The sequence below is a fragment of the Nicotiana tomentosiformis genome, chromosome 11 (genome assembly GCF_000390325.3).
Source record: "Nicotiana tomentosiformis chromosome 11, ASM39032v3, whole genome shotgun sequence".
Classification (NCBI taxonomy): domain Eukaryota; kingdom Viridiplantae; phylum Streptophyta; class Magnoliopsida; order Solanales; family Solanaceae; genus Nicotiana; species Nicotiana tomentosiformis.
In genome coordinates this window covers 115,491,618-115,563,706 of record NC_090822.1, presented here as the reverse complement: position 1 = coordinate 115,563,706, position 72,089 = coordinate 115,491,618, and positions in this window count along the sequence as shown.

Below are 72,089 nucleotides of genomic sequence, written 5' to 3'. Positions count from 1 at the left end.
TGTCCGAGTGGCAAGAATGATTGTGAGGTTTGCCCGAGGGGCTGTATAAGAGTGATGCTTTGCCCGAAGGGCTGTTTATGATTTCATCATTTTTTGCTCACCTTTGTATTTTTCCTCTATTTGTAAACTGTTGAAAAATATTCTTAAATGATTTTTAACTGGAATTGGGTTTAAGCGAGATATTTTGATTCAAATCATGATTTTAAAAGCATGAGGTATTTTACTGAGATTTCATGATATGAACGTTATATGCTTTATTGCTCGTCACTACTGCTCAGTATTTATTTATTGTTGTTACTTACTGAGTTGGCATACTCACGTTACTCCCTACACCTTGTGTGCAGATCCAGGTGTAGCTGGACATGGTAACGGTTGTTGATTATTCTGGTTGCAGATTGTCTCGGAGATAGCAAGGTAGTTGCTTGGCGATCGCAGCCCCTGCTCTTCTCCCTCTTATCTTCTTTTAGTTGTATTTAGCTATTTTTCAGGCTGAGTTAGCCTTGATATTGTTAGACAGACTATAATAGATGCTCATGACTTGTGACACCCCGATGTCGGGCTTTTCTTTTCCGCAATTTACTTTTGAACTCCTTTACGAAGGTTTTTATGCTAAATAGCCTTGAAATTTTCTTTGAAATGAAAATATCGGTTTGTTTTGGAATGAGTCGGCTTGCCTAGTTCCACGATAGGCGCCATCACGACAGGTTAGGTTTTTGGGTCGTGACAGATTGGTATCAGAGCCTAGGTTACATAGGTCTCACGAGTCATGAGCGGGTTTAGTAGAGTCTTGCGGATCGGTACAGAGACGTCTGTACTTATCTTCGAGAGATTGCAGAACCCTTAGAAAACATTTCACTTTCTTGTACTCTATCGTGCGAAATTGATTGAGCTTGGAACATAATTCCTTGAATTCCTTCCACGCATTCGTATGTGCACATGAGCGCTCGGTATCGGTTGTGCATCGCCAACTTGTGATTCTATGAACAAGGTTGATATATGTATTCTGTGTTTGTGGTGGTGGGCTAGTCTGGAGGACTTGAGTCCATGGTTAGACCGCAGCTTAGGCTCGGTAGCTTCAGTTGTAACTTATACATTTGGACTCATATGTCCGAAAATGTCTCTACGAGTGGAATTTGTGGCTCGATGAGCTGTGGAATGGCTTTGTGGTGAGTATGACGTAACTATGGGAGGTGTAAAGACGATGTGAATGTGACGAAAAGTGTTTTCTTGAAAGGAAAGGAAGGCCATTAGGTGCTTGATTTTTGTTTTGATGTGACGTACGATCTCGAGTGTGAATGTTTTAAAGGATCTTTCACGTTGTTAAATTTTGGGGCAAATTAAATTCTCATGTCTGTCAACGAGTTGGACTCAAGAAAAGTAAGTGGTTGTGTAGTAATGGTGGTTGTGAATGGGTATTTTGATGTTGATGGCTCGAGAAAGATAATCTTCGAAGAGACTTAGAGTCGGTAGCATTCTATTGGTTTTAGTACGACAGAGATGCATTTCGAGTTGATGCAGCAATTGGGAAGCAAGGAATGAGGGAAGACATGATGGGAAACGCTTCGCGATGGTTGAAGTACTAGCGTGTCAAGTAGGAGAAGTAGAGGTTGAGAATTTTCTTAAAGGAGATAATTTAACCGAAGTAAGAGTGGCAGATTAGCATATGAATTCACTAGTAGGGTAGTCGTGCGCCTTGAGAAAGTGTAGAATGGTTTGGAATCATGTTAGTATGTGATTTGGCCTGTAGACTCTAATTGGAGTGATGGTTACTGTACAAAGGAAGATTGAATAGGGCGGACAGGAGTATGTTTGAAATGAAAAGAGGCGTGAAGATCTGATTATCATGTCAGGTGCAATATGACTTGAGTTCGGAAGGTATTTTTGAACGTACAGTTGATGTCAATAGGGAAAGTGCAGACTTATACAAATGGTGGGCGAGCATGAACTCAGGAGAATTTATGGATTTTGGCGTGTGTGATTGTGGATGGTGATTCAGAATATTTATGAGAAGCTTAACAAAAGACTTCGAGAAGTCTGGTGGGTTAACGATGCAAGATCTTGGTAATTGAGAAGGAGAAATTCTTGCGGGTTCTAATTTTATATAACTGCAGCTTGAGGCTAAGTGGGGGAGTCTTCTATTGACGAGTTGATTGCGCAGTTATGTGTCATATTAGTTTCGGTTCGGGGTATACTGGTGAATCAGTTATGACTGCAGAGGTCGAGATCGAGGATGACTCGGGTAAAGGAATTTTTGGACACAAGTTGTACTACACTCTATGGGTATAGGAGGACCATAAAATAATTGAGTGGTTATTCATGAAGAATGTAGTGTACATGGAGCGGGAAATTGCTCGGTTGCGTAGGAGTGTGGGTTACTCTTTATTTCCCTTGGATGTTGGTGTGCTAATGGGGCACAAGTCATTTCGGTCTATTTGGTCGGTTAATTCGAGATTTGAATAGAGTGGATGACTCTCAAGAATGGTTCCAATGGATTCAAGATTTATATATATGGCTAGAAACTAGGAGTAGCATTGAACGGTGTCGAGACTCGTGGCATTTTATATCATTCTGAATAATGCATTTCAGTATCAAGAAGGTGAAGGAAACAGTTTTAGGTTCACATAAAGTCGCATCGGAGTAAGCCTTTTGGTTGTGGAACCTTTGGGATACATAAAAAGGGAATTCAACGGCTTATAAGAATTAGGGCAGTGTGATTCTATGCTAGAGTTCGTGGGGCAAGTTTTAGTTAAGGATAGTAGTGTTCTAACAAGGAAAAAGTAGCAATTTGAAGGCAATTTGGAAAGGACTTGGAGAAATAGGACAGCTCGGTAGTAGGTTGGGTTAGCACAGAAATGGGTATTATCGGTTCTTTGGATACTTATGACGTGGCTAGTATCTACAGGTGTTTCGTGGCAATGCTCTCGGATTTGGCAACCTGTCTGGCTTAGTGGAGTTAGAGGAATTCAGTTCAGATAGCTTGGTTATGTGAAAATAGATTTCAAAGTGTTCATGATGGTTTCTGCCATGGTTTGAACCGGATATTTTCTACCGGTGTACGGAACGTGTTGTGTGTTATGATTTCCTCCTAGAAGAAGCAAGAAAGAGGTTTCTGATTTAATAAGATATGTAATTTGCTAGTGACTCAGAGCTGTTAATGGAATTCTTATGCTTGTCACACGATGTCATAATAGATGTGGTGTGATATGTAGGATTGAGATTTGCATGTGCAAGATCACAGTTCAGTTTTGAAGGGAAGGACATAAATTCTTAGGTAGCATGGACGGTTTCAGATGACTAGGTACATGATATTGCTATTTGGTATGGCGTGATGCGAGTGTACATTTCAGAAGGGGCAGTGTGTTTTGATTTATGGGTACTTCGCTGGTATTGCGGCACTCTCCAGGTTGATCGACTACTGATATTCAAATTTTGCCAGGTGGCACGGAAGAATCTTTAAAGTATTTATCGTGGAAAGATTGTGTGTGAGAGAGGTGTTAGGCAATCGGGCGGTGTAGGTGGAATCAAATAGGGTGGTTCGTGTGTTCTATGGAATTGGAGATTGGGAGTTCTCAGGAGCAGATTGTTTCATTGTGGTGGACTGTGAAGTTGTGGTCGGAGCTAGCCAGATGATAGAATGTGTTATGATTCAGTCATTGTGGACTTTCGGAGGTTATTTATCTATTGGTGGCTGACCAGAGTTGATTTGGGGCCCATTGGTAGACCCAATTAGGATGTGTATTCTACACTAAGCCGAATTGGTTGGTTCCATACTGCTATTGTTGAAAGATGTGTCATTCGGTTGATGTGAAGCTTATTCGTGTTCTGAAATGATCTGTGAGTTACTCTTCTATGCTACAAGGAGTTGTGATTCGTTGGTTACATGCACATATGGTGTGATACTATTGTGGCCTTATAGCGGAATTTGAGCGAGAATAGTATTGGATATTGCTTGGTTGATGGCGTATTGGTCTTGTTCTTTCGGGTTTTGTGTGGTATGGTGCCATTTGCTTCTCCGTATGTTATGGTTCTGCGGTGTGTGATGGGTTCTTAGCATTGCATCGGGGTGGTACCCGTCGAGCTTGCGGAACGGTTCTCCTGTTTGGGTCATTGTTACGATTAGGTACTTTTGGAATGTTGCTATCTGGTGCACGGATTACACGGGTTGTGGCTTTAGATTGTATTGATGTGTCATGTCACTAGAGTGGTCGTGTTGGATGAGAAGTGGTCATTGGGCCTAGAATGGATGCTATTGGATTTGATTGTGGTATAATTGGGAGGATAATATTGGAAGTCGGCTTTGAAATTGGCTATAGTTCTTGCAGAAGGAACATGAGCTCCATGACCTGTTGGTCTAATGAATTATTATGGATTCGGTAAGTTTCTTTCATCATCGGCAGTGTACGAAGTTTTTAGAACGAGGTTTTGTCTGATACGAGGTTTATTACCAAAACTGGGTTGATTTGAGCCGATACTGTGATTAGAAATCATTGCTTCGAGCATTCGAGCTATGCGGTATTTGAATTTGAGTATTTGAGTTATGGTTACGGCTTTTGGTACAACGTGTTCAGACTTATACGGTACGTAGATGCGAACTTTTGATCTTATAGGAAATTTCGAATGTTGGAGATTTGATTCGAAGGCTTATGGGCTAGGTTGAATTGAGAAATGTCAGTTATGTTGTGCTATCGGACCTGTATGGGATAGGGTGACGTGGGATCACCCCCGGGTATGTACATGTGTAAGTTACACAACGATTTAATGGCTATTGGAATAACTTTGGACACGTTTGACGACGAACGTATGTTTAAGTGGGGGAGGATGTAACGACCTGACCGGTCGTTTTGAATATTTACACTTCGCTTGGTTGTTTGAAGGCATGAGTAGCTCCGTATGATGTACTTTGGCTTGTGTGAATCATCGCATTTGGTTTGCCGATATTTCGGAACCGAATTGGAAGAAAGAATTTCATTGTTGAAGCTTTAAATTGGGAGAGTTGACCAAATTTGACTTTTTAGCATTTGACCTCCAATTGGAATTCTGATGGTTCCATTAGCTTCGTTAGGTGATTTTGGGCTTAGGAGCGCGTCCGGAATGTGATTTGGAGGTTCGGAGTGGAATTAGGCTTGAATTGGCGAAAGCTGGAAATTTGGCGATTTCGGCCGGCAGTGGAAAATTTGATATCAGGGTCGGAATGGAATTTCGGAAGTTAGAGTAGGTTCGTGGTGTCATTTTTGATGTATATGCACAATTTGAAGTCATTCGGACGTGATTTGGTTGGTTTCGACATCGGTTGCTGAATTTAGAAATTTGGAAGTTCTTTAGCTTGATCCGAGGTGGATTTGGTGTTTTGATGTCATTTTGAGTGTTCCGAAGGCTCGACTTAGTTCGTATATTGATATGTGACTCGTTAGTATTATTGGTTGAGGTCCCGATGGTCTCGGGTGTATTTTGGATGGTTAGCGGATTGGTTTTTGGTGTTGGTGAGTTGCTGAAAATCTGTTGGTGTGGGTTTTCTGGTATTTCTGCACTTGTGGAAAAGGGTGCTGCAGGTGCGAGGGTCGTAGGTGCGGAAGGTGGTCGCAGACGCGGAATTTTGGAAGCTGGGGATCGAGCGCAGGTGCGCAAGCTTGGCCGCACCTGCGAGCCCGCAGGTGCGAGGAATAAGGCACAGGTGCGGAGTCTGGGCGTTTGAGTGACTTGTACAGGTGCGGTTGTTTGGACCACAGGTGCGGTTATGCAGAAACGAGAAATGGTCCGCAGGTGCAAAAAAGCCTGGCAGAAACCATAAATAAAACCCTTCGCGGATTTGGTTCATTTCCATCATTTTCAAGTCGAATTTTGGAGCTTTTGGAGTGATGTTTAAAAGGTGATTCAAGGGCTATCAGTGAGGTAAGTTGCTTGAGCCCTAATACTCGTATATATGGTAATTTTCCATTGTTTAATCATGTAATTAGTGAAAATAAGGGGTTAGGGCTTGGAATTTTTAAGAGTTTAATTTAAGGATTTGAGGGACCAAATGATGTCAGATTTGGATAACTTTTGTATGTACGGACTCGTGAGTGAATGAGCTTTCTAGTTTTATAAATTTTGTCGGATTTCGATACGTGGGCCCGGGGGACGGGTTTTAGCCAATTTCGGGGTTTTGGCTAATTCGATAGTGTTTCTTTTGGAATTCATTCTATTAGCGTATATTGATGGTATTGTACTGATTGTGAATAGATTCGTTGCATTTGGAGGTCGCGTCGAGAGGCAAGAGCATTGCGGGGTAGAGATTTGACCGGTTTGAGGTAAGTAACGATTGTAAATCTAGTCCTGAGGGTATGATACCTCGGATTTTGTATCATTCTACTATTTTAAGTGACGCACATGCTAGGTGACGGGCGTATGGGCGTGCACTGTTGGGGATTGTGACTTTGTCCATCCCGTAGCAACTGTAAAGTTGCATATTTTGTTGAAACTATATGATACTTATATATTTTAGAAAGAGTTTCTATAAATTGGGCTGAATGCCATGTTTGGGCCTTGTGCCAATACTGTTTGGACCCTAAGGGGCGTTTCTTACTATCCTCTCACTGTTTTCGATTGAAAATCTTTACTCAGTCATGGTTATACATGTTTACTGCATAACTCAGTTTTCTTATTCTATTTTGATGCATATAATTTTGTTTGGGGATGAGTACCCTATTTTTACTGAAATGCCCAAGTGACTTGAGAGGTTTATGACTGAGTGAGGCCGAGGGCCTAATTTGTGAGGATATTTTTGGGATCGGGCTGCACATCGCAGCATGTTTGATATAGGTCGAAAGCCTGAGTGATTTATGCCATGATTTGGCTTGATATAGCGCTTGGGCTGAAGGAGCCCCTCCGGAGTCTGTACACACCCCCAGTGAGCGCAGGTACCTACTGAGTGCGACTGCCGAGTGCTGAGTGACTGGGAGACATGAGTGATTGTGAGGTATACCCGAGTGGCAAGAGTGATTGTGAGGTTTGCCCGAGGGGTTGTATATGAGTAATGCTTTGCCCGATGGGCTTTTTATGATTTCATCATTTTTTTCCTCACCTTTGCATTTTTCCTCTGTTTGTAAATCATTGAAAAATATTCTTAAATGATTTTTAACTGGAACTGGGTTTAAATGAGATATTTTGATTCAAATCCTAATTTTAAAAGTATGAGGTATTTTACTGAGATTTCATGATATGAACGTTATATGCTTTATTGCTCGTCACTACTGCTTAGTCTTTATTTATTGTTGTTACTTACTGAGTTGGCATACTTACGTTACTCCCTACACCTTGTATGCAGATCCAGGTATAGCTGGACACGGTAACGGTTGTTGATTATTCTGGTTGCAGATTGTCTCGGAGATAGCAAGGTAGTTGCTTGGCGATCGCAACCCCTGCTCTTCTCCCTCTTATCTTCCTTTAGTTGTATTTAACTATTTTTCAGGCTGAGTTAGCCTTGATATTGTTAGACAGACTGTAATAGATGCTCATGACTAGTGACACCCCGATGTCGGGCTTTTCTTTTCTGCATTTTTGTTTTGATTTGAACTCCTTTACGAAGGTTTTTATGCTAAATAGCCTTGAAAGTTTCTTTGAAATGAAAATATCGGTTTGTTTTGGAATGAGTCGGCTTGCCTAGTTCCACGATAGGCGTCATCACGACAGGTTAGATTTTTGGGTCGTGACAAATTGCTATGTCTATTCTTAAATCATGTAATATATATAATACAATCAATCAAATTTATTTTTTTCTTACGTAATATGAACAACTTGAACTGACTTAGCAATTAGTAATTATAATAATAAAATATTAGACTAAACTAATCTGAATTAATAAGATTTTTAATTAATATGAGTTAGAATGCCTTATTTACGGAATGCAATGACTCTAACCATCTCTACAAAATTTACATAATTATTAAATTGATAATCATACATGAAACATGATAAATAAAAATACAATTGATGACCTTTTAATTTGTAATTCTCTATCAGGAATAAATGAACGTCTATTATCACGTGACTTCAAGAAAAGCTTGAAGATTAGAATGTTTACCTCAAGTTACAAGTAAATTTTCATATCAGACGATTATTCTATCAAACTTTTTTGATAAAGAACATAGAATATCTGCTTCTTTTATATAGGATTCAACCCCTTATTCTAAATGGTTTTAGTTTCATAATTATAGAACGTTGAATCTAATTCTTTTACCTTTTTAATTCAACGGCAATTTATATTAATTGTTGCATCGTAAACCTAAAGTGACAATTCGGAGTTAGGAAGTTGTCGAAAGTTTTACCTAGATATTTATGAATAATTAATTGGTTAAAGTTTAATAGAAAAACTGTCACGACCCAAAATCCATAAAGGTCGTGATGGCGTCAGACACCACTGTCAGGTAAGCCAACAACAAATACTTAATTGGGTTCTCATTATGTTACTTTTGAAATCTTATTTTCTTTCAATTTAAATAGTAAAGAATGGGGGTTTACAGAGTAAATAATAATACTTTTAACAAATTCAATACAGAATAATCCATAATCATCCCAAAACCCGGTGTCACAAGTGCATGAGTATTAACTAGGAATATAAAATAAAATACAACAGCTGTCCGGAATACAAATTGGACAGGAAAAATGTAAGTACTCTGAAGGAGACTTCGCTAGATGCGGATCGTATATAGAATGCAGCTCACTTAAGTCCCCGCCATAACCGCACCTATGCGCCTACAAGGCCAATAAACATATATGTACCTGCACAAAAATGTACAGCAAGGGTAGTATGAGTACGCAAATCAACGCGTACCCAGTAAGTATCCCGCCTAACCTCGAAAAAGTAGTAACGAGGGGTCGACTTTGACACTTACTATGGGCTATAAATATGATATCAATGATATAATTAAGTATGAATTATATAAAACGGTTGCAAGCTCAATATTTTGAAGTAAGTGAGCAGTTTTTTTATAATTAAGAAATCTCCAAATTTATTTTCCATTATTTAACAATTTATCTCAGGCCAAGAAGGCAATATCATTTATTGTAAATTCCAAAGCAATCAATTCAATCATGCGCAAATCATGCCGAGGTCGTACGGCCCGCTCCAACATAAATATTAAAACTGTGCATTGCCGAGGGTCGAACGGCGCGAACTATAGATGCATCTATTTAATCTATCGAGGCGTTCGGCCCGCTCCACAAAAGATAAACACATTCAACAGTCAATCAAGAATTCTTTAAGGAGCAATTATCCAAGAAAATGTCAATTCTCATTTAACGGTCAAGAAAAATAAAGTTTAACCTTTTAAAAAATTCATTTACCAAGTTCAATATGATTTAAGAAATTTAAATTAACAATAAGGTTGCAAATATCGCAAGTATAGCATGATTTGGGTCCTATACTACCCGGATTTAGCATAATAGTAGCTACGCACGGACTCTCGTCACCTCGTGCGTACGTAACCCTCACAAATAGAAGCACATATCGTATTATTTCACCTATGAGGTTATTTTTCTCTTACAAGGTTAGAAAGGAGACTTACCTCACTCCGGAATTCCATAACTATCTCCCAAGGCCTTCCGACAATTCAAACCGATGCCCAACGCTACGAAACTAGTCAAAAACTAAGAAATTCCATAAATATATACTCAAATACTCATTATAATCCTATTTACAACACTTCCCAACTCCGTTCGAAAAGTCGATAAAACTCACCCTTGGGACTACGTGCCCGGATTCCGAAGATTTTCAAAGATAAACTTTATCCAAAATCCCACGAACTCAAATATATAATTTATTTCCAATTAAATGCCCAAATTCGTAGTCAAAATCCAAAAATATCAAATTCTAGGTTTTCTAACAAAACTCCACAATTTCTACTAATTTTCATGATTAAATCCTCATAGAATCCATGTATTTAACTTATAATACGTGAGAATCACTTACCTTGTATTGCTTGATGAAAATCTCCATTTGAAGCTCTCTAATATCGCCTCAACCAAGTGAGAAATGAGAGAATAAGAGCCAAATCTCGCTCTTAAAACCATTCTGCCCAGCGCCATTTTCGCACCTGCGGAATAGTAGCCGCACCTACGGCTTCGTAGGTGCGAGACCCCTTCCGCTTCTGCGCCTTCTTCTGCTTTTGCGGCTCCTATGTTGCTTATGCGCCCTCCGCACCTGCGGCCAAAACCTCGCAGGTGCGGTTACACCAGATGACAGCAGCCCTCAACCCTTCTTCCAAGTCCCAACTCGATCAGTTTACCATCTAGATTCCACCCGAGACCCTTGGGGACTCAACCAATTATACCAACACGTCCCAAAATACATTAAGAACTTAGTCGAGCCTTCAAATCACAACAAACAACAACGAAACTATGAATCACCCTCCAATTCAAACATAATGAACTTTGAAGCTTCAAACTTCTACCTTCGATGCCGAGACCTATCAAATCACGTCCGCTTGACCTCAAATTTTACACACAAGTCATAATTTTTATTACGGACCTACTCCAACTTTCGGAATTGAAATCCGACCTCGATATCAAAAAGTTCACTCCTCGTCAAACTCTCCAAAAACCTTCAAATTTTTAACTTTCGCCAAATGACCCCGAAATGACCTATAGACCTCCAAATCCACTACGGACGCGCTCCCAATACCAGAATCACCATACGGAGCTATTCCCAGACTCAGAATCCCAAACGGACATCGATAGCATTGAAATGCACTCCAACCCAAATTTACAAAATCTTTCCAAAATGCCAACTTCCACAATAGGCGTCGAAACGCTCCCGGATCATCCAAAACCCGATCCGGACATATGCCCAAGTCCAAAATCATCATACGAACCTGTTGGAACCTTCCAATCCTGATTCCGAGGTCTTTTACTCAAAAGTCAAACCTTAGCCAATTCTTCCAACTTAAGGCTTTCGAAATTAGAATTTTCTTTCCAAATCAACTCTGAACTTCCCGAAATTCAATTCCGACCATGCGCACAAGTCATAATACCTGAAGTGAATCTACTCAAGGTCTCAAATCGTCGAACGACGCGCTGGAGCTAAAAATGACCGGCCGGGTCGTTACATTCTCTCTCACTTAAACATATGTTCGTCCTCGAACGTGCTAAGAACTGCTCTGGAGTTGTCCGAAGTCATTGTTTAATACCTCATGCACCTACTCGTGATACCTCAACCCAATTGAGCACATTAGCTTGAGAAAACCCGAAAATCCTCCCTTTTATCTAGTCAAATAAGCCTTAGAGCCAAATTCCAACATCTGAAATCCTCTACCAGGTTTGTTTCTAACATACGACAACCGTATCCATCACTACACGATGCACCAATACATGATTGCATACCTTTTCATACCATGCACCGTGTAACTCACATGACCATAATAACATCTTCTGACAACGATAGTCGAAATCCCACGAATCTGATGCCCACATGCACCTCACGAAGCATATAAGTGCCATTTGAACTCTCACAATACTGCCACAACATAAAGGATGTGTAGAAATTCATAACCAACTTCCGAGTCGACAATTCATTGAATCCCTCCTCCTGACAAGGACCATTACCCCATTATGAACCAAATGAAAATATTTGCTTTTTTTAACATGCCTCATATAATCCGATCGCACTGATTCCAGGTCCAATAATCTCGTTTCACCCAGTATAAGTTGTTCCGACAATAAGCCACCACAAACACAACCAAAGGTCTCATATGATGCCACCATGTGCCAACAAGCCACAAACTTGCATGTGATACATAAGGAAAAATGAACTCCGGAAAGAACTTCTCAACCCACGTGACTAATTAAACAACCGAAAAGATATTATGAACCATCCTCAGAAAATGAGAAGCAAAACACACAAAAATAGGTACATGGAACTGTACTCAACATCACATTGTTATGGCGTGCAACCCGATCCACACATGATATCGTTGCGGCATGCAACCCGATCCACACATGATACCGTTGCAGCGTGCAACCCGATCCAACCATGATACCCATGGCGAAATGCCCCCCGATCCTACCATATATCTGTGGTAGCGTGCCACCCGATCCACACATGATAACCTATAAGGAAATACTTTACCGAGCTAAAATGCTCATAACTACAAAATACCCGATTAACGACCACAAGCACACCAAGTGCATAATACCATCCCTAGGGAGACAGATAGCGCCATACGCTACAAAACTTAAGCACGACTAAGGTGCGATATATGATTTGCATCTTGAGAGCCATACTGCTGACATAACACCATCACTACGTGGAACCTCAATAGATATGCAATTAATCAAGTCGTTTCACAACCCACACGACACAATATAGTATTACATGAGGCCATTAGCTTTGGATATCCAGTCCTTGGCCAACATATTTGTACGAGTAGATATTGCAAAGCCTAGTTGAGTTCTTGCATGCGTTGTAGCTCAGTCTTCACTAATTGAGCAGATCAAGGCTCGTCAGTATGATGATCCACACTTAATAGTTTTTTGAGAAACGGTACTACGAGGTGGTGCCAAGGAAGTTACTATTGGTACGGATGGTGTTCTGCGACTCCAGGATCGTCTATGTGTTTCTAATATGGATGAACTGAGGAAAAAGGTCCTAGAGGAGGCACACAGTTCTCGGTATTCTATTCATCCAGGTGCTACGAAGATGTATCGTGACTTGAGGCAGCACTATTGGTGGCGACGAATGAAAAAAGACATAGTTGAGTATGTAGCTAGGTGTCTAGATTGCTAGCAAGTTAAATATGAGCACCAAAGGCCAGGCGGCCTACTTCAACAGATGATTATACCAGAATGGAAATGAGAACGCACCACTATAGACTTTGTAGTTGGGTTTCCGCGGACCTTGCGGAAGTTTGATGCAGTTTGGGTTATTATCGACAGGTTGACCAAGTCGGCACACTTTATTCCTATTGTGACTACGCATATTTCAGAGAGGTTGGCCCAGATTTATATTTAGGAGATAGTTCGGTTGCACGGTGTGCCAATTTCTATCATATCGGATAGAGGCCTTCAGTTTACTTCACATTTTTGGAGAGCAGTACAGAGCGAATTAGGGACCCGTGTAGAGCTCAGCAAAGCCTTTCATCCGCAAACCGACGGGTAGTCAGAGTGGACAATTCAGATTTTGGAGGATATGCTCAGGGCATGTATGATTGACTTTGGAGGTCAGTGCGATCGTTTCCTGCCTTTGGCTGAGTTTGCTTATAATAACAGTTACAAATCCAGCATCGAGATGGCTCCATTTGAGGCTTTATATGGCCGTCGATGCCGTTCACCTATCGGATGGTTTGAGCCCGGTGAGGCTAAGTTGTATGATACTGATTTAGTAAAGGATGCCTTGGAAAAGGTAAAATTGATTCAGGAGCGACTTCGTACAGCACAATCAAGAAAGAAGAGTTACGCAGATCAGAAAGCGTGTGATTTATCATTTATGGTAGGTGAAAAAGTTCTCTTGAAGGTTTCGCCGATGAAGGGAATTATGAGATTCGGGAAGAAAGGCAAGTTGAGCCCAAGGTTTATAGGCCCATTTGAGGTGTTGAGACGAGTTGGAGAGGTTGCTTATGAGCTTGCATTGCCTCCTAGTCTATCGAGAGTTCATCCGGTTTTCCATGTATCTATGCTCCGGAAGTATCACGCCGACCTATCACATGTGTGGGACTTCAGCACAGTTTAGATAGATAAGAGTTTGGGTTATGAAGAAGAGTTATTTGCCATTGTTGATAAACAAATTCGCCAGTTGAGGTCCAAGAGGATTTCTGCAATAAAGGTCCAGTGGAGGGGCCAACCAGTTGAGGAAGCGACTTGGGAGGCCGAGGAAGACATGCGGAGCAGATATCCACACTTATTCAGCACTCCAGGTACAATTCTAAACCCATTCGAGGACTAACGTTTGTTTAAGAGGTGGAGAATGTAATAACCCAACCGGTCATTTTAACTTTTAGAACCCCTTCCCTAAAACTAAACTTCACGTATATGCTTTTAATGATTTATGACTTGCGGGGATGGTTGGTTCGGGATTTGGAAGTGTTTGGGTTGAAACCGGAACACTTGGTTCCTTAAGTTGGCCTTAAAGTGCTAAGTTTGACTTCGGTCAATATTTTGAGAAAATGGCCCCGGAATAGAATTTTGACAATTCCAACAGCTCTGTATGTTTATTTTGGACTTAGGAGTATGTTCTAAATTTTATTTGGAAGTCCGTAGTTAAATTAGGCTTGAAATGGCTAAAATTAGGAATTTAAGTTTGGAAGTTTGACCGGGGAGTTGACTTTTTGATATCAGAGTCGGAATCCAGTTCTGAAATTTTTCATAGCTCTGTTATGTCATTTATGACTTGTGTGCAAAATTTGAGGTCAATCGGACTTGATTTGATAGGTTTCGGTACCGAATAAAGAAGTTAGAAATTTTAAGTTTCATTATGCTTGAATTGGAGGATGATTCGTGGTTTTAGCGTTATTTGATATGATTTGAGGTTTCGACTAAGTTCGTATGATATTTTAGGACTTGTTGGTATAATTGGTTGTGGTCCCGAGGGGCTCGGGTGAGTTTTGGACGGCTAACAGATCATTTTTGGCTTTTGGAACATTGCTGATAGCTGCTGGAAATTTTCTTCTGATTTCCTTATACGTGATCGCGTGGATTAGGTTGCGATCGTGTAGGCTTAATTTGGCAGCTGAGAATTTTTTCTATGCGATCGCATGGGCAAGTCCGCGATCGCGTGGGTTAGATTCAGTTGTGCTATGCGAACGCGTGGCTAAGGCTGCGTTCGCGAAGAGGAAACGAAGCAGAAGCTGACCAGGCACTTAATGCTTCGTGATCGCGTGAGGAGGCTCGCGATCACGTAGGCTTGCGGAGACTATGCTTCGCGATCGCGTGGGACATTCTGCAATCGCGTAGGGTTAATGTTTGGGCAGTAAAATTTGTGCTACGCGATCGCGTGAGGAAATTCGCGATCGCATAGAAGAAGTTACTGGGCAGAGAGTTTAAGTTCTGAAAATGGCATTTTCCATTTTTAACGATTTGGAACTCGGATTTAGGTAATTTTTGGGAGATTTTCAGAGAAAATAGCGGGGTAAGTGTTCTTAACTCAATATTGGTTAAATTACCCGAATCCATCACTATTTATATTATTTAATTGGTGAATTGAGTTGGAAAAGTTTGAAAACCCTCTTGAATAGATTTGAGGATTTGAGGGCCGAATTGTTATGGGAATTTAGTGATTTTGGTATGGGTAGACTCGTGGTTGAGTGAGTGTTCATATTTCGTAACTTTTGCCGAATTCTGAGGCGTGGGTCCCACAGGCAAATTTTTAATTAATTTCAGAATTTTTATTAAAAATATAATATTTTCTTATAGAATTGATTCCTATAATTTTTAGTGATTGTATCGAATTATTTTTGGCTAGATTCGAGCCAGATAGAGTTGGATAATCGTGGAAAAGGCCTTCTAGTGGATTAAATTAGAGTAGGACGAGGTAAGTCTCTTGTCTAATCTTGTGAGAGAGAAATTACCTCATAGGTGATTAAAGTTAAATAATTGTTGCTAATTGTGGGGGCTACGTACGCACGAGGTGACGAGAGTCCGTGCGTAGCTACTATTAATGCTAAAGCTCGGGTAGTTTAGGACTCAAAGCATGAATTACTTGTGTAAATTATATTTTTTGTTTAATTTATATTATTTGATATATATATTTATATTGTGAATTATTAGATAAAAATATTAAAGGATGAAAATCTCATATACTTGATTTTTTTGTTTAAATTAATTAATTGTTAAGAGAAATTGTTCTTCCTCCTGAATTTATCTTATAACAAATATATTCTTATTTCGGAGGTATTTAAAAAAATATCCTCCTTTCTTGTGGAGCGGGTCAAACGCCTCGGCAGGATAGATTCATCTATGGATCGTGCCGCACGTCCCTCGGCAGTGTACACGACACTCTGGATCGAGCCGTACGTCCTCGACAGAAATCGTGCTTAATAATAATAATTACACAATATTTTAATAGTTATTTCAGCTTGCGAAACTCATTGATAAATTGGAAAATCCTTGGAATTTAATGAATTATTATTCCTGCTTGTTAAGGAAATAAATTGTTATTCCTGTAAATGATATTAATTGGTAAATTAGAAATTAATTGAATTTAAGGAATTTAATTAATATATTGAAAATTATTGCATTTGAAGGAATTTAATTATTTCCGCTGCTTAAATAAATTATTGTAAATTTTGTAAATCATGTTGAATTAAATATTCTAATTGTATTTCAGTTATTATTATTACTGACCCATAGTGAGTGTCAAAGTCGGTCATCTCGTCTCTACCACTTCGAGATTAGGCTTGATACTTACTGAGTACACGTTGTTTACGTACTCATACTACACTTGCTGCACTTTTTGTGCAAGACCTGAGGCAAGTACTAGTGGGGGACCTATCGTCTTACACCCACGTTATCCAGGGGCATAGTGGTGAGCTGCACTTTCTGAGTCGTTCTGCAGCTACTAATGCCTCTCCTTGTATTTTTATTCTGTCTATTTTTATTTCACACAATATTTGAGGTTTTGTATAATCTACTAGATGCCCATACACTTGTGACACCAGGTCTTGGCACACACAATGGTAGGATTTGTGTTTTATTAATTTTTTTGGATTTTAAATTTTGTCAATATATGTTTAATTTATTAAGTTGGCTTGCCTAGCTGTAGTATTGGGCGCCATCACGACCTATAGGTGAAATTGGGTCATGACATTAGCCATTACAAGCCTAATTTAATTACGGACTTCCAAATAAAATTATGAACATGCTCCTAAGTCTAAAATCGCCATCGAAGCTATTGGAACCGTCAAATCCCGATTCTGGGGTCGTTTTCTCAAAATGTTGACCGAAGTCAAACTTAGCATTTGAAGGCCAATTTAAGGAACCAAGTGTTCCGATTTCAACCAGAACATTTTCAAATCCCGAACCAACCATCCTGCAACTCATAAATTAATAAAAGCACATATGGGGAGTTTTATTTAGGGGAACGGGGTTCTAAAAGTCAAAATAATCGGTTGGGTCATTACAGGAATAAAATCCTTGGATTATTTGCTATGTGAATTTTATGTGTAACGATGTATAAGCAAGGTGACGAGTGCCTATACTTTGTCAATTTAATTGTTTGCTTATTTATTTAAACATCTTAAATTGTTTTAAGATACGAATTAATTGTTATAATAATTATTTCTCTCCTATTCCTTGTCAAATATTAATTTCTTGAATTCCTGCAATAATTGTCACATATTTATTTGATTTATTTGTCTTAATTGCTACTTGACATTTAGCATATGAAATATTATACTGCCTATTTTTTCCGTAATTTCCACAATTAATTGCTATTTGTCATTGTTTGTTTCATAAATGAATTATAATTATTGTATGCCTTGATGCTTAATAGTTTCTCATTGAACGTGGTATTTGTTTGAGTATTTTTATTATATTTAAGAGTTGCTAAAATATATTGGGGGATCGGGTTACACGCCGCAACGGAAATAAAAATAAATATGTTGGGGGATTGGTTTGCACGTCGCAACAGAGTTATTTAAAGTTTATATTGGGGGATCGGGTTATACGCCGCAACAGATTTATTTAAAGTTTATATTGTTAGAGCGGGTTGCACGCCACAACGAAAATTTATTGAGGAATTATATTGTTGGGGGCGGTTGCATGCCACAACGGAATTTGATTGAAATAATAATTGTTTATGACTGTCGAGTTGACTTCAAATGTTAAAATGAGTTACCTGATTTATTTCTATTATTGTTGTTATTATTATTAATGTGTATAGGTTAATGTAAGTGACTTGCCTTAGCCTCATCACTACTTTGTCGAGGTTAGGCTCTGCACTTACCAGTACATGGGGTCGGTTGTACGGATATTACACTCTGCACTTCTTGTGCAGATTTCGGAGTTGGTCCCAGCGGCGAACTGTAGATTTGCCCGGATACAACTATCAGTGGAGACTTGAGGTATAACTGCACAGCGTTCGCAGTTCTGAAGTCCCCTTCTATCTTATCTCAGCTGTGTATTATATTTCAAACAACTTGAACTTTATTCAGATATTTATTTATATTATTTTAGAAACTCGTGCACTTGTGACTCAAGTTCTGGGATGGTATTTAGATATCGCGTTTATTATTGATTATTCACTTTATTTCAGACTTTATTTCCACATTTGTTTCTTTGTTATTAATTAATTTAAAATTATGTTAAAATATATAATTATATTCTAACGTTGGCTTGCCTAGCAAGTGAAATGTTAGGCACCATCACGGTCCCGAAGGTAGAAATTTCGGGTCGTGACAATATCGTACCGAAATATATATTAAATTAAAAAATACATATATTATTAATTATAATATAAATATTAAAGTTCTAAATTCTACTTTCCGTTATTTTTATAGTTTTCTTTAACCTTTACCACCCTTTTTTTCCACTATACTTGCCTTTCCCTCTTTTCTTTGGTTGCCTACTTATGTTTCAACCTTTCTCCCATATAGATTTAGCATTTTTGGTTTCCATCTTTTTTTTCACTATATTATAATATTTTTATTTTCGTATTTGTGAGTACCATAGTTAAGAATATTACAGTCTATGGCTTTATGCACTAGTTAATATTCGAGCCGAACAAACCGAAGTTACCAGACCGAATAAACCAAAATCGAAAGGAGAAAAGCCGAATCATACTGAATTTATTTAGGTATGGTATTGATATAACATTTTAAGAAACTGAATATCGAAAATATCGAACCGAAATATCTAAATATTGTATCATACTGAACAACGAACACCCAAACATGAATCCCATCTATCCCCATTGTTTGTTTAGTACTTTGAAACAGGTAATTACAAGGATAAAACTATCTGGCGTGCAAATCTAAGTTTTGTTTTGCCTATTAACCCAACTATAAGAGATATAATCATATAGATGATCACATTAGAAAGAAAAGAAGAAAAGAGCACAAAAACAAAATACAAGAGATTTCTCTAACGACGGGCACATGTTTTTGTACTAATGGTATAGAATATTACTAATATAGATCGAGTGAGGAAAAACATATCATAAAGAAAAAGAGAAAAAGAAAAGAAAAGTGAATTATTTCTCTTCAACATATTTGAAGCCGTCGAAATTTTCAAAAAACGAACCAGCTTCAAAACTCATGTACTGCTTCGGAATATCCCTTCCAATTCCATTAATTCTTTCAGTAATATTCCACTCAGAATCATTAGCCTCTCTATTCCAATTCCACGGCGAAAAGAACGTATTATCAACTTCAAGAAAAGATAAAAAGTTCGGAGTAGAAGCCACAGAATTCCTCAAAGTCAGATCATAGGATTGTCGCACTAGTAATTCTTGTTGAAGTTGTTGTCGTTGCTGTAAATAACGCAGCAGTTGACAGTTCTCGCATCCACACACTGCTGCAAAATTGTACAAATCAGACATATTATTTGTTTCAGTAAATTCCACGTTCTCTTCTTTAGAATTCAGCTTCGCCATATGTTCAATACTTAATGTTTTGTTAGAGATATGTCATGTGTTTGTATATATAATGTTCTTTGGTATTATTTGAATAGGATAGGATTTGACTCGAATTAGTACTCCCAGATAACTAAGAGACTATGTAATTAGCTCCTACTTCTATCTTGCTATGGTTTTTCCGAGTGTTATAATTATGATGTATTTAGGATTTGGATTACGCTAAACTCTTATCCAGAATTTTACGGTACCATGTCAGAAACTATTTTCTTTTTGTTTAATTATATTATTCTTATTAGTTTCCTTAATTTCTTCTTTTGATAAACTAGTCATTGGGCGCATGTACACCGTCTCAATGAATAAAACTTCTTGAGAAAATTACATAAATATTCTATTAAAATACTTTTGCTTGCTTGTTTTCTCATGGAAAAAGTTTTTACGAATTTTTCCATTATGTTGTATTTATTTTTTACCTTCACAAAATACATGTATATGCGGTTTTCTACCCATCATAACCTAGATTTCTTTTTACTTCTTTTCCACGTATAAATAGCAAGTGTTTCAACATCACTTAGATATTTGCACTAATTTGTACACAAAGTTATATCGCCAAAAATATTTTGTTCTAAAACACTCTCAAAGAAACAGAAAAGTACAGTTGAAACCGTCAATCGCTAGCATCTCATACAAAATTATGAAAGAATACAAATTGTACTTCATAAAAAGGAATTGTTTTTTATATTAGATTGAAGTTCCGAAAATATATGTACATTCCAGATGAGTATCACATAAGCAATTCAAGTATTAGTAAAATAAACGTTACTGCAGGCATATAAATTTTATTGGAACTAAATCCGTAAAATAATTGAGACTATATTTTAAAATTCAAGATATATCAGTTCAAATAAATTTATTGGACTAATATAATTGGATTAATTATAAGCCCAATATATATGGATTAAATAAATAAGCCTTAATCCATTGGGCTAGTCCATTTAATTGGGCTAAAGTGATAAGCCCAAGATGTCATCTTCTTAGAGGCTCAATTTGGTGCCACGTGTCAAATGATGTGGCATGCCACGTCAAATGGAAGAGCCAATAGGACCATGCCACGTGTCAAAATGACAAGGCATGCCAAGTCATATTAAAAGGCTAATGAAATCGCGCCACGTGTGCAAGTGACATGTTCTGGCCAATCAAATGCGGCCATGTCACACTTCAATTTGATTGGCCGGAAAGAGTTTGTTCTTATCACAACTCCTTCTTTACACAACTATAAATAGGGGTTTTCATAACCCAGAAAAGGGACCAGAAGTTATAACAAGAAGCAAGAGAGAGCTCGTGGATCAAACGCCACAAATTTCTCTACAAGTTTCAAGCAATCAAGTTCAAGTTCAAGAAATCAAGTTCAAGCTCAAGAACGAAGAACTTCAAGCTCAAGAAATCAAGTTCAAGCTCAAGAACGAAGAACAAGTCAAGATTTAAGGAGTACGAGTTCAAATCAAAGTTCGTGCTAGTTGAATTCAAGATCATCGTTCGTGGAAATAAATATAAATTCAAGATCAAGCTCAAAAGCCCTTGAATTTATTTACTATTGGAAATAAGAATTAGAGGATTCATAGAGATTGTACACTCAAATATTTGAAATCAAATACTACGATTGTTGTAATATTTTTCAGTCTCGATTATTTTCCTGACCCAAATTTATTGTCTACAAATTCTGGCACGCCCAGTGGGACAATCTCTACCTCTCATCTCAACGTTTCAATCATCATAGTTCAAGAACATTTAAATGGCTTCAAAGAAAATCAACTCCAGTTCAACTTCCACTAAGGCTGCTAATTCCAAGTTCTATGCTGATGTGGAAAGCATCCTCGATGTTACCTTTGGAAGCTTTGGACCAGTTACGAGGAGCAAAGCAAGCTCGTTAGGACAACAAGCACCCCAAGTGCCGTCCGCATCAACCCCTGTTTTCGGATCTTCATCCTCAAAAGGAGCAAGATCTTTCATAAACGCACCCGAGGAAAAAAGCGATGTTGCTGAAAAAATCAAGAAAACACTTGCTCTGCTTGACCTCTCCGGATCCAAGCACTCTACTGTGAAGGAAGATGATGATGCTTCAAGTGATGGATCCTCCCCACTTACACCACAAAGTGTGAGCCAATCAAGGATCAATTTGTGTGAAAATCCATGCTACTCTCCATCGTCCACGACAATCATGCAAGCCATGGTGACAAACACTTCATCTGTGGAGAAGCAGTTGGCAAACTTGACGGAAGCAATCGCTGGCTTGATCAAGTGCATGCAAAATCAAGATGCTAGAATCGACAAGTTAAGAGATAGGGTGGGAATCTTGATGGAAGAAGAATCCACCCATGCACCTGGTAAACTCCCATAAGTTCAAGAGAATGATCCTCCCCCACGACAAGTTGCATCCACTATGGAAATTCCAGTCTCTTCGGAAGGGATGGTTACAATCAATCAACTAAAGGAGTTCATTGAAAGGACTATAAAAACAAATATGAAGTTGATTCCAAGTCCTCCTTTACCTACGCAAAGCTATACACTTCAAGGATCGATATGTTGAAGATGGCTACTGGCTATTAACCTCCAAAATTTCATCAGTTTGATGGCAAAGGCAATCCAAAGCAACATGTGGCGCACTTCATCGAGACATGCAACAATGCTGGGACTTATGGAGATTACCTCGTCAAGCAGTTTGTCCGCTCATTAAAAGGAAATACTTTTGATTGGTACACGGACCTCGAGGCTGGATATGTTGATAGCTGGGATCAACTAGAGCAAGAATTCCTCAATCGCTTTTATAGCACGAGACGTATTGTGAGTATGATAGAACTTACAAATTCTCATCAACGAAAGGGTGAACCAGTTATCGACTTTATCAATCGTTGGAGGAATGCAAGCCTCAACTGGAAAGACAGGCTTAGTGAAGCTTCGGGCATAGAGATGTGCATCCAAGGCATGCATTGGGGATTGCACTACATCTTGCAAGGTATCAAGCCTAGCACATTTGAAGAACTTGCAACTCGTGCCTATGACATGGAATTGAGCATGGCCTCTACTGGAAATGAAAGGCTGCCCATTTATGAACCTCGCAAGGGGAACGACAAGTAAGAAGTCAGGAAGTGGGCAAGTTCGTACCCAAGCCTAAAAGCAAAGAAGCTATGAATGTCAACACATCACCTGTAATGTTCACGACAAAGGTGAGCAAGAAGCGGAGTATGAAATCCACTTCTTTTCAAGATAAGACAAGTGGAAAGTTGACTCTAAAAGAAATGCAAGAGAAAGAGTACCCATTTCTGGATTATGATATGCTAGCTATTTTTGAAGAACTCCTCGAGTTAAATCTCATTGAGCTTCCGGAAATGAAGCGAGCAAATGAAGCTGGGAAGACAAATGACCCAAATTACTACAAATACCATCGACTTGTGAGCCGCCCTCTGGAGAAGTGCTTTGTCTTCAAGGACAAAGTTATGAACTTGGCTCGCGAAAAGAAGATCGTGCTTGAAGATGAAAAAGCAAGAGCAAACCAAGCCTCTATCACCTTAGGCTCATTCAGTCCGGATGAATTATGTGGTTTTAAAGAAAGTAAAGATGAAGAATTACTGGAGAACAACAAAGTTAAAGACGATCAACCTGAGGATAATGAAGGTTGTACGTTGGTGACTCATCGTAGGCACCACAGAAGGAGCCCACGAAAAGAATCAGTAGAACAACCAACAAGGAAAATGATGGTAAAAAGACCAAGGAGATGGAATCCAGTTAAGCACTTAAAGAAAGCAAAAGTGGAGGTGCACCACCCTCAAAAGCCACGACATCTAGTGACCTTGGAGGAGTTTTTACCAAGTTGGTTCCGCACAAAGATTTCCCGTGGGGGGTACTGATGCCTCCTGTTGCCATGCTGACGAAGGGGAATAAAAGAGTGATGACCTGCGGTTGGCACCATCTTCGAAAAAGCTCATCGAGTCCATTCCTCAAGAGGTTAATGCTTGTGAGGAAAAAGTCACGTTCACAAATGACGATCTTCTGCTAGGTGACACTCTTCATAACCGCCCATTGTACCTGGTTGTGTCACGACCCCAAATTCCTTCCGTAGGAGGTCGTGATGGCACCTAGTCTCTAAGACTAGGTAAGCCTATCAATGCGGAATAATCATAAATATCTGAAATAAATAAACTACAATTCAAATAATTACAACTCCCAAAAGCAGGTAGAAATAAGTCACAAGCTTCTAAGAATTTATTCTCTATGTCTCTATACATCAGAGTCTAATGCAAATAAGGAAGACAACATAGTAAGATAGAAGGGGACTCCGGAGTCTGCGGACACTGGCAGATATACCTCGAAGTCTCCTCGTACAACTAGTTTACTGATGTGTGGTCTGATAATATGTACCTGGATCTGCACAAAAAGATGTGCAGAAGCGTAGTATGAGTACACCACAGCGGTACCCAGTAAGTGTCAAGCCTAATCTCGGTAGAGTAGTGACGAGGTCAGGTGAGGCCCTACTAGAATATAATAATGGCATAGTAAAATGTTTAACAATATAGTAAAATAAAATGACATTGGAAATGAATCAAGTAGTGTGTCACCATTTAATTTAACAAAATAATGGCAAATAATATCTCGTGGAAACAAAATCGAACTTCTTTTCAACCTTAAGAAAATCACAACAAATAATCAAGGCAACTGCGGCCATAAATCACAATCAACAAGGGAACTCTCGAGGTACCGCCTCGTAGTCCCAAATCATAAACAAATTCACAATACCTCATTTCCTTATCTCACCGCGGAAGCCTTCACAATTTATTTTAAAGAAGAAAAAAAATCCGAAATAGCATCCCGCGTTTTAGCCATCCTTATCACACTACATGACTTCTAGTAGTTCCCCCTACTAGCCACGCGTATCAAGCCACCCTTATCTCGCCGCATGCGTTTCAATACCCAGACCTTATACCACTGCATGCGTATCAATATCACAATATATCATAATTTGCACCTCAGGTGCTCAAATAATTTAACTTGCCAAAATAATTCAACAATATTTTTCCACAATAAAGAGCTCACAGCTCATGTCAAAATAATTCAACTATAATATTTTAAAATCTTTAATACGTTGCTTCAATATCAAGTTTGAAAATGTCAAATACTTCATATTAATAATATTTAATTTAAAAAAAATCAACTTTCAAAGAATGCACAGAATAAAAGAAATCAGGTTCGAACTAAACAGATAAAACAATTAGCAAGAAAAGGTCAAGCAAATTTAAAATATAAACATTAAATCAATAATGAAGAATATAACAAAATAAAATAATTTAATTAATGCGCAACAATGATTTGCACAATTTAAAATATAATCTTTTACATTTAACCCATGTACACACTCGTCACCTCGTGTACACGACTTTTCACACATTACAATTATCAATCCTAGAGCAATTTTCCCCATACAAGGTTAGACAAGTCACTTACCTCGACTTGCTCCAATTTAACCAAGTAGTATGCTTTTTTCTCGATTTTTCGATTCTGATCGACTCGTATCTAGTCATAATTAATTCGATACAGTCAACAAAAATTATAGAATTAATTCTGTAAGAAAATACTATATGTTTCAATAAAAATCCGGAATTAACTCAAAAATGGCATGTGTGGCCCACGTCTCGGAATCCAGCGAAAGTTACGAAATATGAACGCCCATTCAACAACGAGTCTAACCATACCAAAATGACTAAATTCCAATAAAAGTTCGACCCTCAAATCGTCAAATCTATCCAAGAAGGTTTTTAAATTTTTTCACCTTAAATCACCAATTAAATGCTAAAAACAGTGATAGAACACTTACCACAACGTTTTCTCTGAAAATCTCTCAAAAATCGCCTCAATCCGAGCTCCAATTCGTTAAAAATGAAAAATGGGACGAAGTCCCATTTTCAGAACTTAAACATTCTGCCCAGGCTTTTACTCATTGCGATCGCAAACATCCACACGCGATCGCAAAGCACAAATTACCACTGCCCAAATTAACTCTACGCGATCGCATATATCCTCACGCGATCGCAGAGTACAGAATTCCCAGCTCTACACGATCGCAGTCCTCTTCACGCGTTCGCGAGTCACAAGGTCTCAAAGCTACGCGATCGCATCCCGCTTCACGCGATCGCGAAGCACAAAACTTAGCAGCCCTTAATTAACCTTACGCGATCGCAAACAATGACACGCGATCACGATGCATAGCTTGCAAACCTACGCGTTCACGGTTGACCTCACGCCATCGCGAAGAACAAAGTTAACACTGCCTCAACTAAGCCTACGGAAGAAGGCTTAAAAGACCATAAATCAGCAGCTACCAGCAGTGCCAAAATGAAGGAAAATACTCTCAATACCATCTGAAACACGCCCGAGCCCCTCGGGACCTCAACCAAATATACCGACAAGTCCTAAAACATCATACGGACTTAGTCGAATCTTCAAATCATATCCAACAACACTAAAAACACGAATCACACATAGATTAAAGCCTAATAAACTTTGAAACTTTCAATTTCTACAAACAACACCGCAACCTATCAAATCAAGTCTGATTGACCTCAAATTTTGTACGCAAGTCATAAATGACATAACAGAGCTATGAAAATTTTCAGAAATTGATTCCGACCCCGATATCAAAAAGTCAACTCCCCGGTCAAACTTCCAAACTTAAATTCCTATTTTAGCCATTTCAAGCCTAATTTCACTACGAACTTCCAAATAAAATTCTGATCTCGCTCCTAAGTCCAAAATCACCATACGGAGCTGTTGGAATCATCAAAATTCTATTCTGGGGCCGTTTGCACGTAATTCGACATCCGGTCACTATTTGAATTTAAACTTTAAGTTTTTCTTCAAAATTCCATATCTCGGGCTAGGGACCTCAGAATTTGATTCCAGGCATACGCCTAAGTCCCAAATCACAATACGGACCTATTGGAACTGTCAAAATACTGATCCGAGTCCTTTTGCTCAAAATTTTGACCAAAGTCAACTTAATTGAGTTTTAAAGCTCTAATTCATATTTTAATCCATTTTTCACCTGAAAACGTTTCGAAAAATTTTACCTACTGCGCACGCAAGTCGAGTAATGATAAATAGTACTTTTTGATGTCTTAGAATACATAATTAATTATTAAATTTAAAGATGACATTTTGGATCATCACATTCTCCACCTCTAAAACAAATGTTCTTCCTTGAACGGAGTTAGAAGAAATACCCGAGCTGGTGAATAAGTGTGGATAACAGCTGCACATATCATGCTCGGTCTCCCAAGTCGCCTCTTCGACTGGATAACCCCTCCACTGAACCTTCACGGAAGCAATGTTCTTTGACCTCAGCTTTCGAACCTTATTATCCAAAATAGCCACTGGTTCCTCAGCATAAGATAGATCCTTGTCCAACTGAACCGAACTGAAGTCTAACACGTGAGACGTATTGCTGTGATATTTCCGAAGCATGGAAACATGGAATACCGGATAAACCACAGATAGACTAGGTGGTAGTGCAAGTTTGTAAGCCACCTCTCCAACTCTCTCAAGAATCTCAAAAGGCCCAATATACCTAGGGCTCAACTTGCCCTTCTTCCTGAACCTCATCACACCCTTCATAGGGGAAACCCGGAGCAATACCTGCTCACCAACTATGCATGCAATATCACGAACCTTCCGATCCGTATAACTCTTCTGTCTAGATTGGGCTTTACGAAGTCGATCCTGAATCAACTTAACCTTTTCCAAGGCATCCTGAACCAAGTGTGTACCCAATAGTCTAGCCTCGCTCGGTTCGAACCAACCTACTGGAGACCAGCACCGCCTACCATACATGGCCTTATACGGAGCCATCTGAATTCTTGACTGGTAACTGTTGTTGTAAGCAAACTCCGCAAGTGGTAAGAACTGATCCCAAGCACCCCCAAAATCTATCACACACGCACGAAGCATATCCTCCAGTATCTGAATAGTGCGTTCGGACTGCCCGTCCGTCTGAGGGTGAAATGTTGTACTCAACTCTACCCGAGTACCCAACCCACGCTGTACTGCCCTCCAAAACCGTGAGGTAAATTTTGTACCCCGGTCAGAGATGAGAGATACCGGTACACCGTGAAGTCTGACAATCTCGCGAATATATACATGAGCCAGCTGCTTTGAAGAGTAAGTAGTAATCACAAGAATGAAATGAGCTGATTTGGTCAGCCTATCCACAATCACCCAAACTACATCAAACTTCCGCTGAGTCCTTGGGAGCCCAACAACGAAATCCATAGTGATCGGCTCCCATTTCCATTCTGGAATCTCTAACTTCTGAAATAATCCACCCGGTCATTGATGCTCATATTTCACCTGTTGACAATTTAGACACCGAAATACATACCCCACTATGTATTTCTTCATCCACCTCCACCAATAGTGATGTCTTAAGTCCTGATATATCTTTGCAGCATCCGGATGAATGGAGTACCATGAACTGTGAGCCTTGTGGAGAATCAACTCACGCAAGCCATCTACATTGGGTACACATAGCCTGCCCTGCATCCGTAGTACACCGTCATCTCCAATAGTGACTTCCTTGGCATCACCGTGCTGAACTGTATCCTTAAGGACAAGCAAATGAGGGTCATCATACTGACGCTCCCTAATACGATCATAAAGAGAAGACTGAGAAACCACAAAAGCCAAAACTCGGCTCCTCTCGGAAACATCCAACCTGACAAACTGGTTGGCTAAGGCCTGAACATCCAAGGCTAAAGGCCTCTCTGCTACCGGTAAATATGCTAAGCTGCCCAAACTCTCCGCCTTACGACTCAAGACATCGGCCACTATATTGGCATTCCCAGGATGATAGAGAATGGTGATATCATAATCCTTAAGCAACTCTAACCATCTCCGCTACCACAAATTAAGATCCTTATATTTAAACAGATGTTGTAGACTACAGTGATCGGTGTAGACCTCACAATGGACACCGTACAAATAATGCCGCCAAACGTTTAGGGCATGAACAATAGCTGCTAACTCCAGGTCATGTACAGGATAATTCTTCTTATGCACCTTTAGCTGTCTGGATGCGTAGGCAATCACCCTACCATCTTGCATCAACACTGCGCCGAGACCAATAAGCGACGCGTCACAATACATAGTATAAGACCCTGTACCTGTAGGTAATACCAATATTAGGGCTGTAGTCAAAGCTGTCTTGAACTTTTGAAAGCTCTCCTCACATTCCTCGGTCCACCTGAACGGAGCACCTTTCTGGGTTAATTTGGTCATAGATGCAGCAATAGAAGAGAAACCCTTTACAAATCGGTAATAATACCCTGCCAAACCAAGAAAACTCTGGATTTCCATAACTGAGGACGGTCTGGACCAATTCTGCATTGCTTCAATATTCTTTGGATCTACCTTGATCCCCTCGCATGAAAATATGTGACCCAAAAATCCCACCGAATCAAGCTAGAATTCACACTTTGAGAATTTTGCATATAACTTTTTTTCTCTCAAAATCTGAAGCACAGTCCTCAGGTGTTGTTCATCATCTTCCCGACTCTGGGAATACACCAGAATGTCGTCAATAAACACAATGATGAAAGAATAAAGATAGGGCTGAAATACACTATTCATTAAGTGCATAAATGTTGTTGGGGCATTGGTCAGCCCAAAAGACATCACAAGGAACTCGTAATGACCATACCGAGTCTTGAAAGCATTCTTCGGGATATCTGGATCCCGAATCTTCAATTGATGATAGCCTGAACGTAAGTCAATCTTAGAGAATACTCTGGCACACTGAAGCTGATCAAATAGGCCATCAATACGTGGCAATGGATACCTGTTCTTCACGGTAACCTTGTTCAGCTAGCGGTAATCAATACACATCCGCATAGAACCATCATTCTTCTTCACAAATAAGATAGGAGCACCCCAAGGCGATACAGTAGGTCGAATGAAACCCTTATCAAGCAATTCCTATAACTATTCTTTTAATTCTTTCAACTCTGCTGGGACCATACGGTATGGTGGAATAAAAATAGTCTGAGTGCCCGGTAACAAATCAATGCCAAAATCAATATCCCTGTCGGGTGGCATACCCGGAAGATCCGCTGGAAATACATCGGGAAAATTTCTTACTATAGGAACTGACTCCACGGTAGGAGTATCAATACTAACATCTCTTACATAGGCCGGATACGCATCAAACCTCTTCTCAACCATTTGTTGAGCTTTAAGAAATGAAACAACCCTGCTAGGAACATGATCTGAGGTACCTCTCCACTCTAGCCGCGGTAGACCTGGCATATCCAACGTCACCGTCTTGGCATAACAATCAAGAATAGCGTGATAGGGCGACAACCAGTCCATGCCCAAAATAATATCGAAATCCACCATACTAAGCAATAATAAATCAGCTCTGGACTCAAAACCATTGATAATAATTAAACACGACCGATACACACGGTCCACAATAATAGATTCACCCACGGGTGTAGATACATAAACATAAGAACTCAAGGAATAACGTGATACGCCAAAATACGTGGGAAAATAAGATGACACATAAGAGTAAGTGGAGCCTGGATCAAATAAGACTAATGCATCTCTATGACAGACCGGAATAATACCTGTGATAACAGAATCGGATGTAATGGCATCTGCCCTAGCAGGAAGGGCATAATATCTGGCCTAGCCTCCCCCTCTAGGGCGACCTCTACCTGCCCGACCTCCACCTCTAGCTGGATGTGCAGGTGGAGTGGCAACTGGTGCAGTAATCATGGCCTGAGAAGCCTGAGGAACATGTGGAATAGGTGGGGCCTGAGAAATATGTGGAGGTGCACCCCTCCTAAATCAGGGGCAATCTCTCATAATATGACGAGTGTCACCACACTCAAAACAAGCCCTCAGAGGACATAGCTGCTGGGACTGGCTCGGGCCTGATTGACTAGACTGCTCGCTGAAAGCACCCCGTACAGGAGGTACAGAAGACACTGGTGGTGCATAATAAGGAACCTGAGGTTTGGGAGTAGTCGGAATACCACTGGAAGCTGGAAGTGCTAAATGAATAGGACGGCTCACATAACCTCTACCATGACGGGCTGCAACTGGGGCACGAGAATTATTATGTGTGCCAGAATCTCGGGGTCTGTTAGCTTCCCTCTCTTCCCTCTCCCGAGTCTGCATACCTTCCAATCTCCTAGCAATTGACACCATCTGTTGGTATGTGATGTCCATCTCTAGCTCTCGGGCTATACTGTATCTGATACTAGGGTGAAGACACTCAATAAATCTGCAAACCCGCTCTCGAACAGTGGCAACTAAGGCTGGTGCATACCTAGCCAAATCACTGAATCAGACCGCATATTCTGACACGGTCATAGAACCCTGGCGCAGCTGCTCAAACTCTGCGCGCCATGCATCTCTAAGACTCTGAGGAACATACTCCCTTAAGAACATATCTAAAAATTGAGCCCTAGTAAGTGAAGCTGCCTCAGCCGGACTATCCAACTCATATGCCCGCCACCACTGTTAGGCTGCTCCTCTAAATTGGAATGCCGTGAAAGAAACCCCACTGGAATCCACAATACCCATAGTACGAAGGATATGGTGACATTCCTCCAGAAAACCCTGAGTATCCTCTGAAGCTAAACCCCTGAAAGTGGGAGGGTGGTACTTCTTATACCTCTCGAGCCTGAGTTGCTCCCCCTCTGAAACTGCTATCCTAATCTCAGGTTGAACTGGGACAACTGGCTGCACTGGTATAACCTCTGGGGCATGGTCAACATGGGCCCGTGGCTCTGGAATACGGGCGGCGGGAGTCTGTGCTCCTCCCCCAGCCTGAGATGTGGCAGGAGCAAGTGGAATTAATCCTGCCTGAGCTAAAGTGCCAAACATGCTCAAAACCTGGGCAAGAGTCTCCTGAAGTGCAGGAGTAGTAACAGGCGTCTCAGGTGCCTGCTCTCCAACTGGAGCTACTGGTGGCTCTGGTGCATCAGCTCGTGCAAGTGCTCTGGCTGCACCCCGTGGTCTTCCTCATCCTCTAACTCGGCCTCTGCCCCGTCCTCGGCCTCTTGCGGCTCAGGAGGCGTGGGTGTTTGATCATCAGATCCAGTTCCAATAATTATAACTCCCAAAACTAGGTAAAAATAAGTCACAAGCTTTTAAGGAAGACAACATATTAAGATAGAAGGGGACTCCGGAGTCTGCGGACGCTGACAGATATACCTCGAAGTCTCCTCGTACAACTAGTTTATTGATGCGTGGTCAGATAAGATATACCCGGATCTGCACAAAAAGATGTGCAGAAGCGTAGTATGAGTACACCACAGCGGTACCCAGTAAGTGCCAAGCCTAATCTCGGTAGAGTAGTGACGAGGTCAGGTAAGGCCCTACTGAAATATAATAATGGCATGGTAAAATGTTTAACAATATAGTAAAATAAAATGACATTGGAAATGAATCAAGTAGTGTGTCACCATTTAATTTAACAAAATAATGGCAAATAATAACTCGTGGAAACAAAACCGAATTTCCTTTCAACTTTAAGAAAATCACAACAAATAATCAAGGCAATTGCAGCCATAAATCATTATCAACAAGGGCACTCTCGAGGTACTGCCTCGTAGTCCCAAATTATAAATAAATTCACAATACCTCATTTCCTTATCTCACCGCGGGAGCCTTCACAATTTATTTTAAAGAAAATATTTTTTCCCGAAATAGCATCCCGCGTTTTAGCCATCCTTATCACACCGTATGACTTCTAGTAGTTTCCCCTACTAGCCACGCGAATCAAGCCACCCTTATCTCACCGCATGCATTTCAATACCCAGGCCTTATACCACCACATGCGTATCAATATCACAATATATCAAAATTTGCACCTCAGGTGCTCAAATAATTTAACTTGCCAAAATAATTCAACAATATTTTTCCACAATAAAGAGCTCACGGCTCATGTCAAAATAATTCAACAATAATATTTTTCCACAAATAAGAGCTCACGGCTCATGTCAAAATAATTCAACAATAATATTTCAAAATCTTTAATACGTTGCTTCAATATCAAGTTTAAAAATGTCAAATATTTCATATTAATAATATTTAATCTAAAGAAAATCAACCTTCAAATAATGCACAGAATAAAAGAAACCAAGTTCCAACTAAACAGATAAAACAATTAGCAAGAAAAGGTCAAGCAAATTTAAAATATAAACATTAAATCAATAATGAAGAATATAACAAAATAAAATAATTTAATGAATGCGCAACAATGATCTACACAATTTAAAACATAATCTTTCATATTTAGCCCATGTACACACTCGTCATCTCGTGTACACGACTTTCCACACATTACAATTATCAATCCTAGGGAAAATTTTCCCACACAAGGTTAGACAAGTCACTTACCTCGACTTGCTCCAATTTAACCAAGTAGTATGCTTTTTCCTCGATTTTTCGATTCCGGTCGACTCGTATCTAGTTATAATTATTTCGGTTCAGTCAACAAAAATTATAGAATTAATTGTGTAAGAAAATACTACATTTTTCAATAAAAATCCGAAATTAACTCAAAAATGGCCCGTGGGTCCCATGTCTCGGAATCCGGCGAAAGTTACGAAATATGAGCGCCCATTCAACCACGAGTCTAACCATACCAAAATGACTAAATTCCAATAAGAGTTCGACCCTCAAATCCTCAAATCTATCCAAGAGGGTTTTCAAATTTTTTCAACTTAAATCACCAATTAAATGTTAAAAATAGTGATAGATTCGGGTAATCTAACAAAGATTGAATTAAGAACACTTACCCTAACGTTTTCTAGAAAATCTCTCAAAAATCGCCTCAATCCGAGCTCCAATTCGTTAAAAATGGAAAATGGGATGAAGTCCCATTTTCAGAACTTAAACATTCTTCCCAGGCTTTTACTCATCGCGATCGCGAACATCCACACACGATCGCGAAGCACAAATTACCACTGTCCAAATTAACTCTACGCGATCGCATATATCCTCACGCAATCGCAGAGCACATAATTCCTAGCTCTACGCGATCGCAGTCCTCTTCATGCATTCGCGAGTCACAAGGTCTCAAAGCTACGCGATCGCATCCTGCTTCACGCGATCGCGAAGCACAAAACTTAGCAGCCCTTAATTAACCTTACACGATCGCAAACAATGCCACGCGATCGCGATGTACAGCCTGCCAAGCCTACGCAATCACGGTTGACCTCACGCGATCACGAAGAACAAAGTTAACACTGCCTCAACTATGCCTATGCCATCGCGTCCCAATCTTCACGATCGCGAAGAAGGCTTAAAATACAATAAATCAGCAGCTACCAGCAGTGCCAAAATGAAGGAAAATACTCTATATACCATCCGAAACACGCCCGAGCCCCTCGGGACCTCAACCAAATATACCGACAAGTCCTAAAACATCATATGTATTTAGTTGAGGCTTCAAATCACATCCAACAATACTAAAAATATGAATCACACTTAGATTCAAGCCTAATAATCTTTGAAACTTTCAATTTCTACAAACAACACCGGAACCTATCAAATCAAGTCCGATTGACCTCAAAGTTTGTACGCAAGTCATAAATGACATAACACAGCTATGAAAATTTTCAGAAATTGATTCCGATCCCGATATTAAAAAGTCAACTCCCCGGTCAAACTTCTAAACTTAAATTCCTATTTTAGCCATTTCAAGCCTAATTTCACTACGGACTTCCAAATAAAATTTTGATCACGCTCCTAAGTCCAAAATCACCATACGGAGCCGTTGGAATCATCAAAATTCTATTTTTGGGTCGTTTGCATGTAATTTGACATCCGATCACTATTTGAATTTAAACTTTTAATTTTTTATCAAAATTTTATATCTCGGGCTAGGGACCTCGGAATTTGATTCCAAGAATACGCCTAAGTCCTAAATCACGATACGGACCTATCAGAACTGTCAGAACACTGATTCGAGTCTTATTTCTCAAAATGTTGACCAAAGTCAACTTAATTGAGTTTTAAAACTCTAATTCATATTTTAATCCATTTTTCACCTCAAAACTTTCCGAAAAATTTTACGGACTGTGCACGCAAGTCGAGTAATAATAAATAGTACTTTTCAAGGTCTTAGAATACATAATTAATTATTAAATTTAAAGATGACATTTTGGATCATCACACGTTGGCTATATGTGTGATGAAAGGGTAAATCGAATTTTGGTTGATGGAGGATCCTCAGTGAACATTTTGCATTTTCGCACTGTGAAAGAACTTGGTATTCCCATGAACGAACTCTCAGAAAGTCGTGTGATGATCCAAGGATTCAACCAAGGGGGCAAAGAGCCATAGGTGCGATCAGGTTGGGAATCACCATTGAAGATATGCAATCAAGTGCATGGCTGCATGTGATCGATGCAAATACTTCATACAACGCCTTGCTCAGAAGGCCTTGGATACATGAGAATAAACTGGTTCCATCTACCTACCATCAATGTTTGAAGTACTATGAGGGTGAAGTCGAAAAGAAGATAGTTGGTGATGATGAGCCATTCACCGAGGCTGAGTCACACTTCGCCGATGCAAAGTTTTACTTGAAGAACTGCATTGTGAAGGAGCTAAAAGCTGATGATGGCATGAAAAGCAAGAATGACGAACCCACAACTAAAAGAGCCGAGGTGATTGCTGGTAGAGCCAAAGTTGTTACTGAGGAGGTACAACCCAACGCAAATAAATCTCATAGAGGGGATATTGCGTCTTATGGCAAGAAAGTAAATCTTGCACTCCAATATGTCCCTAAAAGAAAGAAAGATGAAGGCGAATCATCTAATCTCCAAACTAACATGCTAAAGGAGTTAACTCTTCCGGTAAAACGAATTGAGGCAGTAAAGTTGTCCTCAAAGCCACTTGCAGGGTTTGTAACCCAAAATCGTTTGCAGAATGTGGCACTCCCTACAAAGCGAACAGATGAAGGTTTTGATCTTATTGCTTACATGCTATTTGTAAAAGCTGGATACAATCCTAATGAGCCGTCAAAGTTAGGGAAGCTCCCATCAGAAGATGTGACAAGTCAACCACGTGAAGGTTTGGGATACAAGCAACCGTCACTAGTGCGCATCTCCATAAGAAGGGCGAGCAGCAATTATATCAATTTAGAAGACGAATCTGCCGCTTCTAACAGGCCTTCCGTCTTTGATCGACTTGGAAAATCAACTGTGAGAACTTCTGTATTTGAGAGATTGGGTCCATTAAATAAGGGGAATAAGTTCCATAGAAATTATTGAAATACAAAAACAACCGCTTTGCCTAAAATTCAGAAGATCTCTAAAGATTTCCAAAGTTTGATTCCTTCTAGAATGAAGAGACAAACAAAAGTCATGGTTTTGTGTGATGAGGTACTGAAGGTGAAGCCATACACTGTGATCTACACTAAAGAACGTGATGAATACGAAGAAAGTGTGGGTTCTTCGTATCATGTTACTGCACAAGGCGAGCATGGTGTTTTATCTCTAATGGAGGATGACGAGAAATTGGATAATATTTCACCGTGTTATCACATATCCTTGAACGATGGGGACCCTCAAGATGATGAAGATGCTCCACCTGAACTTGAAGAAGGAGTGAAGACTACAGTTGATGCCTTAAAAGAAGTTAACCTTGGAACCGATGAAGAACCAAGACCCACTTACCTAAGTGCTTTACTAGAAGTTGATGAAGAAAGCACTTATATTGAGTTACTCAAGGAGTTCAGGGATGTCTTTTCTTGGAGCTACAAAGAGATGCCTGGCTTGGACCCGAAAGTAGCAGTCCATCACCTTACCGTCAAGAATGGTGCTCCCTGTCAAACAAGCGCAAAGGCGCTTTAGGTTGGACTTGGTTCCCTTGATTGAAACCGAAGTTAACAAACTCATCAAAGCTGGATTTATTCGTGAAGTGAAATACCCAACATGGGTTTCAAGTATTGTCCCTGTAAGGAATAAAAATGTCCAGATTCGAGTGTGCGTTGACTTCAGGGATCTCAATAATGCGTGCCCGAAAGATGAATTCCAGCTTCCTATTCTAGAGCTGATGATCGATGCTACTACTGGGTATGAGGCAATGTCGTTTATGGATGGTTCGTTAGGTTATAGCCAAATTCGTATGGCACCAAAAGATGAAGAACTTACTGCATTCCGCACCCCCAAGGGTATTTATTGCTACAGGGTAATGCCTTTTAGCTTGAAGAATGCTGGTTTTACTTACCAAAGGGCTATGTAGAATATTTTTGATGATTTTCTCCACAAGAATGTCGAATGCTATGTTGACAACTTAGAGGTAAAATCAAGAGAGAAGAGTGACCACTTAAAAGACTTGAGAATGGTGTTCGAGTTTCTCCGGAGGTACCAACTTAGGATAAATCCATTGAAATGTGCCTTTGGAGTTACTTCTGGAAAGTTCCTTGGTTTCATTGTCCGACATAGAGGGATCGAAATTGATCAAGCCAAAGTGGATTCCATTTTGAAAATGCCCGAGCCTCGGGATATTCATGAATTGAAAAGTCTACAAGGAAAGTTAGCCTACCTTAGGAGATTCATCTCAAACCTAGCTAGGAGGTGCCAACTATTCTGTTGCCTTATGAAGAAAGGTGTCCCTTTCAAATGGGACCAAGCATGAAACAATGCCTTTGAGAGCATTAAATCCTACTTGATGAAGCCTCTAGTTTTGGCATCCCCTACACTTGGAAAGCCGATGATACGATACATTTCAGCACAAGAAAGGTCTGTTGGAGCGCTGTTGGCCCAAGAAAATAGTGAAGGGAAAGAAAACTCCCTTTACTACTTGAGTAGGATGATGACACCAAATGAGCTGAATTATTCGCCAATTGAAAAGTTATGTTTGGTGCTAGTCTTCTCAATCCAAAAGTTGAAGCACTACTTTCAAGCTCATGTCGTTCGTTTGGTTTCTAAAGCAAATCCCATCAAGTTCGTGATGTCAAAATATGTACTTAGTGATTGACTAGCAAGGTGGTACCTCTAGTTTCAACAATTTGAAATCTTGTACATCCCTCAAAAGGCTATAAAAGGACAAGCGTTAGCGGACTTCTTGGCAGATCACCCTATACCTGATGATTGGGAGCTAACAGACGAAATACCTGATGAGGACACAATGGTTATTGAAGTTCAGCCACCATGGAAGATGTACTTTGATGGTACTGCACATCGCGGAGGAGCTGGTGCTGGTGTAGTATTTGTCACTTCTCAAGGTGAAGTTCTGCGCTACTCTTTTACGTTGATGCAAATCTGCTCTAACAACGTTGATGAGTATCAAGCACTAATACTTGGGATTGAAATGGCTGTCGAAATAAAGCGGTTGCAATTGCAAGTCTTTGGTGACTCTCAGTTAGTGGTCAATCAGCTTCTAGGTAGTTACGAGGTCAAGAAGCCTGAACTACGCCCATATCATGATTACGCTAAAACATTAATAGGGTGGCTCGGTGATGTGACTATTCAGCATGTGTCAAGGAAAGAAAATAAGAAGGCTGATGCTTTAGCTGCCCTAGCTTCGTCGTTAACCCTGCTTGATCAAGCGCAAGTTACTGTCTGCCAAAAATGGGTAGCACCGCCGCCAAATGAGGCTGAAGGTGAAGAAAATGAACTCAAGCATCTTGTCCTTGTTTCAAAAGTTGAGAAAGAAGAATGACGACAACCCATTATCGACTATTTATGCTATGGGATACTTCCAGAAAATTCGAGGAGAAGGACCGAAATCCGTCGTCGTGCACCTTGCTTCCTTTACTACAAAGATACTCTATACAGAAGGTCATTCGAGGGAGTACTCTTGTGATGCTTAGGGGAAGAAGAACCACTCCAAGCTTTGCAAGAGGCACATTCTGGGATATGTGGGTCACACCAGTCTGGACCAAAGCTCCACTTTCATTTAAAAAGGATGGGATATTATTGGCCAATAATGATAAAAGATTGCTTGGACTACGCTCGAAGATGCAAGGCTTGTCAATTCCATGCGAATTTTATTCATCAACCTCCTGAAGTGTTGCACTCGACTGTGGTATCCTGGTCGTTTAACGCTTGGGGATTGGATGTTGTTGGACCACTGCCAAAGTCCTCTGGTGGGAACCTATACATCTTGGCCGCAACTGACTACTTCTCAAAATGAGTTGAAGTTGTTGCTCTTAAGGAGGTAAAGAAGGAAAATGTTGCAAGTTTCATCCGAGTAAACATAATCTATAGCTTTGGCATTCCTTGTTACATAATAACGGATAATGTAAATCCATTCGATAATAGGTTGATGAACAAGATTTGTGATCTCTTTGGCTCCAAGCAACGTAACTCTTCGATGTACAATACTGCTGTCAATGGTCTAGCTGAGGCATTCAACAAAACTCTATGCAACTTATTAAAGAAAATCATCTCCAAATCCAAACGAGATTGGAATGACCGTATGGAAGAAGCTCTATGGGCATATAGGACGACTCACCGAACACCAACACAAGTGACTCCTTATTCGCTCGTTTATGGAATCGAAGTTGTCTTACCACTCGAGCGTCAAATACCTTCATTATGACTGGCTATTCAAGAAGGGATCACTGATGAGTAAAATGCTCGGCTTCGATTAGCAGAGTTGGAGGCTCTTGATGAGAAGAGGTTGGAAGCTCAACAGAGTCTTGAATGTTATCAAGCTCGATTGTCTCGCGCCTTCAATAAAAGAGTTCACCTGAGATCCTTTTAAGTAGGAGATCAAGTCCTTGCCGTACGAAGACCCATAATTACTTCCCATAAACCTGTAGGGAAGTTCACTTCAAAATGGGATGGGCTATATGTCGTACAAGAAGCTTATTCAAGTGGGGCTTATAAGCTAATTGATGCAGATGGCATGAGAATCGGCCCTATTAATGGCAAATTGTTGAAGAAGTATTATCCTTGAAGTTGCAACGCTCCTTGACGCATGAGCCTAAACTGCATGTTCCTACACTCCTGGCCTGCATGAGTCAAAACTGTGTACGGCCCACCACCAAAAACAAAGGGTCTGCTAGGTTGAAAACTTCGAAAGAGGTGACCTAGGAAAAAGTTAAGACATAACCAAAAAAAGAGACTGCTAGGTTGAAAACCTCGAAAGAGGCGGCCTAGGCAAAAGTTAGGACGTAAAAAAAAAAGTCCGCTAGGTTGAAAACCTCAAAAGAGGCGGCCTAGGAAAAAGTTAGGACATAAAAACAAAAGAGTCCGCTAGGTTGAAAACCTCGAAAGAGGCGGCCTAGGCAAAAGTTAGGATGTAAAAAGAAAAAAAAAAGTCCGCTAGGTTGAAAACCTCGAAAGGGGCGGCCTAGGCAAAAGTTAGGACATAAAAAAATTAAAAAATCACCCATTCTGAACTACGGTATGACTTGATCCTCTTCATCGAGGTACGTTGGCAGCTTAGAGTTTCATTCTGAGTTCAGTCGCATAAGTTCAAAAGATACATAGTGCCCTAGTCGTTGTCTAAATGAAGTATGATGGAAGTAATTCATTCAAACAACACTTGAAAATCAGGCTGAAATTTTGTTCTTCTTTTGAACTTTGGATCTCATATGACTTTGAGGGGGAAAGCCTTCATGATAAATCATTGTCTTCAATAGGGCGATTATAGTCTTTTAGGAGGCTATCAAGTATTTGCACTGAAGTTCAGGGATTTACTATGTCTTCATGTTCACCAAATCTTTAAGTCCTCCAGTCTTCAAGTTTGCTGCTCTTCAAGTTGAAATGTTTAAACCCTCCAAGTCTCCAAGTTGAAGTCTTCAAGTCCGTCGGTCTTCAAGTTGAAGTCTCCAAGTTGAAATCTTCAAGTCTGTCGGTCTTCAAGTTGAAGTATTCAAGTTCGCCACTCTTCAAATTGAAGTCTGCAAAGTCCGCCAAATCTTCAAAGTTTCCAAATATTCAAGTCAATGTCGTCAAGTCCACGAAATCTTCGAGTTGAAGCTTTATAACTTTCCAATCTTAAGGTGGACATATGAGTCCCTTTTGCACCTTAAGTTGGCCTCTTCCTGGGGTTGTCCTTAAAAGGAAATTATAACTTTTCAATCTTAAGGTGGATATATAAGTCCCTTTGCACCTTAAGTTGACCTCTTCGTGGGTTTGTCCTTAAAAGAAAATTATAATTTTCTAATCTTAAGGTGGACATATGAGTCCCTTTGCACCTCAAGTTGGTCTCTTCGTGGGTTTGTCCTTAAAAGGAAACTATAACTTTCCAGTCTTAAGAGGGACATATAAGTCCCTTTGCACCTTAAGTTGGCCTCTTCGTGGGTTTGTCCTTAAAAGGAAACTATATTTTTCAATCTTAAGGTTGAGAGTAATCTCTATGATAGTCGGGTCATTTTGAGAGTAATCTCTCCGGTAGTCGAGCTACATTGAGAGTAATCTCTCTAGTAATCGGGCCACATTGAGAGTAATCTCTCCGATAGTCGGGTCATTTTGAGAGTAATCTCTCTGGTAATCGGACCACATTGAGAGTAATCTCTCCGATAGTCGGGTCATTTTGAGAGTAATCTCTCCGGTATTCTAGCCATATTGAGAGTAATCTCTCCGGTAGTCGGGCCACATTGAAAGTAATCTCTCTGATAGTCGGGTCATTTTGAGAGTAATCTCTCCGGTAGTCGAGCCATATTGAGAGTAATCTCTCTAATAATCTCTCCGATATTTGGGTGGGTATGAATACAAATTCTTTCACACTGTAAAATTACCTTCTTCATGCATGGATCATCTCGTTAAACAAGAACACATACTTTTCGTTTGACCTACAAAAAGAAAAGAAAAAAAAAGAAAAAAATGCAAAATAATAATAATAATAATAATAATAATAATAATAATAACAATACCTGAGAACGATTCACTTGGACATGATTGCGAGCTGCGACTGATGCCAATTGAAGGGAAGGCACGTCCCTATTTATAGCTTCTTCAAAGATGCCAGTTGATGGGTTAATTGCGATGGGGGAGTAGAGATTTTCAAAGTCCAACATTGACTTGTTCTCCTAATTCAATTCTAACGAAGAAAGCTACAAGCAGAAGGCTTCTAACCAATTTGGACATTTACGGATTTTGACAAAATCGTATAAGGCCAAAAGTAGTAAGGGGCAAAGTCTCAGAAGTCCATCTAATTAGGAAGGCAAGAAGTAAATTATATTTTTTATTCTTTCAGTAATATCTCACGTGAATTTCAATTAGAATCTCAAAGTTATAGTTTGGATTCTTTTCAATTAATCTTTTTACGTGAAGATAAATTGAATGTTTGCAAAAATGGGGAAAATAAATAAAGACATTTGTTACCTAAATACTTCAAGCCTAGTCTTCAAAAGTTTAAAGATCTTGACGAGTCTTGAAGTAGGGGGTATTTGTAAGTATATAAATTTTATTGGAATTACATCCGTAAAATAATTGGGACTATATTTTAAAATTCAAGATATATCAGTTCAAATAAATTTATTGGACTAATATAATTGGATTAATTATAAGCCCAATATATATGAATTAAATAAATAATCCTTAATTCATTGGGCTAGTCCATTTAATTGGGCTAAAGTGATGTGCCAACTTCATTAAGCCCAAGATGTCATCTTCCTAGAGGCCCAGTTTGGTGCCACGTGTCAAATGATGTGGCACGCCATGTTAAATGGAAGAGCCAATAGGACCATGCCACGTGTCAAAATGACAAGACATGCCAAGTCACATTAAAAGGCTAATGAAATCGCGCCACGTGTGCAAGTGACATGTTCTGGCCAATCAAATACGACCATGTCACACTTCAATTTGATTGGCCGGAAAGAGTTTGTTCTTATCACAACTCCTTCTTTCCACAACTATAAATAGGGATTTTCATAACCTAGAAAAGGGACCAGAAGTTATAACAAGAAGCAAGAGAGAGCTCGTGGATCAAACGCCGCAAATTTCTCTACAAGTTTCAAGCTTCAAGCAATCAAGTTCAAGTTCAAGTTCAAGAAATCAAGTTCAAGCTCAAGAACGAAGAACTTCAAGCTCAAGAAATTAAGTTCAAGCTCAAGAACGAAAAACAAGTCAAGATTCAAGGAGTACGAGTTCAAATCAAAGTTCGTGCTAGTTGAATACAAGATCATCGTTCGTGGAAATAAATAAATAAAAGAGTAATGCTTGTGAAACGTAATATTTTCTTCCAGATCATCAAAATTTTTTGTTGTGGACGGAACACGATTTGTAAGGAGTTGGAAGAATATATTGTGAATTAATAGTATCCTGGTGAACAAGAGAATTCTAATTGAAGAGTTTCTTTTTTGCATTATAATTTAAAATTCTATTATTAGAATTTAGAATTCTATTATTAGTTGCCTTCCTTTTTTTATTTACGTCTATATTTTAGGAATATGTATACATTTCTTACCTTTTCTGTATTCACCTAGGATTCTAGGAAATTTCTTCTTAACGTCGGATACAATTTAATTGTCTCTAAATTTCAAAGCTAATAAATCTACATTTATATAAATAGTTAGATTTCAAAGTATTAAGTATTAGAAAAGTTAACATGAAAAAGTTGTTACATATTAAAATATGGAAAAGATTTATAGAAGGTCAAATAATAATCGGTTTTAAAATTCTAAATATTAAGATTTTCTATGATTTTCAAATAAGGAAAGATTTAATAACAAAATTTTAATGAATTTCAAAGTCCTAAATATTAGGAAAATATTTTAATTACTATATTGTCCAATGTGAACTCTCTGTTTTAAAGGGTAAAAGAGGCGAAAGACATTTCGTTAAGGGCCTTCGTGCTTTTAATATAACTAGCTTTAGGGTACGTGCATTGCACATGAATTTTGCATCTTTCAATAAAAGTCTATAGAATATAAAATTAAAAAAATTATGAATATAGACTTAATCTCACAATAAGGATGGAAAAAATTAGAAAAATTTATTACCTTATTCATCAATGCCACAATATACTGCAATTAGTTTAGTTGAACACACACACTATCATCCTTCAAGTTTGCCATGTATCTAAGTGTAATTTATTTAAAGGTTTTTTATAATGCCAAACAAAGGCTTATTATAGATTTACATATTAATATCGGATATAGATTCAAAAGAAGACTTGAACAAAATATAATGATTCAGCATATTCAAAAAATTTATTTCCTAATGCACTGACGGCCAAATATATAATAATTAGTTCACATAAGTTGAATGACACAAACCATTTTTCTTCAAGTTTGCCCAATATCGAAATGTAGTTTATTTACATATTCTTTTTGATAATATCAAACAAAAATTTATTTACAGCTTGACATATTAAAACGAAATATATAGATTCAAAAGAATAACTTAGACAAAAAATAAGGATTGAAAAAAAATGAAAAATGCACTGATGCCACATTATACAATAATTAGTTTGCATTAGTTGACGAACAACCGACAAACCATCATTCTTCAAGTTTGTCTAGTAGTTAAGTGTACTTCAATTTTTTTTTATAATATCAAACAAAGGTATTTATAAATTTATATGTTAATACCATATAAAGATTTATATATTTCAATATCTTCTTAAAAGTAGTTTATTTACCATCTCTAAATTCAATTAATGAGATATAACTTTTAAAATATAATAAATTATTTTCGCGCGCAATACAACTATAGTGATTAGAAAAAATTTATATTATATAAGTGAGACAATAAAATTTTGCACCACACCTTTAAAATACTTTTTAAAATAGTTATGATGAAGAATGTGAAATAGTATCAAAGTGATTCTATAACAATCATTTTTCATGAGATAAAAAAATTACTACACAAACTTATGAAATTGTCAAAATTCTGGCCAGATGCAAGAAAGTTAATTGTATAACGACCTGATCGGTCGTTTTGAATATTTGCACTTCGCTCGGTTGTTTCAGGGAATGAGTAGCTCCGTATGATGTACTTTGACTTGTGTGAATCGTCGTTTTTGGTTTGCAGGTATTTCGGAACCGAATTGGAAGAAAGAATTTCATTGTTGAAGCTTTAAATTGGAAGAGTTGACCAAATTTGACTTTTTAGCATTTGACCTCGGATTGGAATTCTGATGGTTCCATTAGCTTCGTTAGGTAATTTTGGACTTAGGAGCGCGTCCGGGGTGGAATTAGGCTTGAAGTGGCGAAAGTTGAAAATTTGGCGATTTCGGCCGGCAGTGAAAAATTAGATATCGGGGGCAGAATAGAATTTCGGAAGTTAGAGTAGGTTTATGGTGTCATTTGTGACGTATGTGCCCAATTTGAGGTCTTTCGGACGTGATTTGGTTGGTTTCGTCATCGGTTGCCGAATTTGGAAATTTGGAAGTTCTTAGGCTTGAATCCGAGGTGGATTTGGTGTTTTGATATTGTTTTGAGTGTTCTGAAGGCTCGACTTAGTTCGTATATTGATATGTGACTCGTTAGTATTATTGGTTGAGGTCCCGAGGGTCTCGGGTGTATTTCAGATGGTTAGCGGATTGGTTTTTGGTGTTGGTGAGTTGCTAAAAATCTGTTGGTGTGGGTTTTCTGGTGTTTCCGCACTTGCGGAAAAGGGTGCTGTAGGTGCGAGGGTCATAGGCGCGGAAGGTGGTCGCAGACGCGGAATTTTGGAAGCTGGGGATCGAGCGCAGGTGCGCAAGCTTGGCCGCACCTGCGATCCCGCAGGTGTAAGGAAAAAGGCATAGGTGCGGAGTCTGGGCGTTTGAGTGACTTGCGCAGGTGCGGTTGTTTGGACCGCAGGTGCGGTTGCACAGAAGCGAGAAATGGTCCGTAGGTGCGAAAAAGCCTGGGCAGAAATCATAAATAGAACCCTTCGCAGATTTGGTTCATTTCCACCATTTTCAAGTCGATTTTTGGAGCTTTTGGAGTGATTTTTGAAAGGTGATTCAAGGGCTATCAGTGAGGTAAGTTGCTTGAGCCCTAATACTCATATATATGGTAATTTCCCATTGTTTAATCATGTAATTAGTAAAAATGAGGGGTTAGGGCTTGGATAACTTTTGTATGTACAGACTCATGAGTGAATGGGCTTTCTAATTTTATAAATTTTGTCGGATTTGGAGACGTGGGCCCGGGGGGCGGGTTTGAGCCAATTTCGGATTTTGGGCTAATTAAATAGTTTTTCTTGTGGAATTCATTCCATTAGCATATATTGATGGTATTGTACTGATTGTGAATAGATTCGGAGCATTTGGAGGCCGCGTCGAGAAGAAAGAGCATTGCGGGGTAGAGATTTGACCGGTTTGAGGTAAGTAACGATTGTAAATCTAGTCCTATGAAACCCCAGATTTTGTATCATTCTACTATTTTAAGTGACGCACATGCTAGGTGACGGGCGTGTGGGCGTGCACTGTTAGGGATTGTGACTTGGTCCATCCCGTAGCAACTGTAAAGTTACATATTTTGTTGAAACTATATGATACTTATATATTTTAGAAAGAGTTTCTGTAAATTGGGCTGAATGCCATGTTTGGGCCTTGTACCAGTACTGTTTGGACCCTAAAGGGCCTTTCTTACTATCCTCTCACTGTTTTTGATTGAAAATCTCTACTCAGTCATGGTTATACCCGTTTACTGCATAACTTAGTTTTCTTACTCTATTTTGATGCATATAATTGTTGTTTGGGGCTGAGTACCCTGTTTTTACTGAAATGCCCGAGTGGCTTGAGAGGTTTATGACTGAGTGAGGCCGAGGGCCTAATTTGTGAGGATATTTATGGGATCGGGCTACACGCCGTATCATGTTTGATATATGTCGAGGGCCTGAGTGATTTATGCCATGGTTTGGCTTGATATAGCGCTTGGGCTGAAGGAGCCCCTCTGGAGTCTGTACACACCCCCAGTGAGCGCAGGTACCTACTGAGTGCGAGTGTTGAGTGACTGGGAGGCATGAGTTATTGTGAGGTATGCCCGAGTGGCAAGAGTGATTGTGAGGTATGCCCGAGTGGCAAGAATGATTGTGAGGTTTGCCCGAGGGGCTATATAAGAGTGATGCTTTGCCCGAGGGGCTGTTTATGATTTCATCATTTTTTGCTCACCTTTGTATTTTTCCTCTGTTTGTAAATCATTGAAAAATATTCTTAAATAATTTTTAACTGGAACTGGGTTTAAATGAGATATTTTGATTCAAATCCTGATTTTAAAAGCATGAGGTATTTTACTGAGATTTCATGATATGAACGTTATATGCTTTATTGCTCGTCACTACTGCTCAGTCTTTATTTATTGTTGTTACTTACTGAGTTGGCATACTCACGCTACTCCCTACACCTTATGTGCAGATCCAGGTGTAGCTGGACACGGTAACGGTTGTTGATTATTCTGGTTGCAGATTGTCTCGGAGATAGCAAGGTAGTTGCTTGGCGATCGCAGCCCCTGCTCTTCTCCCTCTTATCTTCTTTTAGTTGTATTTAGCTATTTTCCAGGCTGAGTTAGCCTTGATATTGTTAGACAGACTGTAATAGATGCTCATGACTTGTGATACCCCGATGTCGGACTTTTCTTTTTCGCACTTTTGTTTTGATTTGAACTCCTTTACGAAGGTTTTTATGCTAAATAGCCTTGAAATTTTCTTTGAAATGAAAATATCGGTTTGTTTTGGAATGAGTCGGCTTGCCTAGTTCCACGATAGGCGCTATCACGACAGGTTAGATTTTTGGGTCGTGACAGATTGGTATCAGAGCCTAGGTTACATAGGTCTCACGAGTCATGAGCGGGTTTAGTAGAGTCTTGTGGATCGGTACAGAGACGTCTGTACTTATCTTCGAGAGGCTGCAGAACCCTTAGGAAACATTTCACTTTCTTGTACTCTATCGTGCGAAATTGATTGATCTTGGAACATAACTCCTTGAATTCCTTCCACGCATTCGTATGTGCACATGAGCGCTCGGTATTGGTTGTGCATCGCCAGCTTGTGATTCTATGAACAAGGTTGATATGTGTATTCTGTGTTTGTGGTGGTGGGCTAGTCTGGAGGACTTGAGTCCATGGTTAGACCGCAGCTTAGGCTCGGTAGCTTCAGTTGTAACCTATACATTTGGACTCATATGTCCGAAAATGTCTCTACGAGTGGAATTTGTGGCTCGATGAGCTGTGGAATGGCTTTGTGGTGAGTATGACGTAACTGTGGGAGGTGTTAAGACGATGTGAATGTGACGAAAAGTGTTTTCTTGAAATGTAAAGGAAGGCCATCGGGAGCTTGATTTTCGTTTTGATGTGACGTACGATCTGGAGTGTGAATGTTTTAAAGGATCTTTCACATTGTTAAATTTTGGGGCAAATTAAATTCTCATGTCTGTTAATGAGTTGGACTCAAGAAAAGTAAGTGGTTGAAGTACTAGCGGGTCAAGTAGGAGAAGTAGAGGTTGAGAAGTTTCTTAAAGGAGATGATTTAACCAAAGTAAGAGTGGCAGATTAGCATATGAATTCACTAGTAGGGTAGTCGTGCGCCTTGAGAAAGTGTAGAGTGGTTTGGAATCATGTTAGTATGTGATTTGGCCTGTAGACTCTAATTGGAGTGATGGTTACTGTACAAAGGAAGATTGAATAGGGCGGACAGGAGTGTGTTTGAAATGAAAAGAGGCGTGAAGATCTGATTATCGTGTCAGGTGCAATATGACTTGAGTTCGGAAGGTATTGTGAACGTACAGTTGATGTCAATAGGGAAAGTGCAGACTTATACAAATGGTGGGCGAGCATGAACTCAGGAGAATTTATGGATTTCGGCGTGTGTGATTATGGATAGTGATTCAGAATATTTATGAGAAGCTTAACAAAAGACTTCGAGAAGTCTGGCGGGTTAACGGTGCAAGATCTTGGTAATTGAGAAGGAGAAATCCTTGCGGGTTCTAATTTTATATAACTGCAGCTTGAGGCTAAGTGGGGGAGTCTTCTATTGACGAGTTGATTGCACAGTTATGTGTCATATTAGTTTCGGTTCGGGGTATACTGGTGAATCAGTTATGACTTGCAGAGGTCGAGATCGAGGATGACTCGGGTAAAGGAATTTTGGGACACAAGTTGTACTACACTCTATGGGTATAGGAGGACCATAAAATAATTGAGTGGTTATTCATGAAGAATGTAGTGTACATGGAGCGGGAAATTGCTCGGTTGCGTAGGAGTGTGGGTTACTCTTTATTTCCCTTGGATGTTGGTGTGCTAATGGGGCACAGGTCGTTTCGGTCTGTTTGGTCGGTTAATTTGAGATTTGAATAGAGTGGATGACTCTCAAGAATGGTTCCAATGGATTCAAGATTTATATATATGGCTAGAAACTAGGAGTAGCATTGAATGGTGTCGAGACTCGTGGCATTTTATATCATTGTGAATTATGCATTTCAGTATCAAGAAGGTGAAGGAAACAGTTTTAGGTTCACATAAAGTCTCATCGGAGTAAGCATTTTGATTGTGGAACATTTGGGATACATAAAAAGGGAATTCAGCGGCTTATAAGCCTTAGGGCAGTGTGATTCTATGCTAGAGTTCGTGGGGCAAGTTTTAGTTAAGGATAGTAGTGTTCTAACAAGGAAAAAGTAGCAATTTGAAGGCAATTTGGAAAGGACTTAGAGAAATAGGACAGCTCGGTAGTAGGTTGGGTTAGCACAGAAATGGGTATTATCGGTTCTTTGGATACTTATGACGTGGCTAGTATCTACAGGTGTTTCGTGGCAATGCTCTCGGATTTGGCAACCTGTCTGGCATGGTGGAGTTAGAGGAATTCAGTTCAGATAGCTTGGTTATGTGAAAATAGATTTCAAAGTGTTCATGATGGTTTCTGCCATGGTTTGAACCGGATATTTTCTACCGGTGTACGGAACGTGTTGTGTGTTATGATTTCCTTCTAGAAGAAGCAAGAAAAAGGTTTCTGATTTAATAAGGTATGTAATTTGCTAGTGACTCGGAGCTGTTAATGGAATTCTTATGCTTGTCACACGATGTCATAATAGATGTGGTGTGATATGTAGGATTGAGATTTGCATGTACAAGATCACAGTTCAGTTTTGAAGGGAAGACAATAAATTCTTAGGCAGCATGGACGGTTTCAGATGACTAGGTACATGATATTGCTATTTGGTATGGCGTGATGCGAGTGTACATTTCAGAAGGGGCAGTGTGTTTTGATTTATGGGTACTTCGCTGGTATTGCAGCTCTCTCCCGGTTGATCGACTGCTGATATTCAAATTTTACCAGGTGGCACGGAAGAATCTTTAAAGTATTTATTGTGGAAAGATTGTGTGTGAGAGAGGTGTTAGGCATTTGGGCGGTGGAGGTGGAATCAAATAGGGTGGTTCGTGTGTTTTATGGAATTGGAGATTGGGAGTTCTCAGGAGCAGATTGTTTCATTGTTGTGGACTATGAAGTTATGGCCGGAGCTAGCCAGATGATAGAATGTGTTATGATTCAGTCATTGTGGACTTTCAGAAGTTATTTATCTATTGGTGGCTGACCGGAGTTGATTTGGGGCCCATTGGTAGGCCCAATTAGGATGTGTATTCTACACCGAGCCGAATTGGTTGGCTCCATACTGCTATTATTGAAAGATGTGTCATTCGGTTGATGTGAAGCTTATTCGTGTTCTGAAATGATCTATGAGTTACTCTTCTATGCTACGAGGAGTTGTGATTCGTTGGTTACATGCACATATGGTGTGATTCTATTGTGGCCTTATAGCGGAATTTGAGCGAGAATAGTATTGGATATTGCTTGGTTGATGGCGTATTGGTCATGTTCTTTCGGGTTTTGTGTGGTATGGTGTCATTTGCTTCTCCGTATATTATGGTTCTGCGGTGTGTGATGGGTTCTTAGCATTGCGTCGAGGTGGTACCCGTCGAGCTTGCGGAACGGTTTTCCTGTTTGGGTCATTGTTACGATTGGGTACTTTTGGAATGTTGCTATCTGGTGCACGGATTACACGGGTTGTGGCTTTATATAATTGGGAGGATAATATTGGAAGTCGGCTTTGAAATTGGCTATAGTTCTTGCAGAAGGAACGTGAGCTCCATGACCTATTGGTCTAATGAATTATTATGGATTCGGTAAGTTTCTTTCATCATCGGCAGCGTACGAAGGTTTTAGAAAGAGGTTTTGTCTGATACGAGGTTTATTACCAGCACTGGGTTGATTTGAGCCGATACTGTGATTAGAAATCATTGCTTCGAGCATTCGAGCTATGCGGTATTTGAATTTGAGTATTTGAGTTATGGTTACGGATTTTGGTACAACGTGTTCAGACTTATACGGTACGTAGATGCGAACTTCTGATCTTATAAGAAATTTCGGATGTTGGAGATTTGATTCGAAGGTTTATGGGCTAGGTTGAATTGAGAAATGTCAGTTATGTTATGCTATCGGACATGTATGGGATAGGGTGACATGGGATCACCCCCGGGTATGTGCATGTGTAAGTTACACAATGATTTGATGTCTTTTGGAATAACTTTGGACACGTTTGATGACGAACGTATGTTTAAGTGGGGGAGGATGTAATGACCCGACCGGTCATTTTGAACATTTGCACTTCGCTTGGTTGTTTGAGGGCATGAGTAGCTCCGTATGATGTACTTTGACTTGTGTGAATCGTCGCATTTGGTTTGCAGGTATTTCGGAACCGAATTGGGAGAAAGAATTTTATTGTTGAAGCTTTAAATTGGGAGAGTTGACCAAATTTGACTTTTTAGCATTTGACCTCCGATTCGAATTCTGATGGTTCCATTAGCTTCGTTAGGTGATTTTGGACTTAAGAGCGCGTCCGGAATGTGATTTGGAGGTCCGGAGTGGAATTAGGCTTGAATTGGCGAAAGTTGAAAATTTGGCGATTTCGGCCGGCAGCGAAAAATTTGATATCATGGTCGGAATAGAATTTCGGAAGTTAGAGTAGGTTCGTGGTGTCATTTGTGACGTATGTGCACAATTTGAGGTCATTCGGACGTGATTTGGTTGGTTTGCATCGGTTGCCGAATTTAGAAATTTGGAAGTTCTTTAGCTTGAATCTGAGGTGGATTTGGTATTTTGATGTCGTTTTGAGTGTTCCGAAGGCTCGACTTAGTTCGTATATTGATATGTGACTCGTTAGTATTATTGGTTGAGGTTCCGATGGTCTCGGGTGTATTTCGGATGGTTAGCGAATTGGTTTTTTATGTTGGTGAGTTGCTGAAAATCTGTTGGTGTGGGTTTTCTGCTGTTTCCGCACTTGTGGAAAAGGGTACTGCAGGTGCGAGGGTCGCAGGTGCGGAAGGTGGTCGCAGACGCGGAATTTTGGAAGGTGGGGATCGAGCGCAGGTGCGCAAGCTTGGCCGCACCTGCGAGCCCGCAGGTGCGAGGAATAAGGCGCAAGTGCAGAGTCTGGGCGTTTGAGTGACTTGCACAGGTGCGGTTGTTTGGACCGCAGGTGCGGTTGCGCAGAAGCGAGAAATGGTCCGCAGGTACGAAAATGCCTGGCAGAAACCATAAATAGAACCCTTCGCGGATTTGGTTCATTTCTATCATTTTCAAGTCGAATTTTGGAGCTTTTGGAGTGATGTTTGAAAGGTGATTCAAGGGCTATCAGTGAGTAAGTTGCTTGAGCCCTAATACTCGTATATATGGTAATTTTCCATTATTTAATCATGTAATTAGTGAAAATGAGGGGTTAGGGCTTGGAATTTTTAAGAGTTTAATTTAAGGATTTGAGGGACCAAATAATGTCGGATTTGGATAACTTTTGTATGTACGGACTCGTGAGTGAATGGGCTTTCTAGTTTTATAAATTTTGTCGGATTTCGATACATGGGCCCGGGGGCCGGGTTTGAGCCAATTTCGGGTTTTTGGCTAATTTGATAGTGTTTCTTGTCGAATTCATTCCATTAGCGTATATTTAGGGAATTGTGCTGATTGTGAATAGATTCATAGCATTTGGAGGCCGCGTCGAGAGGCAAGAGCATTGCGGGGTAGAGATTTGACCGATTTGAGGTAAGTAACGATTGTAAATCTAGTCCTGAGGGTATGAAACCCCGAATTTTGTATCATTCTACTATTTTAAGTGACGAACATGCTAGGTGACGGGCGTATGGGCATGCACTGTTGGGGATTATGACTTGGTCCATCCCGTAGCAACTGTAAAGTTGCATATTTTGTTGAAACTATATGATACTTATATATTTTAGAAAGAGTTTCTATAAATTGGGCTGAATGCCATGTTTGGGCCTTGTGCCAGTACTGTTTGGACCCTAAGGGGCGTTTCTTACTATCCTCTCACTGTTTTTTATTGAAAATCTTTACTCAGTCATGGTTATACCTGTTTACTGCATAACTCAGTTTTCTTATTCTATTTTGATGCATATAATTTTGTTTGGGGATGAGTACCCTACTTTTACTGAAATGCCCGAGTGACTTGAGAGGTTTATGACTGAGTGAGGCCGAGGGCCTAATTTGTGAGGATACTTATGGGATCGGGCTGCACACCGCAGCATGTTTGATATAGGTCGAGAGCCTGGGTGATTTATGCCATGATTTGGCTTGATATAGCGCTTGGGCCGAAGGAGCCCCTCCAAAGTCTGTACACACACCCAGTAAGTGCAGGTACCTACTGAGTGCGACTGCCGAGTGATGAGTGACTGGGAGACATGAGTAATTGTGAGGTATACCCTAGTGGCAAGAGTGATTGTGAGGTTTGCCCGAGGGGTTGTATATGAGTGATGCTTTGCCCGATGGGCTTTTTATGATTTCATCATTTTTTCTCACCGTTGTATTTTTCCTCTGTTTGTAAATCATTGAAAAATATTCTTAAATCATTTTTAACTAGAACTGGGTTTAAATGAGATATTTTGATTCAAATTCTGATTTTAAAAGCATGAGGTATTTTACTGAGATTTCATGATATGAACGTTATATGCTTTATTGCTCGTCACTACTGCTCAGTATTTATTTATTGTTATTAGTTACTGAGTTGGCATACTCACGTTACTCCCTACACCTTGTGTGTAGATCCAGGTGTAGCTGGACACAGTAACGGTTGTTGATTATTCTGGTTGCAGATTGTCTCGGAGATAGCAAGGTTGTTGCTTGGCGATCGCAGCCCCTGCTCTTCTCCCTCTTATCTTCCTTTAGTTGTATTTAGCTATTTTTCAGGCTGAGTTAGCCTTGATATTATTAGACAGACTGTAATAGATGCTCATGACTTATGACACCCCGATGTCGGACTTTTCTTTTCCGCACTTTTGTTGTGATTTGAACTCTTTTACGAAGGTTTTTATACTAAATAGCCTTGAAATTTTCTTTGAAATGAAAATATCGATTTGTTTTGGAATGAGTCGGCTTGCCTAGTTCCACGATAGGCGTCATCACGACAGGTTAGGTTTTTGGGTCGTGACAAATTGCTATGTCTATTCTTAAATCATGTAATATATATAATACAATCAATCAAATTTATTTTTTAATTAATATGAGTTAGAACGCCTTATTTACGGAATGCAATGACTCTAACAATTTCTACAAAATTTACATAATTATTAAATTGATAATCATACATGAAACATGATAAATAAAAAATACAATTGATGACCTTTTAATTTGTAATTCTCTATCAGGAATAAATGAACGTCTATTATCACGTGACTTCAAGAAAAGCTTGAAGATTAGAAAATTTACCTCAAGTTACAAGTAAATTTTTATATCAGACGATTATTCTATCAAACTTTTATGACAAAGAACATAGAATATCTGCTTCTTTTATATAAGGATTCAACCCCTTATTCTAAATGGTTTTAGTTTCATAATTATAGAACGTTGAATCTAATTCTTTTACCTTTTTTAATTCAACGGCAATTTATATTAATTGTTGCATCGTAAACCTAAAGTGACAATTCGGAGTTAGGAAGTTGTCGAAAGTTTTACCTAGATATTTATGAATAATTAATTGGTTAAAGTTTAATAGAAAAACTGCCACGACCTAAAATCCATAAAGGTCGTGATGGCGCCGGACACCACTGTCAGGCAAGCCAACAACAAATACTTAATTGGGTTCTCATTATGTTACTTTTGAAATCATATTTTCTTTCAATTTAAATAGTAAAGAATGGGGATTTACAGAGTAAATAATAATACTTTTAACAAATTCAATACAGAACAACCCATAATCATCCCAAAATCCGGTGTCACAAGTGCATGAAAATTAACTAGGAATATAAAATAAAATACAACAGCTGTCCGGAATACAAATTGGACAGGAAAAATGTAAGTACTCTGAAGGAGACTCCGCTAGATGCGGATCGTATATAGAATGCAGCTCACTTAAGTCCCCGCTATAACCGCACCTCTGCGCCTACAAGGCCAATAAACATATATGTACCTGCATAAAAATGTACAGCAAGGGTAGTATGAGTACGTAAATCAACGCGTACCTAGTAAGTATCCCGCCTAACCTCGAAAAAGTAGTAACGAGGGGTGGACTTCGACACTTACTATGGGCTATAAATATGATATCAATGATATAATTAAGTATGGATTATATAAAACGGTTGCAAGCTCAATATTTTGAAGTAAGTGAGCAGTTTTTTTATAATTAAGAAATCTCCAAATTTATTTTCCATTATTTAACAATTTATCTCACGCCAAGAAGGCAATATCATTTATTGTAAATTCCAAAGCAATCAATTCAATCATGCGCAAATCATGCTGAGGTCGTACGGCCCGCTCCAACATAAATATTTAAACTGTGCACTGCCGAGGGTCGAACGGCGCGAATCATAGATGCATCTATTTAATCTGTCGAGGCGTTCGGCCCGCTCCACAAAAGATAAACACATTCAACAGTCAATCAAGAATTTTTTAAGGAGCAATTATCCAAGAAAATGTCAATTCTCATTTAACGGTCAAGAAAAATAAAGTTTAACCTTTTAAAAAATTCATTTACCAAGTTCAATATGATTTAAGAAATTTAAATTAACAATAAGGTTGCAAATATCGCAAGTATAGCATGATTTGGGTCCTATACTACCCGGACTTAGCATAATAGTAGCTACGCACGGACTCTTGTCACCTCGTGCGTACGTAACCCCCACAAATAGAAGCACATATCGTATTATTTCACCTATGGGATTATTTCCCTCTTACAAGGTTAGAAAGGAGACTTACCTCGCTCCGGAATTCCATAACCATCTCCCAAGGCCTTCCGACAATTCAAACCGATGCCCAACGCTACGAAACTAGTCAAAAACTAAGAAATTCCATAAATATATACTCAAATACTCATTATAATCCTATTTACAACAATTCTCAACTCCGTTCGAAAAGTCGATAAAACTCACCCTCGGGACCACGTTCCCGGATTTCGAAGATTTTTGAAGATAAACTTTACCCAAAATCCCACGAACTCAAATATATAATTTATTTCCAATTAAATGCCCAAATTCGTGGTCAAAATCCAAAAATATTAAATTCTAGGTTTTCTACCAAAACTTACCTTGTGTTTCTTGATGAAAATCTCCATTTGGAGCTCTCTAATATCGCCTCAACCAAGTGAGAAATGAGAGAATAAGAGCCAAATCTCGCTCTTAAAACCATTCTGCCCAGCGCCATTTTCGCACCTGCGGAATAGTAGCCGCACATGCGGCTTCGTAGGTGCGAGACCCCTTCCGCTTCTGCACCTTCTTCCGCTTTTGCAGCTCCTATGTCACTTCTGCACCCTCCGCACCTGCGGCCAAAACCTCGCAGGTGCGGTTACACCAGATGACAGCAGCCCTCAACCCTTCTTCCAAGTCCCAACTCGATCAGTTTACCATCTGGATTCCACCCGAGACCCTCGGGGCCTCAACCAATTATACCAACACGTCCCAAAATACATTAAGAACTCAGTCGAGCCTTCAAATCACATCAAACAATAACGAAACTACGAATCACCCTCCAATTCAAACATAATGAACTTTGAAGCTTCAAACTTCTACCTTCGATGCCGAGACCTATCAAATCACGTCCGCTTGACCTCAAATTTTACACACAAGTCATAATTTTCATTACGGACCTACTCCAACTTTTGGAATCGAAATCCGACCCCGATATCAAAAAGTCCACTCCCCGTCAAACTCTCCAAAAACCTTTAAATTTTTAACTTTCACCAAATGACCCCGAAATGAACTACAGACCTCCAAATCCACTACGGACGCGCTCCCAATACCAGAATTACCATACGGAGCTATTTCCGGACTCATAATCCCAAACGGACATCGATAGCATTGAAATGCACTCCAACCCAAATTTACAAAATCCTTCCAAAATGCCAACTTCCACAATAGGCGTCGAAACGCTCCCGGGTCATCCAAAACCCGATCCGGACATATGCCCAAGTCCAAAATTATCATACGAACCTGTTGGAACCTTCCAATCCCGATTCCGAGGTCTTTTACTCAAAATTCAAACCTTAGCCAATTCTTCCAACTTAAGGCTTCCGAAATTAGAATTTTCTTTCCAAATCAACTCTGAACTTTCCGAAATTCAATTCCGACCATGCGCACAAGTCATAATACCTGAAGTGAAGCTACGCAAGGTCTCGAATCGTCGAACGACACGCTGGAGCTAAAAATGACCGGTCGGGTCGTTACATTCTCTCCCACTTAAACATATGTTCATCCTCGAACGTGCTAAGAACTGCTCTAGAGTTGTCCGAAGTCATTGTTTAATACCTCGTGCACCTAATCGTGATACCGCAACCCAATTGATCACATTAGCTTGAGAAAACCGAAAATCCTCCCTTTTATCTAGTCAAATAAGCCTTAGAGCCAAATTCCAACATCTGAAATCCTCTACCAGGTCTGTTTCCAACATACGACAACCGTATCCATCACTACACGATGCACCAATACATGATTGCATACCTTTTCATACCATGCACCGTGTAACTCACATGACCATAATAACATCCTCTGACAACGATAGTCGAAATCCCACGAATCTGATGCCCACACGCACCTCACGAAGCATATAAGTGCCATTTCAACTCTCACAATACTGCCACAACAGAAAGGATGTGTAGAAATTCATAACCAACTTCCGAGTCGACAATTCATTGAATCCCTCCTCCTGACAAGGACCATTACCCCATTATGAACCAAATGACGATATTTGCTTTTTTTAAACATGCCTCATATAATCCGATCGCACTGATTCCAGGTCCAATAATCTCGTTTCACCCAGTATAAGTTATTCCGACAATAAGCCACCACAAACACAACCAAAGGTCTCATATGATGCCACCATGTGCCAACAAGCTACAAACTTGCATGTGATACATAAGGAAAAATGAACTCCGGAAAGAACTTCTCAACCCACGTGACTAATTAAACAACCGAAAAGATGTTATGAACCATCCTCAGAAAATGAGAAGCAAAACACACAAAAATAGGTACATGGAACTGTACTCAACATCACATTGTTGTGGCGTGCAACTCAATCCACACATGATACCGTTGCGGCGTGTAACCCAATCCACACATGATACCGTTACGGCGTGCAACCCGATCCAACCATGATACCCATGGAGAAATGCCCCCCGATCCTACCATATATCTGTGATGGCGTGCCACCCGATCCACACATGATAACCTATAAGGAAATACTTTACCGAGCTAAAATTCTCATAACTACAAAATGCCCGATTATCGACCACAAGCACACCAAGTGCATAATACCATCCCTAGGGAGACAGATAGCGCCATACGCTACAAAACTTAAGCACGACTAAGGTGCGATATATGATTTGCATCTTGAGAGCCATCCTGCTCACATAACACCATCACTACGTGGAACCTCAACACATATGCAATTAATCAAGTCGTTTCACAACCCACACGACACAATATAATATTACATGAAATAGCCGTCGATGAAATAACATCCAACATCCGAATACTCCTCCATAAGGAGCGCTATGCTGAGATGAACACATCTGGCCTGAGATAGAGCCCGCATTCATATTTTAGATTCATCCACGGACCACAAGCCGATTCTGATCGTACCACACTGGGCTAATTACCTTTCAAGGATACACAATAACCCTTGACACACAAGAACAGCTGTCAAATCTAGAACATATTTCCACAGTCCACAACCAAACGAACCGAGCGCCCTTCAGGCATAAATTCTCACATTAGCGATAGTGCCAAAAATCTCCACACTTGGTTTTAAATCTTCAATCAATCAAGTGACTACATGTCAGACTTATACAATCTTTCCGTGGGACACGCTCCCACGACCATCCGCACCGGACAACGAGTCTGCAAATCCATGCCACCGGCCACACAAACGTTCTAAAGCAATCAAGAATCCGCAATCAGTACGCAAAGCCTCCCATACAAGATACCGATCTCAGGTGACACCAAAAACAATACCAGCTGACTCCTACCATCTGATTCCTTAATCGACTTCCGATTCCCATGCTACCTTCTGCAACTAATCATGCCAATACGCAAATGTACAAGAATTTCATCATAACTCCTGAACCACTAATAGGGTACACACTTCATCATATAGAAACCTTTCACTTAACCCATTTCAGGAGAACCATAGCGGCACGCGATTGAATTCCCATAACCGTAAAAAATACAAACCTCAAGTAGTGGTCTAAACCACCATAACTCTTTCGGAAATCCCTTTACACCACAAATCCATACGAATTGAATACCTCCCAAATCAACCAAGTTGTGGTGGCTCTCAAGCCCAAGTGTACAACCACAAACCACATGTATAACTTCACGTTGGAGAAACTGGTCACTGCCATAACCGTGCTGATTCAACCATTACCAACTGAGCTACTTCTTCTACTTTACTCGGGACTTGCCCTGGAAATAATAATAGCTCAATTCAAAACATCATGAACCCAAATCTGCACTTATCTGGAGTGACCTTATTTCACTAGACCATGCTGTCTCAAAACCCACGAACCATTACATACTTTCCTTGTGCGCATATTTGCATCTTCAACGGGTATACTCATTCTGATAATTTCCCTATGATTCTGAAGTTATTTTCTCCCATTCTTCCACTGCTACACCGCAAATACCGAAGATAACATAGAACACTTCAATCCCCTTTTATAATCCGCTGCAATAGCTCAATACTTAACCATACTACGAACTCGAAATCCTTAGGCACCACACTTTAACTTTTGAATCCACTAGGACCGTTGTTGAAAGTCACCCACTCTGACTTGGTCTCGAATATAATCAAACTCCAAGGCTCCACTAGCACATGAACGCCCTCTCAAGAAGCACCCGGCTGAATCACTTTCCTTGTAAATCACCTCTACACTAAGCATAAATCCTAAATCTTCCCAAATCCTGAACATGAGTCAATAAGGCCAACTATAGCACACATTCCTCAATCCTTTGCTCAAATTACCGCTGATGTTCTCTTTCCTTAGTCGTAATAACCCACCAATATGCCGATAACCAAAAATCTCACAAGTAGACAACCATACAATCCCATCGTAGGTGGTGGGGGCTCTCCCACTTAGCTTGAAGCTACCATTGCATAATTCTGGAATCCACCAAGACTCCTTATACCCCATTGACATGATCTTGCATAATCAACCCGCCAATTTGCCTCAAAATCTTCCTGTTAACCATTTCATTAACACTCTGAATCACTAGCCACGTTTTCATATTCAACCTCTCACCGGATAGCCAGTAGAATTCTTCGTAGAAGCTTCGTCAGCCACGCGACCACTGACCTGCTCATAGGAGATAACCCACCTGTGAAAATTACATGCCGACATCTTCCAACGTCGCTGCACTAGGTACACTCACTACATAATAAGTAACCCATCCTGAGCCTGTGCTCATTCACCAGCTGTACAAGTTCGTTCACTCCTCATGGACATCAACTAAAAGGTGTGACAGTACATTCCCATCCAAAGTCATGTTGTATTCTTCCTATCAGGCAACTCCTTCTCGTCGTATCCACTCTCCCTCATATAATAGCCAATATTCTAAATTAAGTCTGTAGACCTAGTCACTGTCTACCATGAAATCCCAAATTACTCTAAAACTTTCCCAAGGCGTGTAGCTATCCTACCACAGAACCCATCTGATACTCTGCCATTCTCCGACTTTGGTCAAACCCTCTCCTAAAATAACTACCCGACTTTTGTTTCTCACACTTGGCCTTCTAGAAATTTAACCATTGCATGACATCTCCCACATGTTCTTCCTCATCCTTCGCTTCCTAGTTGTTGCCTTAAATCAAAATCTACCTCTGTAGAACTTGAACCAATCGATCGCTACCAACTTTAAACCTTTCCGAAGATCATCTTCCTTGAGCCCTCAACACCCGTACCACCGATTAAGTCTTGAACCACCGCACACTGCAATCTCTAACAACTGCTTCCCTGACACTATTTCACACTACCTTGCCCCGAAGGCAAATTGATGAAGACCATAACATCGGCGAACTTAACACATTCAATCCAAGGCGACGACACCACATCACAGATGAAAATTCCACCATGCTCGAAATACCAAGTCTCGTTACTTCGTCAACCCAAACCTGTACATTCATAGTTCGATTGCTTTTCCTTCGTCGGAAATAAAATACTGGATCTCTAAATCATGCACTGATTAAACCTCTTTCCAAGTCATTCACTGCTTCAGTGCATAGACAAGCATACTACCATTAGACAAACACGGTACGATAGTAATGCATAAATCATCATAACAATCAATGACAAACCTCAAAACCTTAGGTAATACTGATACTGAGCTGCAACGACAGAACGGACTTTCGCAAGGCGAAGACAATACCCCAATCAAATATGCAGGGAGAAACATCCTGCACCACATCTATAGTACCATTAAAATTCCTCGATTCCCAATTTATAATAAGTGTTTCACGTCGCATAAGACTGAATAGGAAGGGAATGAAGGCATAAGCCTCAAAGGAATCGAACCGCCCGATGAGGAATCAAGAAAGGAAGTGCTCCTAACAGTCTTGTAGCCTCTCGAAGATAAGTACAGACGTCTCTGTACCGATCCGCAAGACTCTACTAGACTCGCTCATGACTCGTGAGACCTAAGTGAACCTAGTTCTCTACTACCATGTTGTCACGACCCAAAATCCATAAAAGTCGTGATGGCGCTGGACACCACTGTCAGGAAAGCCAACAATAAATACTTAATTGGGTTCTTATTTTCTTACTTTTGAAATCATATTTTCCTTCAATTTAAATAGTCAAGAATGGGGATTTACAACGTAAATAATAATACTTTTAACAAATTCAATACAGAACAACCCATAATCATCCCAAAACCCGGTGTTACAAGTGCATGAGAATTAACTAGGAATATAAAATAAAATACAACAGTTTTTCGGAATACAAATTGGACAGGAAAAATGTAAGTACTCTGAAGGAGACTCTGCTGGCTGCGGATCGTAGTATAGAATGCAGCTCACCTAAGTCCCCGCCATAACCGCGCCTATGCACCCACAAGGCCACTAAATATATATGTACATGCACAAAAATGTGCAGCAAGTATAGTATGGGTACGTAAATTAACGCGTACCCAGTAAGTATCCCGCCTAACCTCGAAGAAGTAGTGACGAAGGGTCGACTTCGACACTTACTATGGGCTATAAATAGGATATCTATGATATAATTAAGTATAAATTATATAAAATGGTTGCAAGCTCAATATTTTGAAGTAAGTAAGCAGTTCTTTTATAATTAAGAAATCTCCAAATTTATTTCCCATTATTTAACAATTTATCTCAGTCCAAGGAGGCAATATCATTTATTGTAAATTCCAAAGCAATCAATTCAATCATGCGCAAATCATGCTGAGGTCGTACGGCCCGCTCTAACATAAATATTTAAACTGTGCATTGCCGAGGGTCGAACGGCTTGAACCATAGATGCATTTATTTAATATGTCGAGGTGTTCGACCTGCTCCACAAAAGATAAACACATTCAACAGCCAATCAAGAATTCTTTAAGGAGTAATTTTCCAAGAAAATATCAATTCTCATTTAACGGTCAAGAAAAACGAAGTTTAACCTTTTAAAAAATTCATTTACCAAGTTCAATATGATTTAAGCAATTTAAATTAATAATAAGATTGCAAATATCACAAGTATAGCATGATTTGGGTCCTAGACTACCCGGACATAGCATAATAGTAGCTACGCACGGACTCTCGTCACCTCGTGCGTACGTAGGCCCCACAAATAGAAGCACATATCGTATTATTTCACCTGAGGGGTTATTTTCCTCTTACAAGGTTAGAAAGGAGACTTACCTCACTCCTAAATTCCATAACCGGCTCCCAAGGCCTTCTGACAACTCAAACCGACACCCAACGCTCTGAAACTAGTCAAAAATTGAGAAATTCCATAAATATATACTCAAATACTCATTATAATCCTATTTACAACAATTCCCAATTCCGTTCGAAAAGTCAATAAAAACCACCATCGGGCCCACGTGCCCGGATTTCAAAACTTTTCAAAGATAAACTTTACCCATAACCCCACGAACTCAAATATATAATTTATTTCCAATTAAATGCTCAAATTCGTAGTCAAAATCCAAATATTCCAAATTCTAGGGTTTTTACCAAACCCCCGCAATTTCTACTAATTTACATGCTTAAATCCTCATAGAATCCATGTATTTAACTTATAATAAGTGGGAATCACTTACCTTGTGTTGCTCGATGAAAATCTCCCTTTGGAGCTCTCCAATATTGTCACGACCCAAAATTCAACTAGTTGTGATGACACCTAACCCAACCCGCTAGGTAAGCTAATTACCAACTGTCCAATTTCAATGAAATTAATAAGGTAATTAATTAAAATAAAATAGATAAAACTAACACATTTCCTGTCACGACCCAAACCGATGGGCCGCGACGAGTGCCCGAGTCCTACCTGTCGAACACCCTTAAGCATGCGACTAAGATATAAACATGAATAATATCCGCTGAATTACGAGAATAACATGCGTGGGGAAACCTGTCCAAAAGACATATATACATATACGTGCGGAATACAGTGGGCGAGCCGGCAAGGCTGCTATAAGCAACTATATACCCAAAACTGAAAGCTGACAAGGCCACATACTATCCAACTATACATAACTATCTACAGACCTCTAATAGAAATACAACTGTACAAAGACGGGACTGAGCCATGTCATACCCATATATATATACAAGCATATCGTACCAAAATCAAAAGCAGCTCCGGATCAAGTGGGGCACACCAACTCTCGCTGATCAAGGATCCTAAGAAGGGGGAGCGTCGGCTTGCCTACCTGCACCTGCGCGCATGAAACACAGGCCCCGGGAAATAGGGCGTCAGTACGAATAATGTACTGAGTATGTCAGGCATGAAAATTAGTACATAAAATACATAGATGAAACAAGGAATAAAGAAATCCATTTGTAAGTCTGAATAACTTTGTAAATTCCGAAACATTTATAATGTCATGTACGTGCATATAAATGTCGTGTCGTGCATAGGTATTGGTGTACATAACATCATCAAGCCTCTGAGGGCATCCCATCATATCGTCTCGGCCACTGTGGGCAACATCATCAATATATACCAACTGATCAGGTGGTGGTGCGTATATAACGCTGTAATCTTTTTTCCATATCCCATATACATATATATATATATATATATACATGCGTATATAACGCCATCTGGTCATGGGTCAATGTACATGTATAAATGAATGAAATGCATAAAAATATGTTGATAATCTCAATATTCCTTTCGGATAAACTTTATCAACTGCATATTATTCTGAGACCCATGAACAGAAGATATAATAATATGTCACATGGGGAATCAAAAACACAGAGACCCCTAGTATTTCTATGAATAGAGTCGTTTATGAAAACTGTGCGTTTGCTCGTTTCTTCTTGTACCATTTGGATCATGCCAAAAAGAAAGAAGGGATAGCCTTAACATACCTGGAGTAGGGGAAAATCCGTATGATATTCTTGAAAAATATTGCACCGTACTCCTTTAGAATCGCAAAAATATACGTTGCTATGATTTTAATAATTCTCGTTAGATTTTTGTGTAGGAATTTGAAGGATCACATTGCTAGTGTAAGGTTTATAATCTAATGGAAGTGTTGTTGAGACTGAAATTTGAAAAGTTTAAGGAATAGTTAACGTTCTCACTCTGAGTGTAATGCCTTGGTATTAGAAATGTTAGAATCTGATTGTAGTATCTTGAGAATGAACTTGTTGAAACTCATTAGAATGCTAACGTCCCCACTTCTCATTATAGTATTGTTTTGTTTGGAAATTCCTTGAATTGAAAGGCTTTGTATTTGGCATATTAGGTTGCCACCTAATAAAGAATGAGTAAGAGTCATAGCTTTAGGAAGGGCTTGCTGCCACGTGGGGGTGGGGGTGGAAAGTTTAATCTTTATCCACTTATTAGGTAATTAGGTAATGTCCCGTTATCCGGTAATTAACTAATTACTCGCATAATTAAGAATTGTCTCAATTTACTTAAAATTCTACTTATTTTTAATACACTTTATACATCATTCTATCATGGTCATATGGTACCTTGTATGGTATTAGTCCATAAATATCGGGTATTATCACTCGACCCGTATATTATCCCAAATCGGCAACCTTCAACAAAACTCATTTTCTTTAATTCGTGTACCCTTTATCCTTCATGACACTTACTTATCGCTTGTTATAAATAGCATAAATATGCTAACCTCAAGATAATCTCATCCCTGAGTCTACGTCGATTAACTGAAGACGAATCCTTAACGTACGAAAACGCGAGATGTAATATTTTTCCAAGAACTAGTAGTACAAATCATGAGCTTCTAACAATAGAATTTACAAAACTGGAATGTAATAATACATCATTTGTTCGAAATGTACATGAACAGATTGTTATAAATCTAAGGCTACCATGAACAAGAGGCAGCTACAACCGGAACGCATGTACATTTTCAGATCCAGCTCCCAACAAACATAGCAACATCAGCAGCCAACATCTGCACGCAATGTGCAGAAGTGTAGTATGAGTATAACTGACCTCATGTACTCAATAAGTAACATGACGAGCTTTTACCAAGGTCGAGTCTAAAACCAATAGTCCACAATAGTCTATAACAACGTAAAGCAAATAATACAAGAAGTCACTCAGAGATAAAATGCTCAGCTAAATCATGATTTCTAAAATTAGTTCTTCATTTCAAGTACATTAGTGAAAACCCAAATAGTTTACCGAAGTTGCCAAAAATATGAATAAGTTTCAAAATAATAATTTTCTCAATTTTCTCAAAATCCTTTCAATAATAAATGATATGTTTAATTTTCTTTCCAGATAACCCGTGTAAAATAAATGCATCACTATACCCATCTGTCAACATGTGTGAGAAATCATGAATGATGTGATACTATACATCTTGAGAAAAATACATATATATGCATGTATGTCATGTGTGCATGTCAATGCGATGCAACTTAGTGATAAAATCATATGCATACTCTCAGAATATCATTTCACTAAGTCATCCCAGTCACTCAGTCCCCACAGTCACTCAGTCCTCACAGTCATTCAGTCCTCCCAATCGCTCGGCACTTGGCACTGGCACTCAGTAGGTACCTGCACTCAATTGGGGTGTGTACAGACTCCGGAGGGACTCCTTCAGCCCAAGCGCTATAATCTGCATGGACAACTCACGTGTTGCATGGACAACTCATGTGCTATAGTATCAATATATGTATCTGCATGGACAACTCACGTGCTATAATAAAGTATATAAAGCCAATATGACTTGTTGCGGCGTGCAGCTCGATCCCATAATTATCCTAACAATCAGGCCCTCGGCCTCACTCAGTCATCAATCTCTCCAGTCTCTCGGGCTCAGAATGTCATGAAACTAGCCCAAAATGATGATATAATGAATCAATAAATAGCAACACAGACTGAGATATGATATGTAATGAAATAAATATGACTGAGTAAAAATGTTTAATTTAAACAAATAATTCACAGCAATATGACCTCTGTGGATCCCAATAATACTGGCACCTAGCCTCAACATGATTTTTAATATGATTCTCAACTCAATTTCTTTAACACATAAAACTGCATAGAGAATGCCAAGATTATTTTACTACAAAATTTCACGGAAATAATTATGTCACAATTTCTATGGTGCACGCACACACGCCCGTCACCTAGCATGTGCGTCTCCTCCCAACAATTCACATAATACATATATTCAGGGTTCATACCTTCACCTCCAAGATTAGAAGAGTTACTCACCTCGAACAAGACGAATCAAATGTCGAGCAAGCTAAACAATGCTCCAGAAATCTCATTCTGCGCGTATCAACTTCCGAATGACTCGAATCTAGCCACAATTAATTTGATTCAGTCCACAAAATTATAGGAATTGATTCCATATCAAAATAATAATATTTTCCATAAAATCCAAAATTACACCCCAAAAATCACTCGTGGGGACCACATCTCAGAACCCGGCTAAAGTTACAAAATCCGAAAGCTCATTCAGCCACGAGTCTAGCCATACCAATTTTACCAAAATCCGACCTCAAATCGACCCTCAAATCTTCAAATTAAACCAAGAGGGTTTTTTAAATTTTTCAACTTAATCCACCCATTAAATGATGGATTCAAAGACATAATCATGGAAATTAATCAAAACTGGATAAGAATCACTTACCCCAAACACCCACGCAAGAATCTCTTCAACAATCGCCTTCTACCGAGCTCCCAATTTGATTTTTGTGTTATAAACTCAAAACCCCCATTTTGGAACTTTTAATTCTTCCCAGAAATGCCTTCATCGCGTTCGCGACAATAGCTTCACGTTCGCGAAGCACAAAAAATGTGCAGCCAAAATTCCTTCTTCGCGTTCACGACATCCTCATCGTATTTGCGATGCCTTCCGACCTCTACCCTTCGCGTTCGCGAGACACGAGCCGTGTTCGCAAAGGCTTAACGCCAAGCAGGCCCCCAACTCCCTTTCCTCTTCACGTTCGCGTCCACCCACTCGCGTTCGTGTAGGCTTCCCCAGCTCCCTTCTTCGTATTCGTGTCTCCTTCATCGTGTTCGCGATGGGAAAATCCCAGCAGTCCAAAATCCTTCTTCGCTAACGCGTGAGACCCTTCGCGTTCGCGAAGAACAACACCAGACACCAGTTCCAGCAGTTGCAAAACAAGGAAAAATGATCTGAAACCATCCCGGTACTCACCCGAGTCCCCCCGGGACCTCAACCAAACATACCATCAAGTCCCAAAATATCATACGAACTTAGTCGAACCCTCAAATCACCTCAAACATCACTAAAACCATGAATCATACCTCAATTCAAGCTTAATAAACTTTGAAATTTCAAATTTCAACAAACAACACTGGAACCTATCAAATCAAGTCTGATTGACCTCAAATTTTGTACACAAGTCATAAATGACATAACGGACTTATCAAAATTACCAGAATCGAATTCTGATCCTGATATCAAAAAGTCAACCCCCCGGTCAAACTTTCCAAAATTCAACTTTCGCCATTTCAAGCCTAATTCTACTATGGACCTCCAAAATATTTTTCGGACATGCTCCTAAGTCCAAAATCACCATACAGAGCTACTGAAATCATCAGAATTTGAATCCGATGTTGTTTACACATAGATCAATATCCAGTCGAATTTTCAAACTTAAGCATTCCATTTAAGAGACTAAGTGTCTCATTTCACTTTGAATTCTCTCCAGACCCGAACTAACTAACTCGATAAGTCATACAATAGCTATAAAGCACAAACGGAGCAGTAAATGGGGGAACGGGGCTGTAATGCTCAAAACGACCGGCCGGGTCGTTACATTCTCCCCCACTTAAACATACGTCCGTCCTCGAATATGCCAAGAGTGGTTTCCAAGCCATCAAATAACTATTCCGTATTACCACGCACGTACCCGGGGGTGATCCCACGTTACCCTATTTCACATAGGCCTGACAATACAGTACCACTGAAAATCCTTAATTTAACCTTAGCCCAAAAACCTTGGAATTAAATTCCCAACCTTCAGAATTTCTTTTCAAGACATGAATCTTATATTTACACATTGTATGAGTCTGAACAAGCTGCATCGAGCTATAACTATAATCATGGATATAATCACCCAGCATATTACACAACTCGCCCGCTCATAGCATTATTCCTGATCACAGTAACTACTCCAAACCAACCAAGTACTAGAATTAAACCCCATATCGAACAAAACCTCATCCCAACACCTTCATACATTATTGATAATAAAAGAAACACGTGAAATCTCATAACATCTTATCAGATCGACAAGTCAAGGAGCTCTCCCACTCCAACAAGAACCAAACTCACTTTCTAAGCCGACTTTCAATATTATCTTTCTGAATATATTGTAATCAAACATGATAGTACCCATTCTAGGTCCAATGACCTTACATTATTAAATGCAACTATCCCACGGACATGCCATATCAATATAATTCCAGTCACATCTATGCAATTAGTGTACCCAAATATGGGAGATGTCTCAAGAAAGAGAATTGTATTGCAAGTTCAACAAGCACCACCACAACCACAATGTTACAACCAACTCCTCAAATTTCGTAAAGAGGCTAACTGTAGGCGCATGTGCACAATTGCATAGGAAGGAAATTAATGAATCAGATAAATTATCATAGAAATCAAATTCTCACACACGGCACGGACAACTCACGTGCCAATAATATGAATCGCCTGGCATGATCACAGGCCTCCAGTCCCCGTATATCATACAGGAGTAATTAAACAAGTACACTTGTATATGATAATGAAATAAGATTCGCATGCTCCTGGACTGGTATAAATAACACGCCATAGTGTAAGCATGTGCAAAGTCTGCTATCACACTTCAAATCGTCAATTTAACGCAGAAATAGTAATTACCCCGTTTATTCAGGGAATTAGCCTCTTTGTAACCTCAAGTGTAGCCCAGATAGTTCTCAACAAAGGTAAGAACACGAGAAATGTTATAACTTTACGCTTAAAAATCAACTCTAGGCACATCATAGCCTAAGCATTCTTTCGAGTATAAATACTTGCCCTGATGCCCGCACATTGGCTCAAACCTCACATATATGCACACTTATAGCGCGTAGCTATTACAAATAATTAACGCAACTAGCGCCTCCACTGAGTTTTAAATAAAATACTCACCTCAAACAGGCCACAACCCGAAACAATATGCTTCTCAGAACTCTCAGTCTCCATTCATCGAACACATGAATCACCGTAACTGATCCCAACTCCAGCACTAAAATGACTAACACATCTTCCATTCGCGATAATCCCATGAGGAATACTTTCATAATTCTTCCGTGCCACATAGCAATAGTTTGAATATCATCAGTCTATCAACCAGGTGAGTATTGCAATATCGATAAACATTTGTAAGTTAAAACACAACGCGCCTTCTGAAATGCGCACCCTTCTCATACAACACCAAGTAGTAATAGTATTCATCTAGTCATTTGGAACCACCCATGTTGTCTAAGAATTCATGACCATTCTGCCCAAACTTCGTGACCTACTTTCAAGATTGAACTGCCACTTTGTACCTGTAAATCTAACTTCCGCACAACACATAACATCTAACTTGCCATCATGTGAAAAGCACAAGAATCTCATTATCAACTATGGGTCACCAGCAAATTACATACCCAGTTAGTTAGAAACCTTCCTCTTACTTCCCTCCAGGAGGAAATCACAATACACAACATGCTTCCCACACCAGTAGAAAATATCCGGTTCAAACCATGGTAGAAACCATCAAGAATACTTTGAAATCCATGTGCACATAATCAAGCCATCAGATCTGAATCTCTCTAACTCAACCAAGCCACGCAGGTCACCAAACACAAGAATATTTCCACCAAAATATCTGTAAAGTCTTACCACATCGTAATTACCCAAAGGACCGATCCTACCATTACCATACTGGTCCAATCTACTACCCAGTTATCCTATTTCTCCGAGTCTCTTCCAAATTTGTCTTCAGATTGATACTTCTTCTTGCTAAAACACCACGATCTTTAACCACAGCTTACTATAAGACACCCTAACATAAAACCACACCGCCCTAAGGCCCATAAGTCAATGTATTCTTCGTAAGTACCCTAAAAACACCACAAACGAGACATCCACTCTGAAAGACCTTATCTAAATTTAAAATTGTCCCCATTTCCTTTCTTATACTGAAATGTAGAGTCCTTAGTCATACATAATTTTCGCAAGTCCAGGCGCCATTAAATACAAATCTCAGATTTTATCCATACACAAGTTCGAAGAATTTCTTAATTGCTATATATAAACCTCGAACCTATTGGAACTTTCTCGAGAGTCTCCCCCTTTGTTCAAATCCAAATTACACCGCCCAAATGGGCCAAGAGACACGTGCCACATTAGCACAACAACACTCAAAGAAGTAACTCTACTTTAATACCACCGATCAAATTCATACTCCGTGGGCACTATATCATTCACAAATAACAACTCACTCATCCCCCGATTTTTCCTACATTCCTAAAGTGCCATAACTCGTATCCAGAAATTTCCTTACTCGAGTTATTCTCGAACTCCACCTCTGCAAGTCATCATTGATTCCTAAGTATACCTCAAACCAAACAAAAATTTGACACATAACCATGAATTGAATTGTCATTATCAGACTACCCCACTTAGCTCAAAGCCATAAATTTAAACACTCAATAACTCACAATATCCATACTATATTACTGCCATAATACCGCAACGAGATTCAACTAAATCCTTCATGTGCTCCTATAACGCAAACCATCTAATACTTCAAATTACCTGCAAATCTCGCATTAACCCTTCTGACTGTCAGTTCAACTATTACAACTGATCCCAACTCAAATCGTACAAATATAACCCACTGATGGATAAGAAATCCTCCACACAGTATCATAAAAATCACACATCCATAGATCACCTCGCAGGTTATACCCACCTTTTTAGCCTCAACTGACATCTATTTATACCTTTTTCACAACCACAACTACTACGCAATCACTTAATCTTCCCGAGTCTGAACTCACCAACAAGGCACGCGAATTTAATTTGTCCCAAAATTTAATAACGTGAAAGATCCTCCAAAACATTAATTCTCAAGGTTATACGTCACATCAAAACAAAAATCAAGCACCCAATGGCCTTCCTTTACATTTCAAGGAAACACTTCTCGTCACATTCAAATCTTCTTAACACATCCCGCAGTTTAATCATACTCATCACAAAGCCATTCCACCGCTCATCAAGCCACAAATTCCCCTCGTAGGGACATTACCGGACATATGAGTCCAAATGTACAAGTTACAATTGAAGATACAGAGCTTAAGCTGCGGTCTACCCATGGCCTCAAGTCCTCTAGACTGGCCCATCACCAAAACACATAGTACACATCCCGCAAGCCATCCCTGAAATCACAAGCGAGCGATG